The sequence below is a fragment of the Podarcis cretensis genome (genome assembly GCF_951804945.1).
Source record: "Podarcis cretensis genome assembly, chromosome: 3".
Taxonomy (NCBI): Eukaryota; Metazoa; Chordata; class Lepidosauria; order Squamata; family Lacertidae; genus Podarcis; species Podarcis cretensis.
Window position 1 is genome coordinate 68,046,263 of NC_137172.1, and position 72,089 is coordinate 68,118,351.

Sequence of the window (72,089 nt, forward strand, 5' to 3'; positions counted from 1 at the left end):
TTTTTAAAAAAGTCATGTGGCACCAAAAATAACAAAGTGTCTTACATAAATCAGACGAAGATATAGCCTTTCAGATCCCTGATGGTCTAGTGGTTAGGATTCGGCGCTCTCACCGCCGCGGCCCGGGTTCGATTCCCGGTCAGGGAAGTTGTGTTTTTTCAAAAGTTGTCATTTCGCTTCCCGTCTTACTTTGAGGTTTTCTTCTTAATTAGTTCCCAGAGTGGTTTCACCCACTCTGAGCAGAACTCACACCTGCAGTATGGGTCCTGTGATTTCAGTATTTTAGGGTTTTATGATTTGGTGCTTTACTGCTTTAATTTCAGGCTGCTATGCTGTCCATGCTTTTTCATAAATTCTATTGATGTCAGTCGAGCATATTCCCAGGTGAACGGGGTTAAGATTGCAGTCTTAATTGGTTCCGTTATGACCTATCATTGCAAACAGTTTTGAGAACACGGTTCTGCTAAAACTCAGCGTGCAAATTTTAACGACCATAAAACCCCCTCAGATTTGTAGTACTGTATATTGCTTTAGAGTTGTCTGTCAATAGTCTCGCGGGTTAGAAAACTTTTATATAATGTGCGAATGAATCCTCCTCCTTGGGACCTGTTAATTTTAAGAATAGTTAATTCTCGTCCCACCCCGAAATCTAGTTGTGTACTAACAAGAAAGTAGAAGTGTGTGAAAGTGAACGTTCGTGCGCAGGGCTTGATAATCGCCTGCTTTATCAAATGAGTGATACACAGAGGTATCGGTGAGAAGAAAGCTGGGCTGTGACAAAATGTTGACCTGTCAGGTAGTACAGGTTGATCTGTTGTGGATTTTCTGGGTTCAGATGCCATTGATCGGGTGCAGGAGGAAACTATCTTTAGTCGTAACTACCTTCTTGCGCGTATTAAACCTCTATAATCCTAAAGTTGGGATCCTACGTTCTCGTATAGCTGCATGATAGGCAGAAATCGAGCAGGTTAACTGCACTCCTGGCACGTGCCCACTCACCGTAAACAACATCATCCCACTGAGTTCATCAATGACCCTTAATCCTAAATACGGGAAGTACAGGCTAAATCATCCTTCACACCCAAATAGGGGTGCTTAGATGAAGGCAAGCTCCATCTGCTGGGTTCGTCTGTCAGAAGTACTGCTAGGTGATGGTGACTTTTTTTTTTTAAGCAGCTGTAACTGTGCAGTGCAAAGGGAGCTCAGAGATCCCTTGGACCCTGCTCTGTTATGCTACAGCAATAACGCATTCAGCTCCTCACCTTCACGATTTATTGTTCGAGATCCTTGTCTCGAAGGTTCAACGACACGGCGATACGAGCATTCAGACAGTGCTGTGCAATTCAGTACGTGTCCCAGCCCCAGTCTGCAGCGCCGCAGCTCTTTATAAAAGCGAAAAGAGAGAGGACTTTGTGTAATTATTCTCCCCACCCCCAAATCAGTTGCATCGAAATCCAGCAGATCGGCCTGAATAGAGGAATCGAATCGAACTGGTAGAGAAAGATGCCCTGGTGATCTACCGTGATGCAAAGAAACAAGCAAAGGAAACGCGAAGGAAAAAATCCTCAAAATATATTTCGCATATATGTCTTGCTGATTGTGGTTATACTGGTAACGATAAAGATAGAGGAGGTCTTTGTTTATTACAGCCTTCTCTTCAATTCCATCCTTTAAAGGATTCCTTTATTCCAGAGAAAGATTGAGATCCAGGAGCCGGTTGCTAAAGAACTTAATGCAACTGCAGCAGCGCGCCCGATTCCTAAAATTGGACGTGCAAGTTTTTCAATATTTGCAAGGAAGAAACAGCGATGGGCATCCCGGGGACTGGAGAAGCCCGATTCTCGGGCTCCATTCGCCGGGCACGAGGAGGCTCTCAAACAGAAAGAAGTCGAGGCTCTGCGAAGGAAGGCTCTCGTCCTCCTGCGCTGAGAAACCGCAGAGGCGAAGAAGGGAAGAGCCGCAAAAGCAACGGAGGGGCTTGGGGTGGTTTCGACGGCATCCCTGCGCAGCCTGCCCTGTGTGCAAGTTCGTGGCGGCGCACAAGTGCCTGCGTACAACTGAGAACTGGATTTGGGCCAGGAGGGTGTGGGGATTGCCTGCTTCCGAGGGATGTTCCGTGTGTGGACATTTTACTAGGAATCCAGTCCAGCCTCAGCTTTGATCTGCAGCGATGTCGCTGTTTCAGAGCTGTCCTATCTCAAGCACATCACCTTATCTGCAAATCTAGATTGTGTTTGTGGGTTGGGAGCCTTTATGAGCATCAGGTTTGGCAGATTTTATTACGGCCGCATAATTTTATTGATGCCGTACTAAATATTGTTGGTTTTGCGTTGCCACAATCAGCTGCTTTTTATCATTTTTTTCTTTTGCAGTTAATTACAAACTCATGCTGGAGTTATGTAGGTTTGACACGTGTTGAGAATGTTTAAAGAATAAACAAAAATGTGGTTTTTTTGGGAGGGCGAGGGGTGAACAGTCATTGCTCTTTGAAAATTTGAATTTCTCTTTATTGCTATGAGCCGTCGCTCTGCCCTGTAGGATATTTTGAAAAAGATACTTCATGGTGAATCCGGAAGTATACCGCGCAGACAACAAATACGTTACTCTACACTTTTATCTCTGTGTTGAAAAGTCAACAAAACACGGGCCGGACAAAGAGATTGCATTTACGCCCATTCTCGCGATAGCCGAGAACTTGGCAGACTGGCTAGAAGAGCGACCTATTCTTTGTCAGATGCTGACAAAAGCAGCCTAGCCTGCTGCGCTGAGGAGGCGGAGCCGGCGTCAACGTTCGGTTGCAAAGCAGGACACTAAATAGGAACCGTTTTAAAGTGCGGGAGCAGAAAGCCATGCTGATAGGTCATTTAACATCAAGAGGCGGGATGATATTTATATAGGCGGCATTTATGCAAATTAAGGGAAGGTAAACCAATGGAATACTTTCTCATAAAGAAGCAGACAACCGTATTGCACAGCTCCCTGGTGGTCTAGTGGTTAGGATTCGGCGCTCTCACCGCCGCGGCCCGGGTTCGATTCCCGGTCAGGGAAGTTGCTTTTATTGTCGTTACGGTAGTTTCGATGTCATGTTGTTCAAACGAGGATCCTAGATGGAAGCAAATGTTCTTTCACTCCGTATATTTGCAATTTTTTTGCATTCAGTCTGTGGGTGAACTTTCCACTTAAAGTACTATTCAGCTTCATAGCTTGCATCCCTATTTCTACGGAGTAACAGAAATGCAGTACTCCAAAGCCTCAACAACTTCTATGTTTTTACCAGTAGTAGTTGTAATTATTATGTTTTTATTTTTCAAAATAATTTTTATTAAAGATTTTCATAGTTTTACAAAAGGGCAAGCATTATCTCTTTTTTCAGGTTGTGATTTCTACAGATCAGTTGCATTTGTTGTGAGACATTGGTGTTACATGCAGTAAAATTTTGGGAAGAAAAAGAGGGGGAAGAGGGGTGGGTACATTCTTTTATGTACTTAGTGTCAATGTGGGGTTTAGTATCAGAGTCACTTGGGTAGGTTCTCTTTCTAGTTGCTTGTTATATTTCCTGACCTGAGCTCTTTAAAGAAAGGGTAGGATGCAAATGTCGTAGTAATGATAATACTAATACTAATAATACTACTACTAATAAATACTGTCTACTCTGACTCTTAGTGGTTCCCCAGGCTTCTTTTCCATTCTTCAAAATATTTTGCAGCATTCCAAAAGCCATTTGCTCTACCGTTGCTTACAATAAATACAGAAGTATCCCACAAGGGGGCATGCTAGTCCCATGGCCAAACTTTCATTTGGGCCTTAAAGAAATTTCAGTGTTTGTTTTAAATGTAGTGATGCGACTTACAGTAGTATTTAAGACCTGCGTGCACAAATGAAAAAGCAGCTGTCCAAGCTATTTCTTTGTAGGAAATTGCAAGACTCCTACGCGTCATGTGTGTGCACGCTTTTGGTTAATAATCCTTCCCTACTAGGAATGCTTTTCGTTGAATGAAGTGGTCCTGAGGTGCCTTCCTCCTAGCTGACAACAATACTCTATTTTTAAATGAAACCATCCTTTTTATAAATAATAGATGGGAGGACTCGTAGCTCCATTGTGTGGTCCGTGCGTTACATGAAGATCCCCAATTAAAATGATCAGAAGCCTTAGAAAGTGGCTCGGACTCGTGCTTTCTTGAGCACAGGACAAGCAGAAATTTCACACTTGTTCAAATGTTGAGATGCTGTTCTCTAACCAAAGAAATACATACGTTAGGCAAAAGTATTCATGTTAATGAAAATGTGCAAAAATTGCAGAAATATTCAACAACTTTGTACAAAAATGCATCTATTGAGGGGAACTTGCCTGAAATTTGTACACATCTTTTTTAAAAAAAGTGGGAAAATTGAACTTAAGACTATAAAAAATGAGAAACTGAAGGTTCATCCATCCCTTGCAGAAACTCAAGTCTTCTGTGTTGTTGCTTTGTTAACAGAATTCTGAATCAAAAAATGTTTTCCTCCTACTGAAACAGTTTGGAGTTCTAATAGCTTGTAGCCACCTGCAAGAAAAATATCAGTTAACTCTTTTACACATCTCATATATTGTAAATCGCTTTGCGATGCCTCAGGGAAAGCAATTCATCAATGCAAGAAGAAAACAAAATGTTCTGTACCGCTAATATGTCCACTTAGATCTGTAGGCTGTTTGCAATGAACTCTCTCGTGTTAATTCAGCGTCTTAGAGGGCCCTCGCCCACAAGCAAGCACTACTGTGAAAAGTAGTATGTTTGCCCCATATAACCTGTTCCCTCTTGGTCTATGAAGGAACGATGGCTACATGCATCGGCCTCTCTCTGCACTGGTACTGAATGCACATCTGGGGGCAACTCCAATAGGTGCACTGGCATGACTTGCACATATAACCTTGCTATTTCCCCATTGTGTGAGGGCACTGTAGTATATAAAACATATGTCGTACAGGAGAGTGCCTATGCAAAATGCTAGCTGGCAAGAATTTGCCTCCTGAGCTTCTAGGAAGCCACTATCTCCCATGTTTCTAGAACATCTGGCAAGGAATATGGGTTCTCAGCATGGTAGCTATGCTACAGCCCTATATCAAGGATAAGGATTGCTTCATGTGCTAAGCTTTTTCTCTGGCTGTGTGTACACATGAAAGGTGGAGCTGAAAATCAATAATACTGTAGTATATTATGGGCAAACATTGGGCAAGATCCAGCTGGCATTAAGTTTCGTAAGTCCCATTGTGTGTTTTTCAGTTTTCCCCCACTTAGGTTTAAATCTCTCCTCCTAGAATCAATGAGACATAACAGCGCTTAACTTCTGGTTGGATCATACTCAGTATTAGTAAATATTATGTGCACAAATACAACCTTTTCATTCTCTTTACATCTGGGAAGTCTTTGGCACAGAGCAGAATGGTCCACCCAGCGAGAAAGACTGCCTGGGAAGCAGGCTTTACATATTTCTGCTAAATTATTTCTATTTGTGTGTGTGTGCGTGCGTGTGGCTTTTGCTTATAATTCTGCTACTGCTTTTGGGCATCCTTGGCTTTTGACGGTCACATCAAAAGAGTTGTTGTGGCGTGAGAACTGGTCAGTATTGAGCCAGATAATGCCTGGATTTATTACTGAGGTCGGTTCCCATGATTGTCAGTGGGCAGCAGGCACTGACTGTCGTAATCCTCATTCTCTTAGAAAAGCACATTGTGGTTGAATAGTGATTTACTAATGTGACTCATTCTTGCAGGTTTACCAGGTCCTGAAAGAAGACAAAGTGGCACTTAAAGGAGTAGCCAAATATGTTTTTCCTTCATTATTACTGGCCACAGTATTTTATCTGTGCAGATCAGTGTTTGTGGCTTAATCCAATAAATATATTTGCATCTGATTTGCTCGAGAGCCTTGTAATTTCTTTGCCCCTCCTTCTTAAAAGAAGCTAGGTAAAGGGAATATTTTGCATCTATTTTTAAAAGCATCATGATGCTGAATTGTTTCTCAGTGTCTTAATACAGACACTAAGCTTAGCATTTGAAGTAAATTATTTGCAAAACATTACATGGTTTAAACAGGATCTAAAAGGTTTAGAACATTTCTGGATTTTATCCCTTTCTCTTTTATTATGATAGTGCTGTACAGAAATATATATATAGTTTTGATGTTTTCTTCTACACAGCATATCACTACAGCCAAACCAGTTCTGTAATGACAGAGCACGACACTGGAATAACACTTATGTCCCTTTGAGCAACTAGATTGTCATTCCCATGTGAACCTCATTGCTTTGCTCCCTGACAGCAACATGGGCACAAGCTGTAGGAAAAGCAGGTTTTATTTGAAAGGGCTCAACTCATTCCTGCTTTGTTAATTCAGCATCTTATTACAGTACAAGTCCTATCCAGCCCTAGCATGCAAGCAAAGCTTTTCACTAGCATTTTCTAGCTGACATGTACATACTTCATTCTCTGCTGACATACGCTTACTTTCAGTTCAGGCAATATCCTCTAGATATTGGACCACAACTCCCATAATTCTTGCCCACTGGCCATGCTGGCTGGGGCTGATGGGAAATGAAATCAAGTGGCATCAGCAGGGCCACAGGTTCCCCAACTCTGGTCTGCAGTGGTACCTCGGATTACAGACGCTTCAGGTTACAGACTCCGCTAACCCAGAAATAGTATCTCGGGTTAAGAACTTTGCTTTAGGATGAGAACAGAAATTGTGCTCCGGCGGCACAGCAGCAGCAGGAGGCCCCATTAGCTAAAGTGGTACCTCAGATTAAGAACAGTTTTAGGTTAAAAACGGACCTCCAGAATGAATTAAGTTCTTAACCCGAGGTACCACTGTACAGGCTTCAGCCCGAGTACCTTTGAATGGGGCAGAACCTGAGCCATAGTTCAGAAGTGTATATGTGAAGTTACAGCTTAAACTTTGTTGCTGTATTCAAAGTAAAATATAAAAGATGGAATCAATGAAATACTGTGTGAGATAAACACAAAATATAGTGCCTAGTTTTACTTTAAAAAAACCTGTTCTGTTATGTGAAGGCATCTAGGAGAAGTGCAGAGGTGATGTTCTTGGCCCCTCCCAGATAATTTATTAACTGAGATAAGAAGCAGAGTGCCAATCTACGACAGGAACTGTGTGCTCACTTTGTTGTGGATTGTTCATGTTGGGGCCAATGGGATAACTATTTTTGTTTTCTGTGTCTGCAAATTGCCAAGGAGACAGCAGGGATCCTCTAAGGAGGGTCCTTAGAACTGCAACACAGACAATACCTTTTAATCTGCTTGTTCCTGTGTTAATATAAAATGTGAATATTTCAAGCAGGGATTGGGAGGTGGGAGGCAGAGAGAAATTGGATTTAAAGTTTGCATTTAAAGACAAGCCTCACTTTCTGAAATAGCTGAACCCAAGACACAGCTGTCGATCAAAATTCACACTTTGCAATGCAGTTCTCCAACCAAATATTGTGCATAAAAATGCATGCATTCATGAAAATAACATACAAAAATGCATCATACTAGGGGAAACAGCTTTTCAGAAATCCATTCAAAAATGTGTATAGTAGGAGAAATTTGCACTGAGACACTGATGAATTTTCATGAGGACTTTTTTAAAAAAATGCAAACTGATGTGGAAATGTATGTAAAAGACCTAAGACAGGGAAAATGAGAAAAGCCATTCCTAACTGCTAGCCATCTTTTTTGTTTTGATCGCTTCTCGGCCTTTTGGCTAAGATCAAGTGTAGTATCTTTTTTGTTTTGTCCTAGGTTCTCCTTTTGGGAACTAAAACCATTGAGGACCAGGGAGAATGGCTGCAGTTATCTATCTTTCTTATTTATCATGTATCACCAAACTCTTTGAACCAATATAAGGCCATCCGAGATGTTACGTGTGCTTGGTTTTCATTAATTAAATAGCAGCCATGGAGGCAGAGCATGAAGGAGAGAAGATTTCTCCCTGGAGGAAAACTAACATTAGTAACATTGGTAGCTTCTGTCCTGGGGGCAAGTAGAAATCATTGGGGAAGCATGGGGCACAGTCAGCACTGTAGTAGGATTAACCAGCTTGATGCCCTCTCCATCCTGCAGCCCCCATTCTGGATCAGCTCCCCTGCAACTGCTATTTAACCAACAAAAGCTAAGCATACAAAGGACCAGTCATGTGCAGAACATTGTGTCTAGCTCGGCCTTCCAAAGTCACTCTTAGGTTTGGACATTCAACTGTAGACGTTTTCAGTAGCATGATGTCCCCAAATATGGGGTACAATCAAGTTATGCAGAAACTGAGAGACCACATTGCACACTCAAAAGTTGTAGAATAGGTTAGTACTGTGCGTGTGCACAAGCACACACAGACCAGAAAGTGCAGGAAGTTTCTCCATCTGGGCTGATCTGAACTTCTACCTCACAGTCAGACCTTTCACTTCCAGCGTGCACACCAAAACAAACCAGAAGTCAGTCAAAAAAAGACTTCATTTAATTAGTGATACTTAAAGACTTTTGCATAGAAAAAAAAGGTTAACAAAATAATGCACAATTTTCCCACCCCACCCCTGCCTAGGAACAGTATTTTTAAAACAAATATTTTAAAAGTATATTTTGCATAATGTTTAACATTCTCACTGCTTATTGCTTTCTCCACACAGCAGAGAAATGAAGTGCATAATAATACATGCTGTGCTTTTATTTAACTTGCTTCCCCGACCCACCCCCAACAACAAACTTTCTAGCTCTTGAGTCAATGAATTAAAATACTTGTTATGTCATGTTGCTGCAATAAAATAAAAAAAGCAAAGCATTTTTGTAGCACTGCTTGTCTGGGTAGTAAGAACATAACTTTAACTCCCAACACTTTTGTTTGGGTTGAGAACTGAACCGATACAAAAACACTGGCAACGGAGAAAGACAACCCAAAGGATCCTGTTGCCTGCATTACAGCTACTCATTCATGCCAATTCCCAACAGCTGACTATGAAGAGGACTTGCATCCCATCTGGAGGATATGGTATTTTCACTTGCAAAGGGAATCAAACAAGTCTGATTTATCCTGGTGTTCACGCATGTACATGTAACACACTTGGCTATAATTTTATGCCATCTAGTGCCAGGATGCTTGAAGCCTTGTAAGACCAAGCACTGGAAAGATCAGTGCTTCTGTCAATATCATGCATGTCACCATCTGACAAGTCTGCACAAAGAAAGTGAATTAGATTAGATTAAATTTAGCGTATACACCCTCAATTATCTGCCTGGCTATTCCATAGTTTGTAATCTTGCACAGTTAGGTTGCTTAGATCCCACTCATGTCAAGGGAATACAGCCTTAGGGTATACATTTTGTTCAAGAATGGTATCTCTGTCCTGGATCTCTGTACTCTTCTCTCCAGTATTATTTTCATACTTGGACTTTTATTATTTGCCTTGTAAAGAAAAACACATACACGTGCACACACACACACACACACACATTTGGAAGAGGTCAGGCACTTGCGCATTTTAAATTTAGCGTTCATCTTTCAGGTAGGCTTCTTTAGCTATAAATCCAGCACCCCTTTAACAAATAAAAATGCATGGCAAGAGGATTAATTCTACACTCTATACATTTCTCAGGAAACGCCTACAGGGGAGTCATCGTTCTTGAAGATCACTGTGGTCCAGTCTGGTGAACAAGAAACACCTCCTGTTCATTTTGACCAATATTAAGGCAGAATATGTCTTACTATTTCCCTCCTGTCTTCTGGGAATCCAAAGGGCTACTTGACCTGTTAACAGTCTTTGTGTGAAGGACTTTCTATTGCAACTGTAAAATGCCCCAGGAAGGCTTGAGTAGATTTTTTTTAGAAAGCTCCAACTTCAGTCCCCCAGGGTCGGTAGGGTTTACTGCTTCCGTTCCCACTGGCTTGCTGCGGGCTGGCAGATGCTGATACGGACAGCGGTGGGCTGATTGCTGTTGCAGCTGCCACTGCGGCCGCTGCACTAGGTGGCAGCATTGGGAATGCCCCAGCAAAAGAGAGTGGAAAGCTCTGAGCTGCCGCTGCCGCTGCGGCATGTACGGTGGCCGAGAGCGAGAGGAGAGAGGTAGAAAGCGGCGGGACGCAGGGAGCAACGCTGCCGGCAGAGGGCACTCTAAGCGTAGAATCGGCATGGGCAAAAGTGGCCGTGAGCAGAGCAGATCCATGGGGAGGCACTTCTGATGCTGTCGAGAGTCTGCATGGGGAGATGTCAGAAGTGTGGAGTCCATTCTGCTGCAGTAAAGCTGCAGGAAGATGGTGGAAAGCTGCCGCCCAGTGGTGAGGGTGCAAAGGGTGGTGGTGATGTGCCATGGTTGAGGTCATTGCTGCAGCTTCCCTCTGAGAAGCACAGGAACTGAGATGAGAGACTAGTCTAACTCTTAGAGGGTCAGATGTGTCTAGACCTTCCACTGAACTCAGGTATCTCGCAACTTCAGTTAAGCATTCTCGAAACCCAATGCTAATGAAATCCATGGCGAGAGCATGAGCGTCAAAGTAACCTGGAACACAGAAAGCAAGAAATGAATTTAGCGACCCAATGGGATTTCTTTGTTTTTTTCTTTTCTTTTGGTCTTTCTTGAAATGGCAGCTCTATAATATTCTAGCTCCGGGGTCAACCAACCTTTTCACCTGGGGGCCAGTCTACTATCCCTCAGACCTTGTGGGGGGCCAGACTATATTTTTTGGGGGGAAATGAACAAATTTCTATGCTCTACAAATAACCCAGAGATGCATTTTAAATAAAAAGACACATTCTACTCATGTAAAAACACGCTGATTCCTGGACTGTCCGCAGGCCGGATTTAGAAGGTGATTGGGCCGGATCCGGCCCCCAGGCCTTAGTTTGCCTACCCATGTTCTAGCTCTTTCTCTTTAAGGCTCCCAGAACATTTTTTTCAAACGGCTTTTGTATTATGCATATGCTCACTGATGGAACTGAAATGTGCTAAAGTCAACTTGCAACCAGACATTACAGTGAGAAAGAATTAAGACCATCAGTGTCTGAGACTCTTCAAACACACACACACACACACACACACACTTTGAACAATAGGAAAAGGATTAAAAAGACTAAACTTCCAATGCAAGATTTTTCCACCATATTGCTGAACAATGCCTGTGTATGTCACATACATGGGCACATAATAATTAGCCTTTGAAATCCTGTTCCTTTTACAGTGATATTTAAATACAATATTTGCAATATTTCAATATTGTGGATTTGCTCCTCCATACAACTGGTGCTTGCCATTATTATTATTTTAACAAAAACAACAAGGTCTTCTCTGGGTGGGTGAAAGAAAGAGCATCTCATTCTATTAAAGCTGTCAGGGACCCAGAATGCAGCAGCTTTATAAAGGGGTGAATCCTGCATTAGGAATCATTAGGAAAGGGACAGATAAGAAAACTGTCCATATTATAATGCCTTTATACCAAATTATTTTGCAAGACCAAATTTGAAATAAAATGTACAACTCTGGTCAGAGAGTCTCAAAAAGGATATTGTAAAGCTTTTGAGGCTCATGACACAACTGCTTTGTATTTTAGAGGAGTGAGGCTTGGGAATGTCAATCATGGTGAAGGACTACTAGAAATGTGAATATTTAAGACCATGTGTGTGTTAGTAGGAACAGGAAGACACATTACCAGTAGTTAACCAAAGATAACCATTTATCTTTCCAAAGGAAAAAGTGGCTGTTGTCCACACTGATCAAATTCACAAATATTCCCCCTTCAAACAAACATTCCCAGCATCATTTCTGAAAATACCAGTTCTTAAGGTTCAGCAACCTCCCAAATTCTTTTTAAAATCAAGTACAGCACAGAAGGAGTTTGTTTTGCACACATATTAAGTTGTGCAAATTGTTACAAGGATACTAAGAATGTATCTTTTATTTGATGTGCAGTACTTTGGTCTCCAGAGACAATCTGAAATAGTGTAGCAGGGGGAACTGGCAAGAAAGAAGGGGGATAGTTGTTAATGTTCCAACAACCTCCATGTGAAATACAGTTGTACCTTGGTTCTCAAATTTAATCCATTCCAGGAGTCCGTTCGATTCCTGAAACAGTTCAAGAACCAAGGCGTGGCTTCCTGCAGCCAATCGGAAGCCACGCCAGACATTCAGCTTCCGAAAAACGTTCAAAAACCGGAACAATCACTTTTGGTTTTTGATTGTTCGGGACTGAAACATTCAAGTTTAAAGGTGTTTGACTTCTGAGGTACGACTGTAGGTTGGTGGGTGGGGGGCATGCAAATGGTGCCTCAACTGGGAGAACGTGACTTCTGCCTAGCCCATTCCCCTAATAAAGAATTGCAGACAGGCAGAGACACCCCCCCAACCCCAGGCGACTCCCTAGTGGAATAATAACTCATGACAACGTGTTATGGGATTAAAATTGGCCACAACTTTATTATAAAGATTCAGATGTAGGGAGACCTTGGCTTAGGAATTGGGCATTTATCCCTCCCAGTCCCCAGCCGGGGATCTGGGGAACATCAGGGTTATCCAAAATGTGTGTGGATTGGGCTGGCTCTGGAAAATGTATGTTTAAGCAGAGAGCCCGCCCCCCATTTTGCCGCCACGCAGGGAAGACCACTGACAACCTATCGGTGTATGGCCAATGACTCCCCTCAAAACAACCCCTTTAACGGGGAATCCTGAGATCACCGTCGCAGTGGGGGCATGGGTCACCGCTTCATGCCCCCCCCATTTAGGGAAGAAGATAGACTAAAGGATTCTGCCCAAGGCCTGAAACTGACGTTTTGCTACGGGAAAGGCAAAACCTGCCAATGCAGGGAAATTCCTTCCGTCTCAGTCCTTTAACAGCAACCAATGACGCAGCAGCGCCCACATACCTGTGGAGACGAGGTTAACCTGCAAAAGAAGGCATAACTGAGGGAAGGCAGGGTGGGAGATGCTCTGGAGCCAAATGAGGACTCCCAGGTAAGTTCCACCCTCTATTGTGTGGAAGGGCGGTCCCACCCTACCTGGCCAACTCCCCTGGCAATGCCCCCCCTTGCCAGGATTAGTCAACTGTCTGAGGTTAGGCGGGACCCTCCAGGTATCCAGCGTGGGAGGGGGCAAAGCCAGGTTTTTATTTTAAGGAGCCGCGTAGGATCGGGGGGGGGGGAGCTGCGCGCAACCACGCAAAACACGCCCATTTAATATGGGGAGTGATCATTCCCATCTTAATACTAATGCTCATGTTAATGTTAATGCAAATGTGTTTATACCAGGGATGGGGAACCATGCTGGACTCCCAACTCTCATCAGCCCCAGCCAGTATGGCCAATTGTCAGGGATAATGGGGTTCCCTAGCCTTGATTTATTACAGGAATAGGGAATAAATAAAACAAAAACTGCTACTATGAAGAAGAAGAAGAAGAAGAAGAAGAAGAAGAAGAAGAAGAAGAAGAAGAAGAAGAAGATGATGATGGTGGTGGCCTTCCAGTTGTGGATGTAGTGCAACTCCTATCACCCTGGCCATGAACCATACCGAACAGAGCTGATATCCAACAATATCTAGAGGGCCGCAAGTTATTCATCTCCAATTTATATGGAGTTTGAGGATGCTCAAAACCCTTCACATACATTTGCACAGGAACTCGACTGGAGAATGGGACTGAATATGAGACACGGTGGCTTGGGTAAGGCCACCAGTGAATGGGAAATACTGTGGAAAGATCTGAGCTACACAATTTCCAGCACTAAAGTCCTAATGATTACATATTTACCAGTGTTCAAAACTTCCTATTCACTTTATCAATTTCCATTTACAAAACAACAAAAATAAAGTAACCCACTAAAATATATTAAGTTAACTTTCTAGGCTTCCAGATGTTTGGCTTCTGAATTTCTAGTGTGCAGTGCAACTAGATTTTCAAAAATTCTCTAAACCAAAGCAGCTTGCTTTTCTTTTTCTTTTCAAAAAACAAGATAAGAAAAGAGACATTATTCTCTTCGAAAGCCACATTCCCAATTCCACATCGCAAACATGCAGGCACACAAAATAAGCACTGATTGTGGATAGCTCTTTTTCTAGTGGTATTGGGTTTCCTCTTAACAATCCAACAGAAGATCCAAGCTTAGATGCTGTCCTGGTGAATGAATGGCACAGCCTAATTTTGCATGGAAAACATTCTTTCTAGAACAAAGGGCAATACATAAACAATAAGGAAAGTTTCCTCTGGATCCACTTCCCGTGGTATAGCAGCTGCATAATGAATTTTAACTTTGGTTTTTCATGCAGCACAATTGTTGCCGCAGCCCTCCTTGTTTATGTTTGGATGTTTGGGGTATTTGTTTTGTCTCCCTTGTGCCGATTTCAGTGCTCTTTGGAAACCCCAAACAAATCTCTGACTGGGCTGCCTGTGAATGAAGCCTTTACTCTCCCACAGTGTTATGAAAGCAAACACAAGCCCAGGGTCAAGTGGTTCTTTTGTCCCCGTAGTTCTTTCCCACGAGTTCAACCCTGCCTTTAGCATTGATTTCCAGTCCTTTAATCTAGAACTGCCTATCCCAGCTTGTCAAAGGGAGAATTTGCTGAGATTTCCCCCTGCTAATATTAGAAACAGTACAACAATCAATTCCTTACCTTTCCCGCCTGTCGCCTGGAGCATCTTCAAATGATCCACTGTCATTTGCAGGATTTCTGCTTTTTCTAATTTGGCAGATCCCTTTGAGATAAGAGGCACAAACAATAAAGGCTTAAAAGTATTGCATGCTTTGATTTGGTATACCCTCTTTTGAGCTCCATCTTATGGTTTCAATTTTCCCAACCATTAGAGCATTTTCAGTTTAATTCTTCTACCCAGCATCTGTATCCCACACTTTATTTTTGCACACAAGTACTATATCACAGTTTCTAGCGTGGCATAAACTGAGCACACATTTTCTATGAAGCACAGAGTAGTGCAAACAAGGAAAACATGTATAGTAGATATACACATTCACAACTTTCAAAGCAGCATTTAAAAAATCTATATTATCATTTATTTATTTTACACATTGCCTTTCCCTACCAGAACCGGGACTCTAGTCAGCTTACACAAATTAAAAGAAGCCTGAATAAAACACAGAAAGCTAAAAGCTAAAAAAAATAGTTAAAAAGTAATTGAACTTTAATAATCAAATTAAAACAATGTAAAAAAAAACACCTATTAAAATACAGATACTAAAAACAGCACAGCACTATTAAAAACCCTTTCCTTAAAAGCCGTCAGTTCCCAAAGGCCTACTGGAATAAAATAGTCTTCACCTGCTGACAAAAGAAAAGAGGGAGGGAGCCAGTCTAGCCCCACTAGAGATGGAGTGCCAAAGTCTGGGGGCCACCACCAAGAAGGCCCTCTCCTGTGCCCCCATAGATGTGCCTGTGAGGGTGGTAGGACTGAGAGAAGGGCCTCCTCTGAAGATCTTAGAGCCAGGGCAGGTTTGTATGGGAAAATACAGTTCTTCAGGTAGCCTGGGAATAAGACACATAGGGCTTATAACCAGCATTTTGAATTGTGTCTGGAACAGACCAGTGGAGCTTTTGGAACAAGGAAGTTGTATGCTTCCTCTAAGCAGCTCTGGCCAACAGCTTGGCTGCAGTCAGGGCTGAATCCAGGAACACACCCAAACTGCGAAACGGCATCTTCAGGGGGAGTGTTACTCATCCAGCACAGGCTGAAACCAAGTTCCCTGTTCTGCCTTCCAAATGGCCAAGAGCACCTCTGTGTTGTCTGGATTGCATTTCAATTTGTTCACCCTCATCCATCTAGTCCATTAGTGATGGCAGACACTGGCTTAGAACCGATACAGCTTCCTTGGATTTAGGTGGAAAGCAGGAACAAAACTAGGTTTCGTCAGCACACTGGTGCCACAAAACCCAAAAAAACTCTGGATGACCTCTCCCAGAGGTTTCATTGTAAATGTTGAATAGCATGGGGGACAGAACAGAACCCTGAGGCACTCCGCAAGCAAACGGTCAAGGCATCAAACAAGAGCCCCCCAGCACCACCTTCTGGGGCTGGATCTAGACATGTCAAAGAAGCAATTCAGTTAAATGCGTTGTAAACTCATACAGGGAAATCTGGTAGGGAAAGATGGGTCTCCACAGCGCCACCTTGTGTCACAGTGTTATACTGCATATACAACGCATATAACACACTTTTTCTTTACCAAATTACCGGTAATGGAGCTCCTGTAAAACAGTGCCCCCAAGTACCATCCTAGCAAGGTGGCCCAGAAGGATACCATGGTTCAGCTGCTGAAAGGACCAGCAAAACCAACAATAGGGACGCACTCCTCCTGCCCAATTCCCACCATAAGCTATCCACCAAGATGACAAAGACGGTATCTGTCCTACAACCAGACCTGAAACCAGATTGAAATCGACCTAGATAATCTGTCTCAGTAAGAAAAGGTGCAAAGATCCACGCCAGGTCTGAAAGGCAAAGAATACCTCAGAGTTGCACAATCTTATTTGCAAGCCCCAATAAAATAAACAGGAGTTATAGGACAGCAAGGTATTTATTTCTGCAATGAGTTTTGTGCAGGACAATGTCCCAGTGAATTGTGCCTAATGAATGGTACAGCAGTAATACCTAACAAGTTTATGCTCTGCAGCTAAGGAAAAATATACTTGGTTTTAATACAAATTTTGTTTAGTTAATTATATATTTTTATTTTTAAAAAGCATTTGTTTACAAATCAGGAATTCAGGAGAGGGGTGCTGTCTTTATCCCTGTACTTACCAAAAGGCTACCCACATTGACCCATAACTTAGCAAAACTAGACATTCTTGTTCAAAACTATTCCTAGTCTTCACTTGGATAAAGAAGAGTATAGCTTCTCATTGAAAATCTAAACCCAATTCTGTGGAATGGATTCCCAAAAACAACCTATGAGACTTGGTTCATCTTTAAAATGGAAAAGTGAAACACACATGGTCCACATGAACAGGAGCCCCCCACCCATGCATCCAACAAAGTGTCCTTAATCTTTAAAGCTCATTGGAGCATGTTAGTCTTTAAATGTGCCACAAGACTTTGATAATATTTAAATCAAAGGGGAGGAAGAACATGTTTTAGCAATACATATACTTCAATATTCATCTTGCAAAAAATATCAAAACTTTTTTTTTTTTTTAATGGCAAGCTGCTCTAAGGGTTAAGTTGCAGTAAGGATGTTGATGACATCATGTTATAAATGATGCCAGATAAGATGCCCATCTTCTGGGGTCATAAAATCATTTTTTAATTTTACTCTCACAGAAGAAAAACCCTTTCTCCATTTCAACAGGAACCATACCAAAAACCTTCAGAACTGCCCTTATCTGCCCTTTCCCTTTTGGAAGCTTTGGGTGGGATTTAAGTAAGTTGTTGCATGTGTGAAACAAGATCCACTCCCATGGTGGAACTTCCTCCTATCTCCTCTTTCCTGTGCTCTCTAAATCTTGGGAAAATCCCAGAATCAGTTTAGGGGCACATATGGGGGAGGGGTGAAGTCCCATTGCATGAGCTTGTTCTCAGGCTCATTCCCCACTTAGAGCAACACTGAATTCCACCTGTTATTTTCCAGTGCCACCAAAATGAAACACTTGAGTTATATAACAAAGCACCAAGCTACATCAAATGCTGGCAGAGGCCAGCTTGTTTAGACTCCAGTCTGCCTCAAGCACATAAAAAGCAAAGGAGTGGGGAGCCCAATTTATATAGTAAAAGGGGTCAGTGGATCAGTGGAAGGGACTTGAACTATTCCAGGGCCTGCTGCTTATCTCCCCACAGCCTCTCTCCCCCCCAAGTCACTTTATCCATCTTGAGCTCATTTCTGACATATGAAGCCAGCTGGCAGGAAAGTAACCTTGGAAAGGGAGGGGTAATTGTGGGAGGGATGGGGGTTCAGCACCCCCTACTCATATGTCCCTTTTGCTCTCCCATGTGATTAGGTGTAAAATCATGGGTCTACCCCTACAGTGTGCAGTTATGTTCAGAGCTCCATCCAAGACTTGCTATGGCCATCCCAGTTCTATCAAGGCAAAGACAACCTACGTTTCATCTTGCATTACCTCAAAGTACATTGCTTTTCAATAGCACCTATTCACACATTCAGCTGCGAGTCAAGCCATCAAGTGCTGCGCTTGAACATGAGAAGTCCAAGTCTGTGCATCTTACTGAGCAACCAACTTCTAAAAGTCACTTTCTCTCTCAGCCTAACTAACTCCCAGGATAGTCCTCAGAATAAATGAAAAAAAAACTGTCAAGCAATTTGTGCCCTCAAAATTGCTCAGGCTCCGTAACACTCTGATCCCTAAAAGTCCATTATCTTTATTGCTGGAACTCCATACACAATTTAAATATTCTTCAGTAAATTTCTAAGACTGCTATATGCCTTCAAATGAAAAGCTTGTGATTTCTGCTTAGCGACTCAATGATTGATTTATTTTTGTTGGAAGCACCCTCTGGTTTCTGCCATCAGCCAAGGGACCAAGGACTAATGGAAGGCGGCACTCCTGGCCTCCCAGGAAAAGCATCATGGCAAAGGGAAGAGAAGCATAGCCCAATCCATTCTCCATTGAAGGAGAAATTGCAAAGAGCTTGCTTCCCTATGAGGAAGAACCCTCTGATCCAACAGGGGAACCAAAGAGAAACATGCACTGGCCCAGTGGTACAAGCTTGTGTGTGCGCAAGTGTTGTATTGTAAGACACTTTGAGAATCAGTCAATTGAAAGACTGGGGTATGTCTTTTTTTAAAAAAGTTTAAGCAGAAATGATCACCTTTCCCTTTGAAGAGCCAACTGAATGTATCTATATATAGCAGTCATAGAAGTCTGCTGAAGAATATTCAGTGGTATCTTCAGTTGCACCAGTAAAGAGAATGGATGTGTAGCTTTTCTCAGAATGACTTGGATTACAACAAACCTGAATACTAATATTATTTTCTTTTTAAAAAAGCCATTTGATGAAGACTAGACAGCAATGATAACACGTGGCCTGGCAGACTGTATGAAAGTTTATTCCGATGACCCTTTCCCCGTATTATTTATTATTTTTATAAATGTAATAAGCACAGTAAGCCTTGGCATTTTTAGATTTTATATGACCCGGGTTATCTTAGATTGCTTTGCTTTGCTTTTCCTTCCCCCGTCCTTATCTTTCCCCTGTATTACAACTTGTACTTTCCTTAGTGCTAATCTTTTCCATTGACCCAACACAAACATTTTTAGCAAGAGCTGAGTAATAGCTGCCCGATGCTGGGTAATTTCCAGGAGCTTCAGAAGCCTTTATAATGTTTGTGGTTTTCAAGAAGTAAACAATGCAATGGGACAATCAACTGTTGTCCCTTGTCCCACTTTCTCTGACTAGCTCAGGACAACTCCATGTTCCCCTGCTGCCAAAGTCTGCTGAGCTTTGCAAGTTGCTAAAGGCAGTAATGGTGTTTTGCCTGCTCATAGTCATCCCCCCCCCCGCCCCATCTGCTTGTATCTGCATTAAAGGCCTAGTCTGTGCATAGTATATACCATCTATTCCACCATATATAAAACACATCAACTTTCCCTACACTGAGATATGAGAAGGAGTTGCAAGAATAGGGAGATCTACATATGGCCTAAAATAAAAGTGCTTGTTTTCTTCCAATGTGGGATAGCTCCCTTAATAGAACATTTAATGACCATTTGGGGCGGTGGGGGGGGGAGAGTAGTGTTGGGAATCAAAATTGGAGGTGCAATATTTCCAGAAAATTTGAAGGCATGGGGAAGAGGTTTTCCCCCCAGTTTGGGTAAATATATATATGTGTGGAATATTTTAGGAATATATATAATGTGGTGTGTGTGTGTGTTTGTGTGCTTTCAACCATTTACAGTTTGAAAGTCACTTTGTTTCCTTAGGAACATAAAATGTATCATGGTTTGCCATAAAATTATCATGTCTGGTTTATTATAAAGTACAGTTTATTCAGACAATAACTCCAAATTGAATTTACCGTATAAGACGCCCCCTATTTTGGGGGACTCAGATTTAAGAAAATGGGGGGGGGGGGAGAGATGTATCTGTGTATAAGGTGCCCAATAATTTGTGACATTATTTTTTAGGGAAAAACCTAGTCTTATACATGAAAAAATACGGTATTTTTTAAAGGAAAATGTTTACAAACTGAGCTACAAGCTGCTGAACTGTAAGGAACCTGACCTGTAAGAAACTTTTTTGACTATGCCAGGTTATGAGGAGCAGGCAAAAAACAATAAAAACAAAAGAAAACACCAAGATTAGTAAAACAAAGAAAAATATTACATCTCCTCCAGTCCTCCTGTGTCAAGCAGACATAAAGCACTAATTTCCATAAAAAGAAATGAGGGGAAAAGCAAGGGGATAACCAAGACTCAATGAATGTACATGAAATTTAATTAGCTCTGCTTTCTCAGCTATTGCTTTCAGTTTCTACTTCTTCCAATTCTTCATATTTGTCATCACTATAGTTATTATGGCCCTACGGGTTGCCCAGTTTGAATTGACCTTCTCTATCCTTCCACAAAGAAGGCCCTGAAACCTGAAGTGCTAATGGCAGCGCCCCCTACAGACAGAAATACATCTTCCTCTTTCATTTGAGAGCTGCGCTAAGGACTCTCTTGTCCTCTTGTGTACAGGAATTGTAATCATCTGACACTGTTACATAGTCTCACATGAAAGTGTTCCTGTTAACAATAGCATTTTTGTTTGTAGTCCATTTTTTGTTTTTGTTTATTCCAAAAACAACCACAGTCAGATGGGTGGGGTGCAAATAATAAAATTATTATAATATTATTGTCATGTTATTCCAGACTAAGTGGTATGAACCTGAACCATGTAGTTTCAATTTTTGAAGGACAGAGAATAATTCCTCAAATACATAAACAAACATTCTCTCAGAGTTTCAAAGTTAACTCGTGTAAGTTGATTTCGTGCAGGTTTCATTGTGTTATATAACATGATACTCATCTCACGCTTTCTTCCGTGCAAGCAATCTATTCCAGGAGCCTACGTTCAAAATACTTACCCCATAGAAAATGCATTGTATTCCCTTAGATTTCAATGACTCCACACTGAGGTCGTAATCCTATGAGCACTCATCAGGGAATAAATCCCATTTAACTCAGTGGGACGTACTTCCAAGTAAACATTTATGTGCAGGATTCCACTGTAAATCATAATGATTGCAATTTCGAGGTTGCAATTACATTTCTCAATTTTGGACCTATTGCATCTTCAGCACCAAGAAAAGCACCTTTCCGCAGACTTCTCTCCCAAAGTCAAGGAATCACAACTGGTTACGAATCAGTAATAAGATACTAAAAACCCTCCAAACTTTTGTTATTGTTGAAGGGGCTTAATCAAGTGGTTCTGTTTTCATATTTAGAAATGATCCAAATACAACACTTGTGTTCCTCCAACTCTTATAAGCTGGTGACTGAAGTGATTTAATTTTTCTCCTGTGCATGCAACACAACTTCACATCACCTTGAATAATTCCACAGAAGAGTAAGGTTCCTTTCATCCCGTATAGTTCTATGATTCTACAAAGTCAGTGGAAAGCTTTTGAAGTACGTTACGCTTAGCAATATTGACGAAACCTATTTGTGCTGTTCTCAGGAATCACAAATTTACATTTAAGAAAGGGGTTCTGCACAACATGTTTCACTTTTTTTTTGCGAAAGCAAGATAAAAATATCCAATAAAACACTATATAGAAAGATCAGTAATTATAATGAGTGTGCCGACACATTACTTCAGAACACAAAGTTTTGGCTGGGACAATTCTGCAAGAAGAATGCTAATTTTATTTTTAAATAGATTTATTGTATAAACCAGCCTGGGATCTTCATAGATGTTGGGCAGCTTAAGAATGGAATAAATAATTTTTTTTATATAGGAAATAATTTTTATTCACCCTTCCTCATGTGATCACCCTGCAAAAACTTACATTTAAAAAATTGCATTCCAACTTGGACCATTTCAAAGAGCTGCAGCACTAGCAACAATTGTTATATCTGAACAGCTTCTTTTTAAGAATTTAAATATTTATTTGAGAGAGTTTATTAAATAGCCAGCTTATTAAGGATCTGAAACAATCAGATTATTTTACTAATTAAATTTAGAATTAAATACAAAAAGGATCAGAAAGGAGAGGGATGAGAATACAATGCTGTTAAAAGATTTATGCAGGAGGGTATTTGACATGTGTGGGTTTTTAAAAAAACTGTAAGGAATAAAGCACTTTTAAAAACAGCAAAACAAAACCACTACTGGAATGCATAGAAAGAACAGAGACAACACGAACACTATTGCCCTTAAGGGAACAGCAAACCAGAGAATAGAAATGTTTTTCAGCCTTGTGGAGAATTTTGCTTTTAATAGTTTTGCCACAACAAAGCATTTTATTGAAGTGCCTGCTCTGTGCCAGATCAGAACACATCCAGCCTTATTTTTAATGAGCTTTATGAAAGACCCAACATGACCAGATGAGTTGAGATACAGAATATTTATGCTTACTTGTTTTTCAAATGCTGTTGGCACAAGCCGCCTCAGTTCGGATAAACTGTTATTTATGCGATCACGGCGCCTTTTTTCTATGATCTATTGCCAAAACAAAGCAATAAATTGATATAAAAGTTAAGGTGCATAGAACGTAAAAACAGCAGAAACAAATGCAATTGTTACATTAAATATATGAAGGAAACCCTTACCCCTCTTCGTTTTTTCCTGGCCATGATCTGAGATGTTGTCGTAGGTGAATTTGATCGGATCACTGAACTGGCACTGTGCCTGAGGAACAGTTGAAAAGGCATGTCAGGTACAGCATCCTATTGTGTTGTTTGTTGCAGAGGTCTAAACAGAGCCAGCTCAATATATTTTTCCGCCCGAGGCGAAGGAAAAGGTGGTGTCTTCTGCCAACACACACACAGAAGCCAATTCGACTGGAAGTTGAATTTTACTCCAATTACAAAATCTTACTTTACAAATGTTGAAAATGAAGGACAATTATTCCTAAGCAAGTATTGTTTTACTCTGTCCTGTTTTGTACAACTTTTTTGTTTTCAGCTGTACTGGCAAAAGGACAGTCTCTTCCACTACACTTGAGGGCAGCAGGCTAGCGTAGGGGTGTCAGGGTAAGCCACATGGAACTCACAGCTGTCTCCTCCCCGTACCTCAGCATCTGCCACCTGAGGCAGCTGCCTCACTTTGCCTCATCATAGGGCCAGCCCTGAGTCTAATGCCTCCCTCCTCCCACCAACACGAGGGCTATGTAATTTATATCATAAACCACCCTGTGGTCCTCAGATGAAGGACAGTATAGAAATTTTAAAAATAGTAATTATAATAACTTGAGGTTCTCTATATACTGTTGGACACCCAGCTCTCATTGGCCCCAGTCAGGATGGCCAATGGTTAAGAGATGGTGGGTCCAACAACATTAAAAAAGGCACGGGTTCCCCATTCCTCTTTCAAGTGCTTTGTAAAATATGGAAGCAGGCAGAAGAAAACTTTCACTACCACTCTTCAGCCCCATCACACCATCTCCTTTAGTTTTGCTCACCAAGAAGTTCATTTAAAAAATAAAAAGAGTCCTCCCAAAATATTCCACGGTCCTGAGTTCACCCTGACTGGGTGACCTCAGTACCGGCAAATATGTAAAATATTCATTATATATGAGTTCAAATGTATTAACCATGTACTCAAAAGAACTACTGATTAAGTGTCTAATATTGAGCACACTCAAGCCTACTGCTTCCAATACAGCAGAAATAGATACTTGATACAAAAAGGACATCCCTCTGACTTGCCTATGTTTGGCAGAAATCATTTTATCAAGCAAAAGATATAGAAGCAGCAGTCTGAAAAGGATTAGGCTCACATCCATGTATTTTGCCGAGCACACACACAAGAAATATTCACAGCTGATGCAAGGCACATGTATTTTGACTAAACTCACATCTGTGTACAAAAAACATTAACCAAAAAATGGTCATCACTTGGAAATACAAATATTCCACCGAGATCAATGAGATTTCCTAACTACGCATGTTGGATTGTAAAATGCTTCATATTCTAACAAACTTGATTAGGGTGCTTGGGTTTTTCTAAAAAGCAGAGTGCCCAGCCTTCAACAAAATTATCAGGCACTTCTGTTGTGCAATCTCCATTCATCTCAGAAGGATAACCTCAATTACAGCCCCTTTTAGTTGACAGTCGCTTGAACCACTAGACCAGGCATAGGCAAACTCGGCCCTCCAGATGTTTTGGGACTACAACTCCCATCATCCCTGACCACTGGTCCTGTTAGCTAGGGATGCTGGGAGTTGTAGTCCCAAAAACATCTGGAGGGCTGAGTTTGCCTATGCCTGCACTAGACTGCTTTGAATCTAAGGCAGTCCATCAATTATCCTCATCTGTCAATCACATTGCTTTAGATAATTCCAGATTAAATATTTTAAAATTCTTGAGACAATCCAGTCAGAGTTAAATAGTTGTATGTCCCACTGATTACTATGTAAGCCATTTTTTACTTCATTCTGAATAGATTGTTTCATTTTCTTTTATAACAACCAATTGCAATTGCATATTCCATATATATCATCTGGACCTCAACGAAGAGGAAACTTTTTTTTTACTGACAGCCCATATATTTAGGTGATCATTTCTGACATACTACAGGCCCTAGAACCTAAATTTAGCATGCAAACACCTGTTAGTATTTCCTCCTCTGCATTTATCCAGCTACATTTTTTTGCTTCACTCAGATAACGACATTAATTGGAATTAATTTTTTCTCTGTTGACTTCTACGTTACTATCCAGAGTAAGTGACTTGTGGCATAACACGACTGTAATTGGATTTAAGGTTCAAAACTTACACAATATTTCCATGAAATTCAGATGTAACTGTCCAGCTAATCTACACTAACCATCTTGATTGGGATTGAGACCGAACTACTACAGCCAGGGCGTTGTTGTTTTTTTCAGCTGAAGCTCACAGGAGCTCAGTTCTAGCATCTCTCAGGTGAACACGGTGGAAGTTCATGGTGAGCTGCAGTATCTCTTTTGCTAGAACAAAATTGCACTGTGTACAGCCTATATAAATCCAACTGGCTAACATTAAACACTACTACTGTGTAGATACCCTGAAACAGGTTAATTTAAAATGGATTATAAAAAGCAATTGGATTTATTGCATCATGTGGATAATGCCTCTTTAAACTCCCAAATCATGACATGTCTGAGCAAACCCAGGAGAACAGCATTTTAAAAGACAAAGGGAATCAATGACTGAAACAGTAATTTTACTGCTATCTTTTTACAGCATCTCTGTTAACAAAATTCTATCAAAAACTACCGCAGTGTGCAGGCAATCAATCCCCCCCCCCTTATTTTAGTCCCACTGGGCAATATCCAAGGAAGTCATATTCTGACGGAACCCATTAAAATTAATGGACATGTTACTGAGTAAGACTAGGACTGGATACTACCAAGTTTTCAATGAGAGATTTAAGCATGCCACTGATATAATTGGGAGTTAAACATGTCTAACTCTGGCTGAACTTTGTTTTAGCTTTGCCTCTGCATTTTCATGAAATTAATTATTAAAGGCAGCCTAAAAATTAGGCACAATTTTTGTTTATTACCAGTGTAAGCCAAGCCATGTCCACTTAGAAAGTAAATCCTCTACTGAGTAGGTGCCACTAAGTGCGAGGTAAGTAGAGCTAGAATTGCAGTGTTGCTTATTCAGTTGTTTTCTACTTTCTTCAGAATCACAAACCAACCCCAATGACTCTATATTGAGACTAGGTAAAATTCAAATTTATTTAGCTGATTAATCAACTAATATAATTCAGTTGGTTGACAGCCCTCTTATGAAAATATCTTATTTTGCTTTGATAGCAAGCACCCTTTCTTCAAACACTCTCACCACAAACATCTTAAGGCCTTGAGGATTGTTACACAAGCAGACGTAATGAAGCATACCTTGCTCTACTTATCTCAACAATGCTCCAGCTCCACCTATTATTCTGAAGCAACTGAGCCCTTCCCCATTTGATTTCTATAGCATTCTAATCAATCTCTCTTCTTTTCTAGGTTTCATCCATACTGCTGCTTAATGTGAATAGCCTGGTAGCTCCATTAATTATTCCTTGTCCATAAGAAAATCTCTTCTAAATCAATGCCACCCACACTTTCTCCTTTATTAATCCAGATGTTTGAAGTCTCCCTTGTTATGAGAAAATCCAGATTGATGGGGAAGAAAGTGTGGGAAGACAGTGATCTGCAGAACTGAAGAATTTATGGAGGTATAGGAAACTTAGTGTCCATATTAAACAACAGTAGGTACGGCTGAGACCTTAACTCCTTTCCACCCCATCCTTTCTAGCAGGCAAACCCAGGTCATTTGCTGGGAGGTGAGTTATACTGGATTTGCCTTCTTTTCTGACAATGACCTACAACAGTACACACCTAGAAAGATTCTAGCAACACAGGATTAGTATTATAAGACTGGTTCAAGTATTTCAAGGAATGCCTCCCACCCCAGTTCTAGTCTTGCAAGCAGCTGCAGCTCCACTTTACACAGAATCTACTAGTTCAGTACTGCTACTACTCAACACATGCTAATTGTCAACAGCCTACAGGACACAAAATGCGATACTCCATCCCCCACCCTCCCCTTTTTGCTTAACATCTAGCACTAAAGAACAGTTCCAAAAGATGTATATTGGCCAAGACTATATGGCTGACTGTGATAAAAGTACAGTACAGTGGTACCTCGGGTTACATACGCTTCAGGTTACAGACTCCGCTAACCCAAAAATAGTGCTGCAGGTTAAGAACTTTACTTCAGGATGAGAACAGAAATCATGCTGTGACGGTGCAGCAGCGGCAGCAGGAGGCCCCATTAGCTAAAGTGGTGCTTCAGGTTAAGAACAGTTTCAAGTTAAGAATGAACCTCCGTCCTCTGGAACGAATTAAGTACTTAACCTGAGGTACCACTGTACTCTGCTACTGTTGCTATGTTTTTTCCCCTGCCCAGACAATCTTATGCTCTTACACATATCCCCAAGAGAAATTTTTACAACTGAGGATGCCAGTTAGTGAAGGGAAAAGTAGATAGCTGGGTGAAAGAAGTGTGACGTCCGAGTAAGGTAGAAAATAGACCACCTACTTTCTATTAGAACCTTAAAAATGGGGTGCCATTCATCAGGGCAGGACTTCAGAAGCCCGTCAGCAAAATGAGTAAGTAGCAGGGCCACAAAGCTTATTAGGGCTGCCTTGCCACGTTTTTGAAGCAAACTGTCGAATACATATTAACAGTGAAATAGCACTCTTACCCCGCTCCCTTCCACAAAACCATCAAGTCCATATCTAAAATTGCTTAACTGCCCCTCTGATGCCAGAATATCCAACACTGCACAGAAGTCAAAAAGGGGCGCCAAGAAACAATGGTCCCACACGGGTGGGGGGTGCCTTTGATCTGGCTCCCCATCCTCCTCTTCCACCCCCTCCCACAGAAAAAGATGAGGCACGGTCCAGATTTTTTGTTCTTGTTGCAAATAAAAAAAATTAACCCGGAACGAACAAACTTCGTCCTTACCCAGAGTAATTATTTTCACTCCCCACGTCTATAGTCTCGTCCATATCGCTGTCTGAGGTAGTTTCCTCACAAGGCCGCTTCATTGTGGCCCAAGGAAAGAGTCCAGCTTCCAAATCTGGAGATAAACAAGGAGAACTCAGGTCTGCGGTTTCCTTTTTTGGACAGTGACTCCGGATTAAAGCCCGCCTATCCCTCCCCAGCCGGCGCCAGCGAACTGAATGGATTTCTGAAGCTCTTTCCCACGCTGCAGCTCAGCCTCGAGCACAAGAGCCCGCCCACAGGAGGGGCGAAGCCACGCCCCTCCTCCTCCGGCTGAGCCCTCTGGATTGGGGCAGCGGAGGAGTGAGTGACAGGCCTCCTTCCCCGGCGCTTCTGCCCGCTTCTTCATTGGCTGAAGCGCGGCAGCGGTCCCGGCGCCAAACACTCCTGGGCGTCTTGGAAGCGTGGGAAAGCCCGGAGCACCTCGAGCGCGCAAGGGAGACGGGGAGGAAAGAGGGCGGGAGGGTGGCTGGAGCTGGCCGGGAGACACCTTCAGCTCTGCGGAGCTGGGCTGCAGCACGCGGATAGCTCGGACAGGAACTGATCAAAGCGTGTGTTTCTGCTAGGTGGCTTCTCAGCCAGCGAAGCAAGCCACAGACTGCAAAAGGGATTCATAAAACCCACATAAACAAGCGCAGATGAATGCGCGAATAATGTCAGTCCGGGCACGCAGCGTTTACACTTCTCAAATCTGACCCAACACTGGAAAAAGTTCCAAAGGAAAATAAAGTTTGACGGATGGAAATAATTTGCACCGACGTATATATTGCAGAAGAACACAAGAGAGCTTTAGGGAAAAGTCCGGGTGGAGGGGGCGAGCTTTGTCCTATTTATAAAACAAAGGAGGAAGGATTGCTTGTAGGGGAAACAACTTTTTGGTCGTCTTAGGGTACCTTTTTCCGGATTTTTGTCAACAGGCGTAGGATTTCCCCCTTAGGTATCACTCTCTTCCCGCACTTCTGCAATGAGAACCAAGCACAAGGGCGCCTCTTTCCCTTTGCAGACAGAAAGCGGAGAGAGTGGGAAGAGAGGTCACTTTAGGAATAATTAACAGTGGCACTTACAGGGTTCTTTAAAAAAATGTTTCAAATATGCTTTAGGATGTCTTTATAGCTTTATCACTTGTTTGCCATCCTGGGCTCTTTTGGAATGGTTCTAGAAGGTAGGAATCAAAAGTGGATGAGCAGATTGAAAGTCCGGAAATTTTCTTGCAGCTTGAGATATAACAGGTAACACCATAAAGACACACTTTAGAAGAAAAGTCCTTGCACAGCATCAGAGGCCGCATTCTGCTTACAAACATGCTTGCGGCCTATTAAAAGGAGAGAGCCACAACAAACTCGGCAGGCAGCATTTGCTTTAGTTTGACAGAGTATTTAAACCAGGGCTCCCCCTCCTATTTGTTGCCGTATGTGATTTTGAGTGTGTCCTCTGGCCATGAACGTCTAGAGCCTGCAGGAATTTTTCAGGGGAAAGGAAAAGTTGGTTTCTTACCTCCCTCCACAATAATAAATAAATAAATTAGTGACTGTACTCTTGGCTTCCTACCTCAGGTTCTACAAATGCCCGAACCTTCCTTTTAAAAAGAAAAGAAAGCTGGGATTCTTGGGATTAGGGTTCGTGGGAGTGGGGGTTTCATTGCCTCGCACTGTATCTCTGTTGGCAGTGTTTCTTATGGGAACCTGTTCTGTCTTCCAGTTCCAGTTCACAAGGCAACTGAGTGAAATGTGGTTGGAGCAGGGCTGGCTCAAGACAAAATGGCACCTCCCTTCCCTGCCAGGGAAGAAGTGGAGGAGTGAAGATCGATACCAGGAACAAAGGCACTGGCAGAATCAAGATCTACATTAGGATCCATTGGCCTTGTGGATTCTGCCGCCTGAGGCAGTCACCTCACCTTGTCTCATGATTGGGCCGGCCATGGATTGGAGGCAGGATTGGAATGGAAGAGGGTGGGAAATATTGGATTACCACTATATTTACATCTTGTTGCGTTTACAGCTTCAAATAATAGCAACATCAATACAGGTCAACTAACACAGTGTAGTCCTATACATGATGGAATTCAGTGGGCCTTATTTCAGACTCAAATAGATAAACCCAAAGGGATTTATTCCAGCACATTAAGGCTTCAGTGCACTCTCAACTCTTCACATAGACATTATAGGAGCATTTCGTGGATTAGAGATTTTTAGACTTCTGGCTCCTTTGTGCCTAACTCATTGACATGGCATGATGGAATATAATAAGATGACATAAAAGAGGGAAGCGGGGGGAAGGCAAACGTTAAAGACAAAGGCAGTTAAGTGGGGAGTGTGAAAAAGAACCGAGGCAGAAAAGTGCAAGAAGAGGCGGGAATGACTGGAGCAGGGAGAGAGGGAAAAGGCTGGGCGATGGACACAGAATGGAGGGGGGACGGGACTTTACAATGAATGTCAAACGCAGAGACTCGGGGAGAAAGGAGGAGGCAGGCGGGCACAGAGGCGAAAGAGGAGCGGGTGGAGGGCAAGGGCTGCCTTTGGTCGCCCGCCCGTGCCGCTGGCGGCGGCGGGGCGGCCTCCCCGTGTGAACAGAAACCCGACCCGTTTCAGCTCGGATGGCTTTTGAAATGCAACCTGCCTCGCGCTGTCCCCCGGCCTGTCTGTCATCCGCCAGGCCTCTCCCCGCAAGGGCGGTGCCTTTCCCCCACGGTCTCCTGCGCGCCCGACCAGGCCCCGTCCACCCCCAGCAGAGGCCGCTTCCTTGCCTCCACCCGCCCCGGGCAAGGGACGCTGGGTGCTCTCGGAGGCGCTGCGCGGCCACATAACAAGCAGCCCGCAGACCTGAGCAACAACAGGGTGTGATAGTTGGGAGCGTGAAGGCGGAGGAGGAACAGCAGCAACAACTGGATTTTGGCGACCATCCTAAATGGAAATGCGTCCAGCGACGCTTGCAGACCAGCGGACATAAAACCAAGCCGCTGTTCGTGCCCTTCACTCTCTGAACACCTAGTCCTAGGCAGAAGCCACTTGGGAGAGGAAAAGGGTTGGGCCTTCTTTTTCTTTTCTCCTTTTCTGTTTCTCTCTCTTCCCTGCCCCTTCAGTGCCAAGATAATTCTTGGCCCCCCTTCAAAATTCCCAAGAATTAAATACAGATAAAACGTTTAGAAGGAAATTAGGAAACATCCTCGTTTTCTTCGCAGGAATATGAAATACCTAGGTCTGTCATGAACTCTGAAGTTTGTGCTTCTTCCCGACAAAAGTATAGCAATGAGAACTTTTTGCGAAGGCACTTTCGAGGCTCAAGGCCGGGAGTTCATGTTCGTGTTTTCCAAGCAAGCATCTGGGGGCAGCTTGCTTATTTATTTTCCTGCATTTAATGTCTCCCCTCCTTTCCAACACGGGACCCAAGGCAGCGTATTTGGGGCTCCCGGGCGGTGACCCGTCCGCGAACTGACCGATCTCAGACCTGCTGATCTCCAGCAGGGCAGCCCCCTGAGCCTAGCGTGCCCTTAGGCCGCGCCACGAGACGGCGTTCAAATCACTCCAGCGAAGCTTATTGGGCCCTGCTTTGGCCTTTCAGGGATGTGCGAGAATGCGGGTTAACCGCACACGCGCCTTCCCGGGCGCCTTGGAGGATGCGGGGCGGATACAAAAATTATACAACCAATAAATAATGGCACGGTATATCATATATGTTCGGCTTTGGAAAAAGGGACGCAAATATTCCGCCTCTCCTACTCCAAATTTGCGTGCTCTCAAAATGCTGGGACTTTAAAGAATCGTAATAGCGGGTTATGGGCGTAGCCTGGCCGAAGTTGCAATGCCTCCAAGCGATCCAAGAAAGTAAGAAGAGCCTGCTCAGGCTACTGACCCATCTAGTCCAGCATCCTGTTGTCACGGTGGCCAACCTGATGCCAGTGGGAAGGCCGGGAAGCAGGATGTGAGGCGCGCAACAGCACTCTGGCCTCCTGCGGGTCTCCTTAGAAGTAAGCCCTACGTTCACTGGCCCTCTCAAGCAAGCGTGCAGAGAATTGCTGCAGGCCTGAGACGCTTCGCCTTGGGCGCCCCGGGGCGTGTGGGTCCGGTATGTTTAGGTGCAGTGCAGACCTTTAAAACCACGGGGGCGACTTTTCGAAGGGCTTTTCGGATAGGTTAGCGGTGGCCATTTCCTGCCAATCAACAGAGAGCGTCGGGCAGGCGGAGCGCGCTCGCGCCGGGCGCCTGCTCTTTTGGCGCCCGCTGAGGCAAAAGAAGCGCCTCGGTTGGTTCCACGTTCGGCCCCTTTGCAAGGCGGCGCGCGCCTTTGCAGAACTTTCCTGTCGCGTTCTGGTTTCTCTTACCAGAGGTGGAGGCGAGAACTTAACATGTGCCATTGGTTGAAAAGGAAAGGGTATATCGTGCTCTATCGTGTACACATAAGTGAAAAATTGTCAAGGGAGAAACGCCCCACGGCAAATGTGCGTGTTAAACGCCAGGCGCTGGTGTACGGTTAGGAAAAGCGGAGGAGGATTGGACGTGCAAATTAGAAAGTGGTTGTGTGTGCGTGCGCGGTTGGTTGCGCGTGCAAGTTGTTACTGGGAAAAATACAGTGTGTGAAAAGAATTAAAAGTTCCTAAAAAATTGAGTGCAATAAATTAAAAGCGAGAGACGGTGGGTATGTGCATCAAATAGGTTACAAAACACAGCCTTACCAGTCCCTTTTTTTCACCAACGCCCGGGGGCTGTGTAATTATATATAGTGACATGTTGCATGTTGCTCTTTCATGTGGCTGTTGTTACTGCGTAAAGGAACTGGGGGATTTCATGCCTCATTGCCTCTGCAGGGACATCCTTCTCATGCCCATGTTTGCAGAGTTACTAAAAACTGCACGGCTACTCAGACACAACAAAAGCAACAGCTCTCCTTCCCCCCTCAGCAAAAACAAGCAGGAGTTCTCAGGGATTTGTTTTTTTAAAAACACACATTCCCCACAATGGACTGATTTAAGAACTAGACACCCGCGCGCACAAAAACCTCTCTCTCTCTCTCTCTCTCTCTCTCTCTCTCTCTCTCTCCTGAAGGGAGTATGTTGTGGGAGCTGTACTTTAGTTAGAAAGCAGTCCAGAATTCTGGAATTAAAAAAAAAAATCAAAATGTAAATGGTCACCATTTCACTTTTGTTTCTCAGTATATATATTAAAATGGTTTGGGATTTTTTTTAGAAAGTAACATTAGGCATGATTCTAATGGTTATTTAAATTTTGTATTAAATCTTAACTATATTAGATTTTATTATTTCCATATTGCTGCTTCTGTTGCTTATTGATTAATAAATAAATATGATAGAATCACAACTATCCTAACTCCAGCACACGAAGTCTACTGTTAGTTGCCTCTTTTAGATTTAAAGACACCCATGGTATATCGGGGGAGGGGGAGATCGGAATTTACATTACACTTTTTATATAGTTCTAAGAAGACGTGTATAGGATTGTGGTATGTAACAGTAATGTCCCTGAATATTTGATTGCATTTGTTGAGAAGCAAACTGTCTTGAAGTTACAAACTCCACCAAACATTTCAGCACTAGATTTTATCAATTTGTTTATGATTCAAGGGTTCCTCACTTTTTCCTAGCATAGTCTGATGAGTTCAGGAGTTATGCACAGTTAATCTATGGCTGAAATCCTAAGCATTCTTACTTGGAATAAAATACTTCTTACTTGGAAGTGAAATAAATGAGGATTGCTTCTGAACAAATATTGCTAGGACTGAGTTATGACCCATGTAAGATTGTTGTAGCCTAAACATATCTGCTTGGAAGCTGGGATAAACAACAACTGCTTCCAAATAGCTATATTTGGCTTTAGATTCCAAGAAAATTAAGGGAAACTACGTGTGCTTAGGATTAGAGTGGCCGCCAAATTTCATAACTTGTCCAGAAACCAAAATACTTGAATTTAAGCCACGTTACATCCATATTTTAAACACTTACATGGGTAGAATTCAAGGTGGGAGATGATGTGGGGTGGAGAGGGGAGCGGTAATGGCAAGCTTTTGAAGGGGTAAGCCAGTTTGACATGTGTGAGCTTTCTTTAAACAGGGAGTCAAACCATTACATTTTCTTGTTTGGCCACAGTTCGTATTCAGTTATAAATGTGACAGAACTATTGTACTGAATTCCAGATAAAGCCAAAAAATGTTCATGGCAGGCCTAATTTCTGAAACTTATTTAATTAATGGGAGATAGTACTGTTACCTTGATTAATTTTCTAAATCATTTCTCCTACAATATTTTATTAAATAATTGAAGGAGTTAACTTCTTTAAAATGTATATTTTTGAATATGTGTTATACCATTGAGTTATGCCATCTAAAGTTATACTTCAGTTGTTGTTGAAGTAGTAAACTTTGAGGGCAAGTCCAGAATCCCTCTTCGCCATTATCTATTATTAATTTATTCATTTCATACATTTATATACTGCTTAATCACCAGAGTTTCTGAACAATTGTAGTTAGCTATGTAGAGAAATTATTATTATCTTTTATGGAAAAGTCATTCTGAAGTGATACATAAAGCCCAAACACAAGTTTAGTACCTCAGTCGGAACAAAACCTGAGTCTTGTTTAATTGCTTGACTAAGAAGCTACGCGTTGAGCTCCCATTGCTCGGTCCCTGCTCCTGCCAATCTAGCAGTTTGAGAGCACATCAAAGTGCAAGTAGATAAATAGGTACCGCTCTGGCGGGAAGGTAAACGGCGTTTCCATGCACTGCTCTGGTTCACCAGAAGCGGCTTAGTCATGCTGGCCACATGACCCGGAAGCTGTACGCCGGCTCCCTTGGCCAATAAAGCGAGATGAGCGCCGCAACCCCAGAGTCAGCCACGACTGGACCTAATGGTCAGGGGTCCCTTTACCTTTACTTTAAGAAGCTATGCACAAAATTAGTAAATAAGAAAAAGGCAGTTCATAACCTTGTATTACACATATATGCATATCTTGAGTTGATAAAAGATCTAGCACTAGGGGTTCCAACAAGGGGTAGTGGAGTCTCCGCTTGGGACAGGTGTCGTCTGAATAAGAAGTGTCGGGCTCTGCCTCAGTAGATAGGGAGACTCCAGGGATCCTACATCTCCTCCTTGATAATTTAATTGGGTCTGATTGAGATATGAGTACTGGTAGAGCCTGACATTTTTTCTGTACAGTGAACATTGGCATGGTATCTACAGTTGATCTGCGCTTAAAGGAGATAGGAACCAGCACAATACTGGGAATAACCAACATTCCGTTTTGCAAACAGAATTTTAAAACCTTCATTGTCTGCTTCCACAACCAAGTCAGTGGCCAGCATGCTATCAAAAGGCCCATGGTTGTATCCAGTGTTAGTCCTACTCAAAAGCAGGCCCATGGAAATTGATAGGCATTAGATCTGTCCATTTCAATGGGTCAGTGAGTATAACTTAGTTTGATATAGCCCTCAGAAAGTAAAACAAACCTCCATGCATATATGTGTGATATTATTATTATTATTATTATTATTATTATTATTATTATTATTAGAATTTGTATACCACCCTATACCTGGAGGTCTCAAATCTGTAATTGACAAGGAAGTTTTAGATTAACAAAAACCCCACAGAAGGAAGAAGTGCCAAGGAGGTGAACTGAAGATGATAGTCATGTGAAGAACCCATAAAGTAGCAGTTGGCATGATACTTAATTGACCAATATCAAACACTATCAGATAAAGATATGACTACAGTGGTGCTTACAAAATCGACCTGTTGTCTACTTAACACAACTGCCTTTAAAATTTGACTTTTTAAAAAGCCTTTTCCTTGTCCCGTGACAAATAGCAGCTTAGAGATTCTCCTTGGAGGGTGCAGTTTGGATATGCAAACTGTTGCAAAATCTCTTCCTGCACAGCATATTCCTATTTCTTATCACACAACTGTGCCTGCTATTTAGTAAAGGAAAAATAAAACATTCAATCACACATAATTGCAGTTACCAAGCCTAGTTTGTCCCTGAGTTGGCAGATTTTTAAAAGTATGTCCCTTTCCATTTATGGCTCTGAAATCAAACATCTGAAGGGAATGAGAAAAATATTTAACAGATACTGGAGGATTGTGTGCATTGGAACTACAGGATAGGAGGAAATATGGTGAGGATTCAGGTACCAGTTGGCTTTTTAAAAAAATCAGTATGATTATGTCTTAGCTCAGTTTTGAATTAGGCTTTAAATATGTACTGGGGGTAGTGTTTTGAATTGCAGCTGTTGCAATAGTTAATTGTATTTATTTAGTATACAAAGTCCCCCTGGTTAGACAAAAATGGAAATCCCTTTCTTCTTTGATTACTTTGTATAGTCACATTGGATACTTCACTTAAATATGTTGAATGAGGATGGAAAGCTAGCGGGGAGATGACAGCATTGATTTAGAATGTGTCCTTCATACTTAATTATTTCAAATACCAACACAGCAGTGGTTATATTAGTATCTGTACCACTGACTATTCCCAAACAAGCAAATAAACAAAACTCCGGTGAAATAATTAGGATGAAAAACAAGCTTTTGTGGAGTTCTGCCAGAAAAATGAACCAATTCCCTCCCCACAAGCCTTTCCTTCTTTAAATATAATAAAACAAAACAGCATGGAAATGAAGAGTGTCACAGTTCTGAATCAAAATCAGATCCCTAAACTGAAGTTTAAATACTGCTCTCCCAAGTCACTTTAAATACATTTTTCTGTCTATCTCTTCTCCCCACAGCCCAGGCTCCCTAAAATTATGTTTGTTTGATAGCTAACAGTACTGCCTTTGCTTTTGGGGGTGGGCGGTGGGTGGGATGCATATGTCTTTCATATCAAAATTATATTGGCAATTCTTATTCTTAAGGAGGCATTCATCGCTATGAGCTCAATAATCTGTGTGTAGTCCATATCAATGAATTACATCACCTTTTCTGAAAATACGATTAGAACATTCACAATAGCTGTCAGTCAGGCCCTATAATGTAAATAGTCATACTGTAGCTCATGACGGATCCTGTATATTTTTATTTGCTTTCTCATTTCAAAAGAAATGCTGGAATGATTGTGGGACCCTGTGCAGTCACAAGAAGTAAGATTCATGATCTTGTGAATTAACAAAGGAAAAAGCCAGAATAAATTATGGCACACTTTACCCCACAGCTGTGGGGATTGGTGATGGTAAAAATAGTTGAAATACAAAATTTGATATTCTAAATACTGTGGTTAAATATACTATGAAAGTGCTAGTTGACATCCACACATTGCTCAACTTATTTATCATTATTTATTTATCAAATATACACTTTAGTGTAAATAAGACAATGTATCAGTTAATCTTGAATTCTCACTATCCAAACAGTTTTTATATCCCAAATCAGTTATATGATTAGTGTCAATTGTACATTGAAGTAAATTAGGTGGGCATTTCACTGAAACAAGGAAGCATCTCATAACTGGTTAATCACAGCAAAATGAAAGTTTTACTGGAAATCAAATAAGCAGGCTCAAATGATTGGGGGCCACATTGAAATCACTGATTCTCCTTAACATGAAGTTTTCCGACCCTTGCTGTATAATACAGAAAAAAGCATGTTTGCACAATATGTACAGTAAGACATGAGCAATCTGTCAGTTTCTGAGGGATACATATTTTATGCTACTTCAAATTGACCATCACATTTTGTAGTAAGTTGTTTGATGTACCATGATAAATTTGCATGTCATGAAAATCTCCAGGTTTACTTCAGCCTCCTTCCTCTCCACTTATTGTTTGATGATTTACTGTCATCCATGTTAAATCAGTTTATTGCGCAATATTCCTGCCCAGAGGTCCTCTAACTTTTTATCCCATCTTCCTGCACCAAATTCAGGATCCCTTTGAACCTTCCCTTATGCTTTCCTCACAGACACCCATCAGAGAATAATAGCATTGTTATACCTTTGCAGAGAGTCTCAGGATCAGTTCACAGGCCACATCTTCCATCTCTAGGGTGCCACAATATCTGTATTATCTGTATTGTCATGATGCAGTGATTTGCTGAACTCTTCAGGAAAAGTGAGCTTGGTAAATGCGTGTGGGCTTGATTAATCCAGTGTCAAGACCACACCAATGATAACATTTTACATTACTTGTCCCTTCTCATAGATGTTTATAGCCAGTCATTTTGTTGGTGAGAATTATGGATTTTACTCCTCCATGGTCTAGATGACAAATGGCCTGTTATTTATGCCTCTGCTAAGAGTATTCATGGCATAGTTAGCATACAGATGGCCTTCACCTTGTGCTGTCTTACCATTTGTACCAAAGGACTGACTATTTGAGTATTCAGTTGCATCATAAACAAATAGCCTTTAATGCACTTTCATAATATCCAGTATTTCTTTTAATGTTGGGTATTAAAAAAACCTAAAATGGGGGATATATTCCAAATGACATAGCTTTTCCAACTTTGATGGAAACAGCATTTAAGGCTGTTGCGCTCCAGTCCTGGTGAAGCTAACTAAGGAATAGCTCCTCATCATTTCAACATGACATTTTTCTTTTCATGAGACATTCTGTTGGCTTGATCTATTCTAAAATGATGTTATTCTTTTCCTCCTAAGCCTGATCTGAGCAACATGTGACCTGCCAGTCCAAATGCAGTCCACCAACCCCACTGCGAGAAATGAAGTTACAGGGAACCAGGCAGAGGGCTTTCTTGGTAGTGTCACCCACCCTGTGGAGTGCCCTCCCATCAGATTTCAAACAGATAAACAGCTGCACAACTTTCTGAAGACATTTGAAGGCAGCCCTGTATTGGGAAGTTTTTAATGTTTGGTGTCTTGCTGCATTTTTATTATGTTGGAAGACATTCAGAGTGGCTGCGGCAGCCCAGTCAAATGGGCTGGGTATAGGTTAATAATAATAATAATAATAATAATAATAATAATAATATGCCAAACACTTGACCGCTTCTGGTTTCTGTTGTCCCAGGCAAGCAGCAAAACCAAGGAGTTTATCAAGTCCCCAAAGTGTTGCTACAGATATTTGGTAGTTTGCATTTCACTTCACAGGTCAATGGTTCCACAGTCCCTTTTAATTACTGACTTATCTCTGCAATGATGTGCCAAGGAAGTAATACAAACGGTGACAGGCTGAGATAGTTGTAGTATTTATGGCAGATCAATTTATTGATCCAGACCATGATTCCAGAATGCTCTGGGCTAAGTGTCCACCTCAGGAGATACAGTAGGGTAGCAGACAGGAAAACGGAATTATGGATGGAAGAACAACAGTCTTTCAGTAACTGAGCAATGAAGGGGCTCTAAAATGAGCCTGTTCATCTTATAAGCATTGCCTGAGTCCAGATTCTAATTTCTAAGAGTCCCAGGCATCTGAACACAACAATAGGATGCATGAAAGAATGGAGCAGAACAACATTTGGCACATAAAAAGGCTATGTATATAGTAATCTGCTGTTTCTATGTTTTGTTTTGTTTTGTTTTAAATCTGCACCATTACCCTGTATTCTGTGATTGGAAATGCATAATTCTGTTACATATAAATTTTGCAAACTAAGCACATGTCTATGCATTTCCTTAGACTGTATACTTTTTTCTACTTTTGCTCACTGTAGAAAGAAGGAAGGAGCTATGAAATCTTGTTCACCAAATGGCTCATCAGTCATTTCCAACACAGTTTTAAAGTGGCCCTGCTTCTAGAGCTATATACACTTTTTTGGATGTATACTGTTTTTAAACGAAGTTGCCAGAATGTTGACATTTGCAGCCAAAACTCAATTCTCTGGCATTTGCATGGATTTGCAGAACTAGTATCCTGCTTACAATTTAGGCTAGTTCACCCACTTAGTAGTCCAGTCCTCCTAAAGCAGAGCTTTCCAAACTTTTTGTGTTGGTGGCACACTTTTTAGACATGCATCATTTCGCGACACAGCAGTTCTGTTTTACTAGCAAACTGGAGATTAAACTAACCCCTTTCCATCCCCGGGAGGAGCACAGGGAGAGTTAGTGCGACACACCTACACACTGCAGCCGACGCACTAACGTGTCACGACACACAGTTTGGAAAGCTCTGTCCTAAAGCAAAATATCTAATTACGGAGTTTTGCATGCAGGCTTGAGCGCAGTTCAGAATGCTCCTAGCTTTATTAGTAAACGAGCTCATGAGTGTTTCCTCACTGACCTTTCGCCTCAGAGTCACCTTTTAAAAAAATCTCCACCAACCCCACACAGGCATGCAACATTTCAGTTTGTGAGTGTGCAACAGAGTTAATGCAGGGTGCCAGATTTGGGGTGTGACATTTTATTGAAGTGCTTCTTAGTCGATCGGCTTCTTGCCGGTGAGTTTAAAAAAAACCCAAACAACTGCACACACACAATCAGTGGGGATTTTGTTTTCTTGATAGGTGGATTCCAAGCATTAGACAAAGCTCTTTTGATTTTGACACCCAAAGGGTGAGAGGAACAGTTTACAGTAGCTTGGCTGTTACTATCCTTTAACAGTAGTCTTCTGTTGCTGATAGGAGGAGAGGTTAGGCCAGTTCTAGTATTCTTCTTTCTGCTTTTTTAATTGGCACATAAAGATGGTTCATGGGCTGAAGGAGTGAAGCTTTGATGATAATACTGGAGGTTTTACAAAATGCTTTCTTGTCCTTCCAAGAACAAAACAAAAAAGCTTGTTTTATGAATGTATACAACAACAGCAAAGAACATTGGCAGGCAGGAATAACCAGCTGCACACATATAAGATGGGGAACACCTGGCTTGCCAGTAGTACATGTGAAAAGAATCTAGGGGTTTTGGCAGACCACAAACTTAGCATGAATTAACAGTGTGATGCAGCAGCAAAGAAAGCTAATGCTACTCTAGGCCACATCATCAGAAGTATACTATTCAGGTCAAGGGATGTAATAGTACCACTCTATTCTGCCTTGGTCAGACCACACCTGGAGTACCTGGGAACCACACTTTAAGAAGGATATTGACAAGCTGGAACGTGTGCAGAGGAGGGCTACCAAGATGATCAAGGGTCTGGAAACCAAGCCTTATGAGGAACGGTTGAAGGAACTGGGTATGTTTAGACTGGATAGGAGGAGACTGAGAGGAAATATGATAACCATCTTCAAATATCTAAAGGGCTGTCACATGAAAGATAAAGCAAGCTTGTTTTCTCCTGCTTTGTAGGGTAGGACGCAAACCAATAGCTTAAAGTTATAAGAACAGAGATTCTAACTAAACATCAGAAAGAACTCTTTGATGGTAAGAGCTGTTCAGCTGTGCAATGGAGTCCCTTGGAAGGCGATGGACTCTCCTTCATTGGAGGTTTTAAACAGACAGATGGCCATCTGTCAAGTATGACCTAGTTGAGATTCCTGCATTGTAGGAGGTTGGACTAGATGAGCCTTGGGTTCCTTCCAACTCTATAATTATATGATTCTATGATCAGATTTCAAGGGATGCGGGTGGTGCTGTGGGTTAAACCACAGAGCCTAGGACTTGCCGATCAGAAGGTCAGCAGTTCGAATCCCCATGATGGGGTGAGCTCCCGTTGCTCGGTCCCTGCTCCTGCCAACCTAGCAGTTCAAAAGCATGTCAAAGTGCAAGTAGATAAATGGGTACCGCTCCGGCGGGAAGGTAAACGGCGTTTCCGTGTGCTGCTCTGGTTCACCAGAAGTGGCTTAGTCATACGCCGGCTCCTTCGGCCAGTAAAGCGAGGTAAGATACTGTCTGCTGGGGCAACTGTCTGACCAAATCACGATGTCAAGAGGGGTCAGACAGTGTTGTATTCTTGCCCCCCTATTGTTTTAACCTTTTTAAAACTGAGGAAGTCCTAATGGGCCCAGATGGACACCACCCTAAGCTGGGGGCAAGAAGCACCCCGCTTCTATTATATGCAGATGGCACTGCTATCCTCTTACGCTCCAAATTTGGGTATGTTTGTCATTGTTGCTGCCATTGCAAATATTAAAAAAAAAAAAATCTACTTTGGTAGCATGGTAAAAATCCCCAATCTGCAATATAAGCCACTATTTACAAACAATGTGATGGTGCCACATTATAAGAGTTAATCCTGGCTGCAACATTAACCTATTTTCTTTCCTTTTTTAAAGGCTCCGTATATCATTGAATATGATTCATAGAATCATAGAATCATAGAGTTGGAAGAGGCCACAAGGGCCATTGAGTCCAACCCCCTGCCAAGCAGGAAACGCCATCAGAGCACTCCTGACATATGGTTGTCAAGCCTCTGCTTAAAGACCTCCAAAGAAGGAGACTCCACCACACTCCTTGGCAGCAAATTCCACTGTCGAACAGCTCTTACTGTCAGGAAGTTCTTCCTAATGTTTAGGTGGAATCTTCTTTCTTGTAGTTTGGAGCAATTGCTCCGTGTCCGCTTCTCTGGAGCAGCAGAAAACAACCTTTCTCCCTCCTCTATGTGACATCCTTTTATATATTTGAACATGGCTATCATATCACCCCTTAACCTCCTCTTCTCCAGGCTAAACATGCCCAGCTCCCTTAGCCGTTCCTCATAAGGCATCGTTTCCAGGCCTTTGACCATTTTGGTTGCCCTCCTCTGGACACGTTCCAGTTTGTCAGTGTCCTTCTTGAACTGTGGTGCCCAGAACTGGACACAGTACTCCAGGTGAGGTCTTACCAGAGCAGAATACAGTGGCACTATTACTTCCCTTGATCTAGATGCTATACTCCTATTGATGCAGCCCAGAATTGCATTGGCTTTTTTAGCTGCCGCGTCACACTGTTGGCTCATGTCAAGTTTGTGGTCAACCAAGACTCCTAGATCCTTTTCACATGTACTGCTCTCAAGCCAGGTGTCACCCATCTTGTATTTGTGCCTCTCATTTTTTTTGCCCAAGTGCAATACTTTACATTTCTCCCTGTTAAAATTCATCTTGTTTGTTTTGGCCCAGTTCTCTAATCTGTCAAGGTCATTTTGAAGTGTGATCCTGTCCTCTGGGGTGTTAGCCACCCCTCCCAGTTTGGTGTCATCTGCAAATTTGATCAGGATGCCCTTGAGTCCATCATCCAAGTCGTTGATAAAGATGTTGAATATGACTGGGCCCAAGACAGAACCCTGTGGCACCCCACTAGTCACTCTTCTCCAGGATGAAGAGGAACCATTGATGAGCACCCTTTGGGTTCGGTCAGTCAGCCAGTTACAAATCCACTGAGTGGTAGCATAGTCAAGACCGCATTTTACCAGCTTCTTTACAAGAATATCATGGGGCACCTTGTCAAATGCCTTGCTGAAATCAAGGTAGGCTACATCCACTGTGTTCCCTTCATCTACCAGGCTTGTAATTCTGTCAAAAAACGAGATCAGGTTAGTCTGACATGACTTATTTTTCAGAAATCCATGCTGACTATTGGTGATCACAGCATTCCTTTCTAGGTGCTCACAGACTGTTTGCTTAATGATCTGCTCCAGAATCTTCCCTGGTATTGATGTCAGACTGACTGGGCGGTAATTATTTGGGTCCTCTCTTCCCCCCTTTTTGAAAATAGGGACAACATTTGCCCTCCTCCAGTCTGCCGGGACTTCGCCTGTTCTCCAGGAATTCTCAAAGATGACTGCCAGTGGTTCTGAGATCACATCTGCCAGTTCTTTTAATACTCTTGGATGCAGTTCATCTGGCCCTGGAGACTTGAATACATCTAAACTAGCCAAGTATTCTTGTACTATCTCCTTAGTTATTCTGGGCTGTGTTTGCTGAATCATTTGCTCCAAATTCTTCAGGTCGGGCATTGTTTTCTTTATCGGAGAAGACTGAGGCAAAGAAGGCATTGAGGAGTTCAGCCCTTTCTGTGTCCCCTGTTTGCATTTCACCATCTTCTCCTCTGAGTGACCCCACTGTTTCTTTGTTCTTCCTTTTGCTACGAACATACCCATAAAAACCTTTTTTGATTGATTTATACCTGGAGAGAAAAATTGCTTGTTTTAGACTGGAGCTTTTATGCTACTTTCTATTAAGATGGAAATTTCATGACCTGAGTTTTGACTGCCATATGCAATAATAAATAAATAAATAAATAATCATTTTCAGAGTTTTCTAGCAACTAGGCTGTCTTAGGCTACCCAAGTACAAAAAAGACAACTTTCCAAGTTGTGTGGAAGTACCTTTCCCATACTGGAATACACTTTGAAAAATCCACTTAAGAGACTGGCGTTAGGTAAAAATCTTACCATTTGTAGCTTTTCTTGTCATCAGTTTGAAAGTCACAATAAATATTTGCGACGGTTTTTTTAAGGCTAACAACCCATACAATGTGTTCAGAGTCCTGGGGCTGCTCTTCAAGTGCCCTCACTGTGTTCAGTCCAAATTTATCTGCCACCTCTGCAGGGTCAGATCCTGAAGAATACAGTTTGTTGTGGGAGCCATCCCCACACCATCATGGCACCCAAAAAACCTGCTTTACCTTGATGCCAGAGTAGCTTTGCTCTTAAAAAGTTGCTGTCGCTGAATTAACGAAGTGACAAATTAATGGATAGATACACAGAACCCTCATGTAGTGCTTACATAAATAGGAGTAAAAAGGCAAACAGTCCACCAAAAACATAGAGGAGGACAAGATTGACAGTGAGTACCTACTTGTCTGTCCATTGATATCTGTGTGTGTATCTATGTACCTATCATTGGTTGCTCATGACTTAGGTCGGGGTGAGTGGAGACTGGCATCCTCTTAGCATTGCTGAAACTCTGCTTCTTGGGATGCGGCAAGGGGGCAACAGCAAGGTTGGGGGAACACCAGGTTGGCTGGGGCAATCCCACAGGTGCCCACAGGTATCTGTGAGACTGCTAAGACCGTGTTCATGGAAGACAATCTTACTCGGCTATGAGTGATCGCTAAAAAAGAAAGAGACCACTTGGAAATCCATCAACCTCACCATGCTCCATTCCCATGCTGACAAGCACAGTAGTGCTGCTGCCAGGAGAACACCATAGACCCCACCCCCCAATTACAAGCCACCATTGATGCACATTTGTCACCAGGGTTGCCAGCAGCTCAATTCCCGCTCCCCTTGCGAGTGACCACCCAGAGAGCAGCAGGTTATTGAGGCAGCAGCAAACAAGCCCAGCATCAGCTCTTAGGCTGGAATGGGTATTCCAGGGCCCACCAAGCTTCACTCTGGTCACCACATCACAGCATCCTTTCTTCTTCTTCTTCTTCTTCTTCTTCTTCTTCTTCTTCTTCTTCTTCTTCTTCTTCTAAAACGTAGGGGAAGCCAGCCAGGCATGTAAATGGTTACAGATGGTCTTTTTGTTATTTTTACTCTCTCTCTTATATATATATAATTCTATGACTAAATGTTGCTTATTTCCAAGTAAATGTGTTTAGCATCAGGGTAGCAGGAGCAAACTCATTTTTATTCCCATAGTTATGATGGAGTTGTGGTGTCAGCGTGTTTAAAATGGGAAGCTGAACATGCCCAGAGCATTTCTTTCTTGGTTTTAATCAGGGTTTAACACCTTTTTGTGCATAACTTTTTTTTACTGATGCTTTTTTTGTACTTTTTCTTGAACATATCTGAATTGTAGAAACAGTTGTACAGCATGCAGTGGTGCTTAACTGTGGGTGCTTCACAGATGAAGCAATATACATGGCCTTCTAGACTCTGTGTGTGTGTGTGTGTGTGTGTAAGACGACTAACTCCAGAGTCTAAATCTACCCCACTGCTGATATACCACTGTTTGGAATTTTAGTTCCAAAGCTGGGAGAAAGCCAGGTTCATTCGATGGCTGAAGAATGTGCTTGGAATTCTTTCCTTTCAAATGCATTCATGTAGAAGTGCGTACCTCAGGAGTGAGGGGAGCCTAAGCATTTTTATAATTATTTAAAAGAAATCTTGCTTCCAGGAGTGTACAATCACCCAATAAGATATATAGAGATGTGAAGTTGCAGATATAGGGGACTATCTACAAGGACATATCTGCAAAAGCCATTTCATATGAATTTTGTGGACTTATGCCTATTATGTTCCATCAATACAGCTCAGTTGTGTGATTTATGTAGAAACCTATTGCATACTAATATGGTGGTGTCAGCAATTGCAATAAATATCACCGTGTTCACATCTGTTTGGCCTCTTTAAAAGGTGCAGTTTGCATTCATATATACATGTGTGGGGACACGGGTAGCGCTGTGGGTTAAACCACAGAGCCTAGGACTTGCTGATCAGAAGGTCGGCGGTTCGAATCGCCGTGATGGGGTGAGCTCCCGTTGCTCGGTCCCTGCTCCTGCCAACCTAGCAGTTCGAAAGCATGTCAAAGTGCAAGTAGATAAATAGGTGCCGCTCTGGCGGGAAGGTAAATGGTGTTTCCGTGCGCTGCTCTGGTTTGCCAGAAGCGACTTAGTCACGCTGGCCACATGACCTGGAAGCTGTACGCCGGCTCCCTTGGCCAATAAAGCGAGATGAGCGCCGCAACCCCAGAGTCGGTCACTACTGGACCTAATGGTCAGGGTTCCCTTTCCCTTTCCCTTTATACATGTGTGAGTGCATTATATACAGCACACATATATATATAAAGCAGTGAAACCAAATAAGGCTGCCCCTTCTCTCCAGCAGAAAAACCCTGTGATTTCAGAACATCAGATTTCAGAAGATGAGGCCAGCTGATCTTTCTTTGCTGAGGGTCCTCCTTGGCTGCAGCTGCTGCTACTGACCCAGCAGGCCTTGCTCCTATGGCAGTATCTTTTTAGTGCTGCATTCAAATGGGCAGCGAGATGATGTCATCAGGATGGGACGTCTTTTTTGTTAGTTTTTCTTTAAATTCATTGGTTGCAAAAGTCAGACCTGTTTCAAGTCTGTTAATAATACAGTCTGTATATTACAAAGAATGCAGAAAAGAATGAAGGGTAATTTAAAAAAAGAATATGATTGCCTTTAAAAGTCTGCTAAGGCTGCAGTCCTGACTACACTCACTAGGAAGTAAGTCCCATTGAACTGAATTGGGCTTAACATCTGAGTATGTGAGTAAGCATGCTTAAGACTGTGTAATGCTGCAAAATAATAAAAATTATAAAGAGTCTGCATGCTGCAGAGGGAAACACATATAGGCCCTGGGGTGCTTGCTTAAGTGTCCTGAAAAAGAAGGAGTTTGCCACAGCTTCTTTTGTGACCTCCTTCATTATTCAGTATAATAAAGAATGAGTGATGCCTGTCTTCACCTCCTACAATGCAGTGATGTGTGTTAAATAGTCTGAGGGCCTGGGTCAAAGAGCGAGTGAAGGAGTGAGGGGAAGGGTCACTGGCATATATGGAGGTGCCTTTGTATGTAGGACCCAACCTGCTGTTTGATTGCCTAGACTCGGCTGGAGACGAAAAACAAAAGATGTTCCCACAGTTGTTGAAGTGTTACAGGTCACTGTGGATACACCAACAATTAACTGAAGCAAGGGGAGACCAGGAATCCACTATAAACTTCTTCGTAGCACAATTTAAAAGAGCTACGTGTCAATTAACTGCTCACAATGAGTGTGTTCAGACGTAATAGCAAACAACAGTTTAGTGCCACAAGGAGGAGCCTAGCCTCTCCACCAGGATTGTATGCTCTTTCCCTCCCCCTGCGGTATGGCTGTAAGGAGATCATAAACTGTCATATGAGTTTTAGATGGACCATAGTCTACTGAAAGGGACGCGGGTGGCGCTGTGGGTTAAACCACAGAGGCTAGGACTTGCCGATCAGAAGGTCGGCGGTTCGAATCCCTGCGACGGGGTGAGCTCCCATTGCTTGGTCCCTGCTCCTGCCAACCTAGCAGTTTGAAAGCTCATCAAAGAGCAAGTAGATAAATAGGTACCGCTCCAGCGGGAAGGTAAACAACGTTTCCGTGCGCTGCTCTGGTTTGCCAGAAGCGGCTTAGTCATGCTGGCCGCATGACTCGGAAGCTGTACGCCGGCTCCCTCAGCCAATAAAGCGAGATTAGCGCCGCAACCCCACAGTTGGCCACGACTGGACCTAATGGTCAGGGGTCTACTGAGCTTGAAACAAGTTGATCTTAAACACCGTTAGTGAAAACAAGCCAGCTTCATGAATTAAGGGTAGAGGGTGGCTTGCTTTGGAGGGTGGCTGTTGCGTATTATTTCAGAAAGTGTTGATTAAGTAGGGTCACCTTTAAATGCAAGCTGAATCAAATTTCTCGCTAATCCCTATTCTAAGCTGGAACTGTATGTAGTCGCACAATCTAGGAAGGGAAGTAGTGAAGTGTAAGTAAGACCCATGTTTGGTTGACCACATTTCAGCAAGAACAGGTCTTTGGTCAGAGGCAGAGCGCAAAAGAAACACAAGTTTCACACGCAGTGCAGTTTCTCCATAATGGGCTCTATCCACACTTCTGTTTGTGTCGTGCCTAGAAAGCACAGGTGCAAGTGATCTTCCCCTTGCCCCACTCCTTTCCATAGGAAAACCTGCTCCTTAGCGATAGATTGGAACAAATAGCAATCTGCAGGAAAATCTGTATTGCTGTTTGCTCCGATTAAGTGCTAAAGAGCAGTTTCCCCTGGGGGGAAGCAGCTGGACAAGAGGAAGTGTGGATAAGCCTAGTGTTGCAGTGATGGGGGGGGGGAATACAAAGGCTATTTGTCTGGTTACATTACGCTCAGATTAAAGAAGTTTTTAAAAATGACAAAAAGCTAGGGTTCCAGGTGGAGAAATCGAAGTTGGAAACAGAATTGTTAGAGCCAAAAACTAAGGTTTTATCAAGAATGTATAACTTGCTGCTGAAATGGAATACACAAGACGAAATGGTTAAATCGGTTATGATAAAGTGGGCTCAGGATATTGGGCATAATATTATGTTTGAGGACTGGGAAAGGTTGTGGACCAATGGGCTGAACTTCACTGCATGTAATGCTTTGAAGGAAAATGTAATGAAAATGATATATAGATGGTACATGACCCCAGTTAAACTTGCCAAAATATACCATTTGTCTGATAATAAATGTTGGAAATGTAAAGAACATGAAGGAACATTCTTTCACCTCTGGTGGACTTGCCCTAGAGTGAAGGCCTTCTGGGAAATGATTTATAATGAGTTGAAAAAGGTATTTAAGTATACCTTTACTAAGAAACCAGAGGCCTTCCTTCTGGGCATTGTCGGCCAGAAGGTGTTAAAGAAGGACCGAACATTTTTTATGTATGCAACAACGGCAGCAAGGATACTCATTGCCAAGAGCTGGAAAACTCAAGATCTACCCACACTGGAAGAATGGCAGATGCAGCTGATGGACTATATGCAACTGGCCGAGATGACTGGCAGAATCCGAGACCTGGGAGAAGAGAGGGTTGAAGAAGATTGGAAGAAATTCAAGATTTATCTACAAAAGTACTGTAATTTGGTTGAATGCTAAGAAGGATGCTAGATCATAAATAATCGCCTACCACTGAATTAGATTGAATTTGACGATAAGCGAGATTGAGGGAAATATAAAATTTGTGGAGAATAGATTAAATTAACTGAACAAAATTTAAGAATATAAACAAGATGATAAATTGCTGGAAAAAATTTATAACGATGTAAGTGGGAGTGGGAGACGCGAGGGAGTCCAAAGAAGTTCTGAAAAATGTGTTATGATCCATGTTACATTGTTTATTATTTTTGTATTTTGTATTCTAAAAAAATCTTAATAAATATTTATTAAAAAAAAAAAAAATACAAAGGCTATTTGTCCTGCTTCCAGCTTTTATTAGGACATGAAGTGCTTGCTCTTGAGTAGGGATGGGCAAATCTGATAGTTTCAGTTCTCCTAGTTTCTTGTTTTTCCAGACTTAAATTAAGTTCTCCACATTTCTGCAGCAATGTGTGAAGTTTGCTTTTTAAAATCTTCAATGAAGTTCATCAACATTTCAGTGTAGATTTTGCCCATAAAAGAGCACATATATGAAAATGATACAATTTCCCCCTCTTTATTTCTGGAAAACTGAATTGGATCATTAATGACAATGTTAGAATTAACACAATGTTATTCTAAGGCAGAAATGCATTAAAAAACCCCACAGTCAATGGCATGAACATGATGAATTCCACAATGAAAATCAATAAGGGTAATTAGTTAGTCAAAAAAGGCACTTGGGCCAGTCACTTTCTGTGGGTAGAATCTGTGATCTTTGTTCAACTGAATGATTGAGAAGTAGGGCTTAGGCCCCAGTAAAGTTATCATGAGCAGCAGAATCCAATAAGGAGTAATTTATGGACTGAACTGTGCTGCATAGATAATCCCCTGGAATTTTCCTTTGATTCGTGTAACTTCCATCAGAACAAATCTCTCAGCAACACAAACCACATGAACTGGATATCACTTAGAATTAAGGATGAAAAAAGAATCATGTTGGCTGAGAGACATCAGTTAATTCAACAAATTCTACACAAGGGCTGTCTTCCTGCTTTAGAAAGGAAGATCTGGACATGTGGGTGGGTGGGGGAGGGAAACCCCTAACACAATTGCTGTGAGTTGTACTATGCCATTGGCGGCACATCTCTCCATTTGTAACAACTATGGCCAATTAAATAGCACTCATGGAGCATTTTGTTTGTGTGTCAGCAAGGCAGAGCTGAACAGCTCCAACCCCCTTGCCTCTACAGCACTCAGCAGTTACTAGGCTGCTCTTGTGCTAGAAGCCACATGCTCTGCAGACATTTAAGATGAGGTACAAGAGACTAGTAGTGACTTTGCTTTCTCCCTGGTTCTTTAAAAGCTGTACCCCTGTGTTGCACAAGTGCTTCCTATCACTTCAGTAAGGGTAGAGGGTCAGAGCACTCTTTTTTCTTACATGGAAGTTCAGGCTCTTAGTAGATGGGACACTGCAAGATCACTTCCAGATGACCTGCTTATTGTGCATTCATCCTGATCCATTGGCACAAAGTTTGTGGGAGGTTAAGCAATGTGGGCTGTTGAGCATTCTTTTGGGTATATTGGTCGTTGGATCAAGCAATCATTATCCGACACTTCCCAGTGTGTTTCCTTGTCACTTTCCTTATCTCAAAAAGCCCAGTTTTGGGAGAAGTAGTAGATTTGTTGTACATGAACACCAAATCAACTCAAACTGTGCAACTTGAATTTGCTGATATGTAACTGGATTACACCTGAAAATGGTGACAGTCTGGAAGCACCCTAACAGGACCTTTTCAGTGGCCAAACCTAGATTGCCTTGCCCTTTGAAGTTCAAATGGCGGCTTATTCTGCCATTTTCAATCAGTCATTGAAGAACTTTCTAAATTGGTGGACTTTTGCTGCATTGCCTTAAATAAGATTGTTGAAGATGGAGTGGGTTTAAAAAAAAATAAATCTGCCACACATGCCTTTATTGTTGTACCCTCTACCTAGTAGGGTGCAACCTATTGTGCATTCAGCACAGAAAATGAATGCTTCAGATTTAAAATTTATTTTTGACAAAACTTCACATTAAATTCCCTTCTCTCCATTTGAGTAGTTGAGCTCAGACTTCTTCCACAACTGCCAAAACTTTGACAGGAAAAATAAGCAACAAAATAATGTACTGAATTTCCACTATATGGGGAAACTTTCTTTTCTATTCTCATATTAAACGCCAGACGGCTAACAAAGAAGGAGACATGTCTAGTAAAAGAAAATGTGCAGAAATAAGTCAAGTTAATTAAGGAGCTCCCACTGCCTCTCTTTGTCTTCTGCATGAAAGTCGTAATGCTTTTGAAACATTGGAGATGGTTTCGCTGTGAATTTGTGAGGTTAGGAATACAGCTGGGATGCTGAGTCTGTGGCTTCAGTGGTATGAGCAGAATGTGTTTGATCAGTCTCCCCACTTGTATTAGGCAGAAATGACATGAAAGGAATATGGTGGAAATAGGCAAGAAGGATGAGCAGGTTCTGTGGGACAATTCTGAAGGATCTGGTTTTCAGAGACCTTTCTCACTCTCTCCCCCCCCCCCCCCATCCACAGGCTCTTCGCTTCAAGCATTTCAAATAAAAAGCTTCTGCTTTTATTTTTGCATTTGCCTACATATTTCTGTGTTTTCTCTAATCTAGTGACCAACTCAGACAATATTTCAGCACATGCATGATCCATATTTTCAGTAGTTTGTCCTTTGAGATCAGGAACATGTATCTGTATCTGTATATAATAATATAAGAGCATCGTTGCTCTGTTTTAATTGGCTGTTTTCAAAGGTTCTAAAAGCAGGGGTAGCATGAAGCTGCTCTAAGGAAACCATTGGATAATGGGGAGAGAAACAAACGTGGGCAGGTTAATGTGACAGTTTTAGTTCTTTGGTGAGAGGGAAAGAGAATGAACTGGGGAGGGGCAGGGTGGAACTGACTTGGAGTAAAGGGGAGGAATTAGAGGGAGGGAAGCATGTGCGTGTGACAGTTTTAGGCCTGCTGTGATGGTGGGGGTCAGGGAGAAGGCTGGAGAGGAGGTGGAAGAGGCTGAGGTTAAAGGGCATTTGCAGTACTGTGAAGAAGCGCGAGGGGCATTAGGAAGAAGGAAGGGGAAACTGGGTCAGAGGGAGGGAGGTTCGAGTGGTGAGTCACATCTTGTTAATTGGTTGGCAGAAGGTTAAAGACCCTCCAAGTGTCCCTATTTTCCAGGGACAGCCCCAGATTTACAGAAGCTATCCCAGTTTATGATTTGATCCTGGAATGTCCCACTTTTCCTTAGGATGTCCCTATTTTCGTTGGAGAATATGGAGTTTTGCGACTCACCAAGCAAAGGAGATAAGTACCGTAACTATGCAGCCTTTAGAAGACATCTGAAGGAAGTCCTGTTTAGGGAAGTTTTTAAAAAATGTTTGATGTTTTATTATGTTTTTATATCTGTTGGAAGCTGCCCAGAGTGGCTGGGGAAACCCAGTCAGAAGGGCAGGGTATAAATAAAATTATTATTACTACTACTACTACTACTAATACTACTATTATTGAATAGGACATCCCTATTTTCATCGGAGACATTTTGGAGGGTTTGGGAAGGACTGTGAAAGAGGAGTGTGTTTGTGTGTGTGAAACTTTTATGCTCCTTCAATGGAGATTTCTCACTTAGGCTGACTGTTGAACTGCCCTAGAATAACTCCTTATGGATTCAGTAGGGCTTATTCCCAGGTAAATTACAGTAGCATTGCAGCCTTTTGTGATGAACTGTTGGATGGGAGTTGGGTCCAGAGACAATTAATATTGCCCAGGCATCCTTACTTTAGATTGGATTTTACTTCTGAATGCTTAGTTTTAAAGTCTTTAGTTACCATGTTTATATTCCTCCCACTCATATACTATATTAATCATTATCATTGTTCTGCTACCAGCGATATGAAAACTCCACATATCTGGAAAATACGTTTCTGACAGCACTTATGACTGTCAACTTTCATACTGGTTTCCAAATGTCTTCAACATGCTAAAAATCCCCATTTTTATGTGTTATGGTACTTTTATGCAGAGATATGTATATAAACAGCAAACATCCACATTGGTCGCTTAAGAACCTGGGATTTTACTTGGGTTTTAACTGCCAGAAATATGTTTGTTTTAACTACTTTTATGTAAAATAACAACAATACCAAGAGCTTTGCTAAATCAACCACAGGACCAGTATGGATTTCCTACGGCTTTTTTAGGGAAGTCCCAGCAGCCCTGTTCCTGCCAAAATTTAGCTCTAAAATATTGCAGGCCTACAGTACCTGCAGTGTACAATCCATATGTTTTGAAACCACCAGCAGACTCCTAAAATCTGATGTGGACGACTGTAATGAAGGATTAATGTAACAATTCTGGAATGTATGTTGCGTGTAATACCAACCCTCTCCATTAGCCCTCTAGGGATGTTGCTGACATTTTAATATATTGACCAGAAGAATACCATTTTAATGTGGTTTGCTGCTGGGGTGATTCTGGAGGGCCGAGCAAATTTGATTTGTTTGAAAGGGTTTTTAGAGTTGTTAGATTTTTTTATCCATATATTTAAGCTGGATGCTTTGGTTCAGTACAGTATTTGTGTATGGAACATTTTTATTGATTCATTTTATGTATTTCACACCTTTCTTTTCTTTCTTTCTTTTTTGGAATGGCTTATTTGCTTAGGACTTAGGTCAATAAAGACCAATAAAGATTTGACCCGAATACTTTCCTTGCATGACATTGTAATAATTTATGTTTTCTTATCAGTTTGGGTCATATGTTATGAAAAGCAGCCAGCATAGAAACACATATATTATTTTGCTTTAATCTGTTCCATTGATGCTTGAGTAAGTTGTATTTGCACAACACACACACAAATTGTAAACATGGTTTGGGTGAACCCAGGGCTTTTTTTCAGCTGAAACTTGCCCGAACTCAGTTCCAGAACCTCTCAGGTGGGCACCGTTGCCATTCTAAGAAAATGAGTTGCAGCAAAATAGCACTGGGTGGACCTGTACTGAATTCAGTATGTGATAACACAGTCACATTATCGTTTCATTCTTGAAACAATTGTCCTGGAATCAAGCCACATTGGTTGTGCAACTCTCTATGTGTCAGTCAGAACTTCTTCACACAAGGTGACTTGTGATCTAGTGTGGTATGAATGCTTTCCTTAAATTTATAAGCATTTGTTGTTTACCCTTTATCATGCAGTCCCAGGGTGGGTTACATACAGCTCAATACAATTGAGCTATGTAATGCATTAACATTAAATGGGAGAAATGTTCTAATATCATCCTATGGCCCCAAAGGCCTGAATAAAAGGTGCATCTTGACCTGACATCAAGCTTGTACGCATTTTGATGTCAGGTCAAGATGAATCCTTTTACACAGGCCTTGGGGGCGTATAGGGTGATCTCAGAATATCCCTCCAATTTAATGCTCACGTATTACAGTACATAGTTCTAATTGTATTGAGCTGTATGTAACCAATTTTCTTTTAAATGAACACATTGCATTGGGCCAGGCCCTCTGGAGCAACATAAAATACTGTGTGCCAAATGTACAACCCATATGTAGCATATTATACTCTTGATATATCATCCATCACTTTCATTTGAGTAAGCTTATTTATTTATTTATTTATTTATTTAAAGATTTGTATATTGCCTTTCAGTGGAACTTCCAGAGCTCCTCACCTTTACAGAACATAGTCTAGTAACTAGTTTCATAGGCTGAGCGAACTATTTGTCATTTATTACACTCAAAAAATACTGTCTTGGTTTATATCGTATATATAGTATAACTTATACAGTATAGTATAACTTGTTTACAAGAAAGGCTGTCCTCTGTTTTGGGAGACAATGGAAGACTGCTCCTTCAGAGGTGAAGTCAAACCAGTGGTGTAGTGGGGGGGGTGTGCTGGGGGGACCTTAGCCCTGGGCACATTCTTTTTGAAGGGGTGCAGCCAGGCATGCCCATGACAGGTTCCTTCATTGAGGGAAGCCACACCCAACTCAGCTGGGGCTGGGGCAGCAGCTGCCGCATTTCTTTCTCCTTGGGGCCACTCCTGGGTTGGCCAAGAGGGAGGGGGAGGGCACAGCCACCAGCTGGCCACTGCTGCACTCCTGGATCAGCTTTACTTGGGGGTGGAAGTGGCAGAGAGGAGGGGAGGCAGTGTCTGCTTCGCCGCTCCTCTCCTCTGCTGGGATCTGATGCAACTGAAGATCTCATAAACATAAATCTAGTCTCTTGGCTATTTTTGGCATCTGAGTCTAACAACATTTCCCCTTAAACTATGAAGAAAAGAAACGTTTAAAAAGTACATTTGACAGAATATAAGAGTGATGTGGATTTTGTAGGCAAGATCCACAACAGGACACTGGATTTGTGCCCACATAGTTCCTCCTTCCATATTTGTCTCTTGCATCTGGTAAGGCATCTATCATTTGGGGTTTGTACATTTTAGGGAGTAAGATTTGGCCTGGGGACTCCAGTAGCAATTTTCTAATCTCAGGGAAGCCCTGATGTAGATTATCAATTGTGACTCAGGAGATGGCTTGTGCCTGTGAGGCTCAGTGGAATGAGAAGGGTAAAGCACTGGGAGGTGGGGGGAATGATAGGGAAACCTGAATTATTCAAAACAGCCTGTAGGCATCTTGCTTGAACATGCATGACCGATGTGTACTCAGCAGATGACCCTAGGTCACCATGGCCTTGTCAACATCAGAAGCTGAAAATGAGCAATACTGTAGTGACATTGTTAAGAGGCACTTAGTTATGGCCCATAAGAACAATGGCTTTTTCATGCGTTTTCAACAAAGTTAACATTTTCATGAACAGTTTCTTCTGTGTTTCTAAGAGGAGGCCTAACTTCTTCACTGTAAAATGGTAGGAATAATCACTGCATTGAAAGAAATGTCTTCCAAAATGGCCATTCCAGTCTTCCAAAATGGCTATTCAGCCCCCAACCCCTTCATAATTTTTAAACCACCTCAAATTCCCTGTCTTTTGGGACTTTCAGGGAACGCCTGCAGTCCTTACTTACTGTACTGCTGCTCCTAAGGGTACAATTTGGGAACTTTTTCATTCCTTCTTCTCTTTCCCCTCAAACTCCTCACAGGTTAACCGGCTTCCAGCAGAAAGTTGAAACCTCCATTGATTTACAGTAACAGAAAGCTCTTTTAAGGGGCATTGGATGAATTAGACAGCCATGGATATCTTTCCATAATATGGACTATAGGATCTGACTCACTCCTACAAATAAAATTCAACTAGTTATCTTGTGTCAGTCTCTTTGGATTTGACTGTTTGTTTGTTGAAATGCCACACTACCCTTAATGCGTTGCCTGAAATTGTATGATGAAGTCCATAGACAAGAAGCATGTTTGATCTGGCCACCATATTTGGCCATCTTATCTTCAGTTCCAGGGAAGAGAAGAGACAGGGAAAATATGAGAAGGGCACAGATGAGGAAAAATGGAATTTGAGTGGGATCATTATAGCTTTCAAAAATAAGTAAAAGGCTTGATGAGCAATGAAAAGGGACAAATCGGGAATAAAGACACTTCATATTACAGCGAAAGTACATTTTATTTTCCAAAACATCATCTGTACTGCCTGAGAAAGGTAAACATCATTGAAACCTGTTTAATTGTCATGGCATCTCTTACAATCCTGGCAAACTGTACTGTACTTTTGTTTGTGAATGTAGTGAGAATTGTTAATAGGAGATCTGCAGCCTTTCACAGGAGCTGTGAAGTCAAACACATTTAGAACTGGTTTGAGTCCAGAATGTTTAAACAGTCTTAAAAGATTGGAGTGTTTCTACAAACATCTATATGCAAAGCGAGAGAAAAACAACACAAAGAAGATAGAGAACTTTTTGAAAAGAAAAAAGGTGCAAAAGATCCCGACAGAAATGAAAGACAGACTGAATGCCCCAATAGAGAATGAGGAGATAGTAGAAATTATAAAACAGATGAAAAAAGGAAAGGCACCAGGGCCAGATGGATTTACAGCAACATATTATAAAGAAATGAGGGACTCCTTGATTGTACCACTTAAAGAAGTTATGAACAACATCTTGAAACAACAGGACATACCAGGAACATGGAAAGAAGCCTTCATAACACTCATACCAAAACAAGACTCGGATCTCACACAAGTGAAAAATTATAGACCGATATCTCTGCTAAACACAGATTATAAGATTTTTTCGGGTATTTTAGCATCAAGATTTAAGAAGATACTGCTACAGCATATCCATAAAGATCAAGCAGGTTTCTTACCTGGCAGACATATGAAGGATAATGTAAGAAATATAATAAACATTTTGGAATATTTGACTGCCAGCAATGAGAGACAAGCTGTTTTAATGTTTGTGGATGCAGAGAAAGCGTTTGATAATGTTTCATGGGAATTTATGCTGAAAAATTTGGAAATGATGGAAGTGGGAGAAGATTTTTATAATGGTATAAAGGCGATATATTCAGAACAAAGTGCTAAATTGATAGTAAATAATGTAATTACAGAGGAACTGAAAATAAAGAAGGGTACAAGACAGGGATGCCCTCTCTCACCACTGTTATTCATCATGGTTCTGGAGGTCCTATTGAGTTCTATCAGACAAAATGAACTAATAAAGGGGGTAACAGTAGGTCAAAACCAATATAAAGTTAAAGCCTTTGCCGATGATCTGGTAATTACGATGGAGGATCCAACAAATAGTTTAAAAGAAGTTATAAAAGAAATTGACCAATTTGGAAGAGTGGCCGGATTTGTATTAAATAAAAGGAAAACTAAACTTATGGTGAAGAATTTGGATCAAAGCACGATTGAAGAAGTGCAAAGAGAAACAGAGATGGAAGTGGCGAAGAAGGTTAAATATTTAGGAATATGGTTAACCCAAAAAAATATTGACTTATTCCAAAACAATTACACGACAATTTGGAACAATATTAAGAGAGACCTCGAAGTGTGGAGTAGGATGAAGTTATCCTTTTGGGGCAGAATTTCTTCAATCAAGATGAGTGTGCTTCCAAGGATGTTGTTTCTATTTCAAATGATTCCAATAATTAAGGGGACAAAGATCTTCAAAGATTGGCAAAGAACGATCTCAAAATATATCTGGCAGGGCAAGAAGCCACGAATACAATTTAAACTATTAACTGATGCGAAAGAAAGAGGTGGCTTCGCCCTGCCGGACCTGAAACTTTATTATGAAGCATCTTGTCTCTGTTGGATAAAGGAGTGGATAACACTAAAAGACAATAAGTTACTGGACTTGGAAGGGTTCGATAATAGGTTTGGCTGGCATGCCTATTTATGGGCAGGAAAGAAGAAAGCTCATAAAAGTTTTGCCAACCACATTTTTAGAGGTGCCCTTATAGAAATATGGGACAGGTACCAAAATATTTTGGAACCAAATGTACCACATTGGCTATCCCCACTAGAGGTCATGAGTGTTAAAAAGATAAATATGAGAGAGGACTGGATGACTTATGGAGATATTGTAATTAACGAAGGGGGGAAATGGAAACTGAAGCCATATGAACAAGTTAAAAAATATGTATATGATTGGTTGCACTACTTCCAAACAAATGATATGTTTAAGAAGGATTGTAGAGAGAGGAAATATATTGAAGGAGAGTCTAGATTTCAGAAGGAAATAATTAATAATGATTATAAGGTATTGTCAAAAATGTACAAAATGTTATTGGAATGGCAAACAAAGGATGAAGAAGTTAAGTCAGTCATGATACACTGGGCCAGGGACTTTGGTTATAATATACAGTTAGCGGATTGGGAGAAGGTGTGGAATGAAAATATGAAATTCACTGCATGCATGACGATAAAGGAAAATATTATGAAAATGGTATACAGGTGGTATATCACTCCCGTAAAACTAGCAAAAATGTATAAGACATGTAACAAATGTTGGAAGTGTAAAGAGAGGGAAGGGACATTTTATCATATGTGGTGGGAGTGTAAGAAAGTAAAAGGCTTCTGGGAAATGATATATAATGAGTTGAAAAGAATGTTTAAATATACATTTGTGAAGAAACCAGAAGCTTTCTTGTTAGGAATCACAGGAAGAGAAATTAATAGAATTGATCATAAACTTTTTCAATATGCAGTGACTGCGGCAAGAATTTTAATGGCTCAAAAATGGAAACAAGAAGAATTACCAACATTGGAAGAATGGAGACGGAAATTGATGGATTTTGCGGAACTAGACAAACTGACAGGAAAAATTAGATACCAGAAAGATCACAAGTTCACACAGGACTGGAGAAAGTTTACGATTTATCTGGAAAATATTTGTGATGAACAGACAACGCTAGTTGGTTTTAAAGAGGCTTTGTGATGAGAAAGGGTATTGTGGGAGGGATAAGAGTTGTAAAGTTTAATTAACTGGCAATACAATTATAAAGGAAATGTGAAATAGATATAAAATCATGAGGATTGTGGAGGAAGCGGGGGGAAGTCCAAAAGAATTTGACATGATGGTTGATGTGAATGTCTTATTTAAATTTGTAAAAGAAAACTTTTCTAAAAAATTAATTAAAAAAAAAAAAATAAAAGATTGGAGTGTTGGAAGGCAAAGTGCAAATAGAAGCAGAGTGAAGAGAAGGTTCAGTAGGACTGCATAATTACTAGTGCTTTATATCGGAAGCTGCTATAACTCTTATCAGCCTTTAAGCTTTCATCACTCTGTTTTTTTCCTTCCTTGGCCTGATCTATACATTATTGAAGGTGCATGCCGAGTGTTTTTCCTGTGTCATCCCCATGTTGTTTTTTCTGGTAATGTATAGATAAAGTAACAGTATGGGTGAGTCTAGCAGATTATCTGTGGAGGAATACTTACGAATAATGTTCTTTACAATAAAAAAAAAATCAGCTCTTCATCCAGCTTAAAGACGCTACCTATAAATGTCCGGTGAAGTTTGTAGTCAGCAATATTGCTGTGGCAGTTTCCTGTGAAAGACAAGTTTAGCAAGCTTGCCTTGTTATGCTGCATGTCAGTTGCAACACAACTGTGAACACTGGAAACACATGTGGTATACATATTATACATATGAATGTTGTTCACTTTTAGGGTACGAATGAGTTGTGCCATTCCTGCTCCATCTCAGCAAACCCTGCCCATGCCGTGATGCCTATCCCAATGTTATGGAATGGTTGCTACATTTGGGGCTTTTCAGCTTAGGGGGAAAGGCAAGGGAAGGAACATGCTATAGGGTTATACAATTATACACAGCATGGAGAAAGTAGGCAGGAAGATATTTTTCTCCTTTTTCATGATCGTAGAACCTGGGGTCATTCAAGGAAGCTGAAGAGTGTGAGATTTGGGACAAACAAAGGGATGCAGTTCTTCATATAGTGCATATTTAAACCATGGAATTTGCTTCCATAAGCACAGAATTACTAGGTTAGATAGAACTTTGATCATCTGCAACATGTCTCTTCCTATGTTCTTATGTCATGATGGTAGAACCTATTCCTGGTGCTGTTGCCCAGCCCATGAGGAGTTCAGCAGAGCTGCCTCACAACATCTTGGATTAATTTCTGACAAAGGCATGATGCAACAGGTTGTGATGTTGAGCTGGGGCACTGTCCATTGTGCTTTGTCATTCAGTTGTTAACTTTCTGCAGGTTTCAGATCAGGCCTCAAATGATCTTATGAATGCCCCTTTTGTGTTTATTGCAGTAAAGCTTTAGTCTCCAAAAACCCAAGAGCCTGCTATATTTTTGGGACTGTTTTTTTGTTAACTTTGGTGTTCCTAATACCACTAATGTAAAATTCTTGTTTTACGGACAGGAAGTTAACCTTTGTGTATTTGTATATATATTTGAAATAAGCTCCCTTTAAACACTACGGATGAAATGCCACAAACCATGATATGACCAAAAATATTTATATTTGAAGCAGTGCATTCTTGAGGCAAAAAGAAGACACAATCTGTTCTTAATGTTTGCCTTTTCCTCCTTTCTTCTGTTGGATATGAGGCAGTTGGATAATTGTTTCCCTGTGCCTCTTACTGAAGTGGAGCATTTTCAAAAGTCCAGCTCCGATGATTATGACTCTGGTAAGGGTATGGTTTTCTTCAGTCTTCCCTTTCTGTCTTGTGAAACGTACTGGTTTAATCCTGCAGCCCATAAACACAGTCCACCAAGCACTCCTTATCACAGTCCCCATTCTTGTCAAGAGAGCTTGCCTGGAAACGATGTGTGCAAAATTAACAAAGATTGCACAGAAGCAGTCGTTGAGGAAAAGCAGCATGTACATACATACATACATACATACATACATACATACATATACTAGAATCCAACTCCTTATTTAGAATATTTTCTAAACACGTCTGTCAAAATGTACTTTAAACAGTTGGTAGCCCTAAGAAAGTAAGCTTGAACTATAGTTGTCACCGAAAGGTCTCTATTCAGGCAAAGTCTGTCCGTCTATCTACCTGTCTACCTTCCCAATTCAGGCTTGACCACAATCTTGAGGAACAGCAGGGATATGCTGGCAAGCCTTGTCCCCTCTGGTGTGTCAGAGATTTAGTCAAAGGGAATTCTGCTGAAGCCTTGTCGACTCTTGGGATTTAGAATTCTGCATAATCATGGTGCTAAAGCATGAGTAGAGGTTCAGAATAATGCCCTTCAGTCTGTGGACAGCTGTGAAAATGGGACTGTGATGCGCTGGAGGAGGGCAGAGCTTGTCAGAAGCAGCCCCCTCCCCCCAGTTGTTAAAATGTAAGAGAAACGAATAGGGCTAGTTATGCAGATATTTTACAGTCAAAGTCCAAAACTACCTTTACTATGTTTACAATTTATCATACATCCGGTCAATTGAGTAGTGGTGGTGAACGTTGGTAGTGGTCAGCACTGATGAGAAATGATTTCTTGTGGACAATCTCTGTATTGTTGGATATCCACCTCAACATTTGAACATTTGCTGTAACAGAAGCTTCTGCTTAAAAAGATTCCCTCCACCCACCCACCCACCCACAACTTAGTTTACACCTGCTAACCACAGAATATATGATGACAAAACACAAGGCTGGTTCCTCCCACCCCCTTGTGTGTGTTTGCAGTCATCCCAACTTGGTGATGGTGGTAAGTGACATGGGTGGTGGTGGTGAAGGAGGCTGCTGTGATCACTTTCTCATGTACTGGAGGCAACATGCTCTTGTTTTCGAAAATGAGTTTGTGTTTGTTTTCCAAATGCTTTGTAAATGATTTGTTGCATTAAGCATCTCGTGCAGGCATCTGGTATTCAGCATTCCCCATAACGTCATGGTTTGCTCACACATAACTAACCACTCATCAACACATGACTATCCTAAAATGTTAGCAGTGAAAGTTAACAGGTCTGGAATAAATTCTCTGGGCACGGATATGACGAATACTGTTCTGTATTGCAATTTTGATGTTTCTCTTGACGAAGTGTTGTTGTTGTGTTGTGTGTTTACTTAGTTTCAAGCCTGCCACAGCCAAAACTTAAACTTTCAGAAGGCAATTTTGCCCCGTCCCTGTGTGTGTGTATCATATAGTAGACAGCATATCCATTTGGTTCTGGGCAGTCTCTGACAAAAGTGTAGACGTAGAGGGTTGGGGCGGCCAAAAGAACAAGTGTATGTAGACTGACCCTCCTCTTCTCTTGAACAATTTCCTACCAATGCCGATCTGTCATTCTTGGGCTAAACACCTTTAATGAAGTAGTATAGTACATTAATAATATTTAGAAATATTTATTGATTCTGGAAAGGGCTGTGTGCCCTTCTGCCTTGTCATTGCAGCTACATACGCTGCTGGAAAATTGCCATGCTTCTTCTGACAGCAGACTGCTTGGGAGCCTAATACCAGGCTCCATATAATAAAGGGTTTTCATATTTTGTAGTGGTGACAACCATAGGCATTTTCAAAGGCAAGGCAAGACCCCCACCATGGACTAGATTCCTCTAGGAGGGGGCCAGCCTTGCCATGTAATTAGGCTTGAGAAGGGGAAGGGAGAACCCTCCCTCCCTGTCCCCCCCCCTCTCTCTCACAAGCCCTAGCTATGAGCACCAAAGAGGCGCCAGGGCCTCCCAGCACTGCTCTCATTAAAAGAAAATAGCAACGGTATAGAGCTTGTTTACTTATTTGTAGTATCTCAGTGACGATGGTTCTCTGTCATCTGTTTTTGCTTTTGTGCTTTTTATGAAGAATTGAAAATATGCTGTCATATTAATATATATATATATATCAAACTGTAGAGCGAAGCGTACCCTTGCATGCCAAGGACTGATGTCAAAGTAGTGCCTCTTTCATTTCGCTTCTCTGTTTCCCTTTGAAACAGGATGGTACAGAAGGACCACGAAATGTTTGATCTTAATCCCACCACGTTTTATTAAGTAAAGCTGGATGTTGTAGAACTGGTAAGACTGAGGTTGCAACCCTCTGCACGCTTACCTGAAAGTAAGCCCCATTTAATACAGTGGGGCTTACTTTTGAGTAAGCATGTGATTGGGGTATGAGGTGTTGAATGTGAGTCACCAGAAAGTGACAAGCGAGGAGATGAATATGTTCCCTGAAGAGTAGACCAGGGTGGTAGGGAGAGACATAGGAAAGCTGCTTTAGCAAGTTGATGACTCCTAACTGCACGAAACTACCATCTATGAAACCAGCATCTTCTGCTATTCTTCTGAGACGAACCTGCAGGAATTACATCATTTCCAGTTGCTTTCACATTGTGAAAAATAATGTTACTCTATCTGTAAGGCTTGATGTCACTGACCTTCTCTTCTTTGAATTCCCTTTTCTCAGTCCCCACTATGTCTACTGCTCTGCTTGTATCTACAACCTTTTTGAGCTGGGAAGGGTACCATCTTGTCCTTTGCTTTAGGCAGTAAAATGTCTTGGACCAGTCCTGTACTAATTTTGTTTCTCTCCTAACAAAGCACAAGTGGAAGGCAAGGCTTATTTTTGGTTTACCACTCATGGTTTGCTAAACCATTGTTTATTTATATATATATATATGGTTTAATATAGTAACACCATAACTAGGCCAGTATTTGCATATACTGCTGCCATAAATAGCAACCAGGCTAAAAGTTGTGATTTTGGTGTCTAAAGCCTTATTCAGCTCAAGACCAGGATACCTGAAAGATTGTCTCACCCCAGATATTCCCAGTCAATCAATGTGCTTTGCAGGTGCGGGCCTCCTGCTATGTTACCAGGAAATTTGTTCCATACAATACAGGAATTAGGCTTTGGGTGTTGTGGCCCCTACCATTTGGAATTTCCTCCCCTTGAATATTGAGCAGGCTCCATTGTCTTTTCAGCACCTACTGAACACCTTTCACTTCCAACAAATCCTTTTAGCTTGAGATCTTTCCCAGTCTAATCTGCATTGGAATTGCTTTATTGTTCTGTCACTTAGAATCATAGAATCATAGAGTTGGAAGAGACCACAAGGGCCATCGAGCCCAACCCCCTTCCAAGCAGGAAACACCATCAGAGTACTCCTGACATATGGTTGTCAAGCCTCTGCTTAAAGACCTCCAAAGAAGGAGACTCCACCACACTCCTTGGCAGCAAAGCACTTGTTTGGTGCTTTGGTAGAGAAAAGAGAGGGTGTATATTTAATAAATATAATAATAAACAAATCTTCCCAGAGACTCCAGTGTTTTAATCCCCAGCATGGCATGTGTACTGTGCACAGGAACATTCAGGATCAGAGCTTTGCACAACTCTTGTCTCCTGTTCTTTGCTACCCCTCTCCATGCTCCCTACCACCTCTGTTGCCGTAAATTGCTGTGCCACATATTTTTTATTTCAAAGCAACTGCACTGGGAATTGTACTCAATATCTGTGGTCCAGAATCCCACTATCTGGAGTTCACAAAACTGCTTAATGAAGCACTAAAGCTGTACATACATTCTAGATGGCTGATTGGGTACACAGAAGTACATAATATCAACCTATCCTATGAAAATTAGGGTGGACATTAGGGTTTCATCCAGCTACTGTATGTTGTTGAAAATAAATGTGTATAAAATACCCCCTAAAGTGCGCAGGTTGAAGCCACAGGGGAAACTTTCCCACTTGATTGGTGGCAAAATGGCTATGGACTCTACCACCTCAAGACTTCCTGCAAGCAGAAAACTAAATGTCAGAGATGAGGATTCTGGCCTAGCCTCATTTTGAAAAACTCTGTGCTCTTTTGCCTTCTTCTTTTTAGTCTTTCTTAAAAGCATTTCCTATTGGGATGGGGTGTGTTTGTAAGGGGCCACCTATAGTTTGCTAACCTATGTGCTGGTTTTGTCCACCAGGCTTGTATATGTGAACTGAGCCTCTATCAAACTCTTGAAATATACTTCCTGTATCTCCAGCCTGAGAAAAGTGAGTTTTCTGCTGGCAGTACATTCACAGCAAGAAGACAAAATGTGCCATGGCACCTTGGAGTCCAGCTGGTTTATTGGGGCATGAGCAATCTCCTACACAAAGGGTGGAGCACTTGACAGAGAATCCCAAACTGATATCCAGTAAAGACAACCACTGTCAATTTACCAGGCCTTTTTTGTTTTTTTGTTTTGGTGAATTAATATTTTCCAGGGCTTTATAGCTCAACAGGAATGGTTGTAATTATGTCTTACTGTGTTTGCTTGTGACTGAGGACATATGGAAAGATTAGCCTTAAGAATCTTACTCATGATTCTCCCTGGAGGATTACACCACAGTTGTTGCTGGTCTCCCCCCTCACCCAACCATCCACCCCCACTGTGGCCGCTGTCTTTCTTTTCATTACATCAAAGTTAAGCAGAAGAACATTTTCCTCTGAAAGTATATGCACCAACAGCACTAAGTAGATTCTCGCAAATGTGCTTTGTTTAAGAAAAACCAGGAAATGTGGAGGAGGTATTTTATTCATTCATTCTTCTATTTGTTTTTAAAGGCTCGTTCCAAAAGGCAGCATCATGTGAAGGGATGTTTTAGGCCAAACATGCAACCCCTTGTCATTTACTTCTGCTACTGCAAGCTACAGGCACATGGTCAGTCTGGTATGCATGGAGCTCCTTGGTAGCAGTGAGAGAGTTCAGTTGAGAAAGAGTAAGCATGAAGAAGACAGAGACACAAATGCAATACATGGTAGGTGAAAAGTAGAAATTGTGAGAGGGAGCTTTTAGTTCACATTAAACTGAAACAAATGAGACCATAGGAAGTCGCTTTTCCTGGTTCTGGGGGCTCAGGTGTTGGAACAAGAAGCAAATATGTTGTCTATATTTGGATACACTTTTCTTTATTGAACATCAAACTTTATTTTAAAAAATCAGTGTATTAGCTGTGGTTACCATGGCTGACCTGTTGCTGCATGGTTTTGAGTACTCAAGTCAAGGTGAGTCATTTTGCAGTTTCCACTTTAACAACTGTACCTACTGCTTAGGATTGCTACATTTGGTTCTAGGCTTCCCTGGACATCCACCCCAACCCAGATTTCTTGTGGGGATTAATAGGTTATGCATCTAGAAGTATCCAGCGGGGCATGTCATCTGTTCATACTGCATTGCTTTTAGTGGGATGTGCCTCTTATAACCATCCACATTTTTGTACAACTTAATTTCACGTATTTTCTAAGTGCAACTAGAACTTCATCAAGGCAGTCAACCTTTTAAAAAGAAGTATGAGCTCAATTTAGTATTCAGGCATTTCTCCTTCATTGGGGAAGGCTGTAGAACGAGTGTAGGAAGGAATTGGCTGCATTTGAAACTTTTTTCTTTATTCCTTTCCACTTTTTTGCTCTCCTCAAATTTTTAACACAAGCAAAAAAAAAAAAAAAGGGGGGGGAGCCAAGAACAGAGAATAGAATTATCCACCCAATAATTTCTATGACATTGAGGGTCAAGAAACCATCTTTCAGCCCTTCCACTCACACATTACATGAATGCTTCAGAAGTTGTTATGGTTCTCCAGGCATAATTTTAGGTGCCTAGTTTTGTTTTGTTTTGTTTTGGAAGCCTACATGTCTTGGGTCCTCCAGGAATGCCTTGCCCATTCCACCCAAGTTTATGACCTCTTGGAGAAGGCCTCTTTTTAATCATCTTGTTTATCCTTCAGTAGAATCTATATAAACAGATAGATTAATTTGCATTCTCAGCACACCAAGGAGAAGTCAGATAACTGAGTTCACATACCCACTTCTGCCCAGAAAGAAAGGATCTGTATATCTCTTAGATCTGATCTTCAGCATGTCAAAGTAGTGTGCTGGTACTTCTTCAAACTGTGCAGAGTTAAACTATAGAATTTGTTACCACAAGAGGTAGTTATGGCCACCAACTTGGACAGCTGGAAAAAGGGATTAGATAAATTCATGTTGGAGAAATTGCTGTGATCACTAATGAAGGATCCTGAATTGTCCTGAATAAAATTCAGCTGCCTGCTGCCTGTGGGCTCAATTAAGCCAAGGTTTTCCTCTTTTAAATCCCACTGATTTCAAATGGAAATGAAGAAACCGTTAAATCAATGAGGTGTAATTGCTTTTAGATTCTCTTCCCTCTCTTAGCATTTCCATTGCCTTTTTATGATGATTTTATAGTCAGTTTCCTACTGATTTTTTGTATTTTGTACCTGTTCTCAGTTTATAGAATAGGGAACTTTAGAAATATAAGTATTTGACACTGAAGCTCCTGCAGAGGCTGCTGCTAAGATGGTTTCCTGTTTGGCAGATTCATTCCCACAGCCTCTTTCACTGAACTGTAACTCAATCACCGTGTGATAGCCTGAGATGAAGGGAGTGATAGAAACACACAGTTAGGCAAACCTCTTTTCTTTTTAACTACAGCCTTTCAGCCAATCATTTCTGTATGTCAGCTATACTTACAAGCAACCTAACCAGAGACAAACACAAATCAATAAATTAGCAATGAAGGAATGATCCATAATCTGTTCATGCCTCGCATGTTGCAAGAACAGCTATCAAATCTATACAGTACTAGCAACAATAACAATGCAACAAATCTCTCACAAGCAAACACACCAGAGTCGTTTTGCATTTTTCATTCATTCTTGTTGTTTACAGAGGGTTAGCCCACTGCAAAATGTTGAGAAATACCATTTGGGGGGGGGGGAGGTGAGCTTTGGTTTTTTCCATCTAAAAATAGAAAAATGATGTTGAATTTTTCTGAGCTTGAAAAGGAGCTACTCAAGTTTGGAGAGGGAACATAGCAGAAGATGGAAGTTTCAGAGAACACATGTGATGTGATGCTAAAACATTTCACTGGGTATAAAAGTGGGATTTGGCAAAGTGATCGGATGCAGTAGACAAGGAATTCCTAGCTTGCAGCTCCATATTTAGGCACAGGCTAGAGGATACAGTACTGAGTTTATGCCACTTGCAAGGTTTTATACTCCAGGTTTTTTTAAGAGCTAAACTGGATTAAATACCCAAACCTACCAGTTCTGGCTGGTAAGATAGCTGCAACCATTCCTAGACTGCAATTGCCTAGCCACCATGGTCCATGCACTGGTACCCTCAAGGCTTGATTCCCATAATGTAGTGTATATGGGGCTTCCCTTTTATCTGGTTCAGAAACTGCAGCTAGTGCACAATTAAGTGGCCAGACTGGTTCATATCAGCAATATGCTGCTCCTCTGCTGAGAGAATTGCACTGGTTGCCAATTTCCTTTTATGCCAGGTTTAAAGACCTTGCATAATTCACAGAGCCCTAAACAAGTTTGTCTCAATGTACCTTAAGGTCCATCACCTGATCCCTTATTCTCTACCTCGATAACTGAGATCCCGTGATGGGGCACTTCCTGTGGCTTCCCATGCCCCTAAGATTCAATCAGGCTTTTCAAAGGACTTAGCCATTAGTATGGCCTGCTGCTACCCAGGGAACTCCCTGCCAATAGAAATTCAGCAGGAACAATCACTGCCTTCTATTAGATATTGCCTCAGAACGGTATTATTTAGACAGGTCTTTTAAATGAGAACTTGCTTTCACCAACCAGTATTTACAGTATGGATGTTTTTACTGAGGTTATGACTGAGGGTGGTTTTTCTGCTGATGTTTTATTATTGTTGGGTTTTTAATGGTGTACACCAGCTTGTAGTTTTGCAAAAGCGTGGCTTATAAATATTTTCATATAAATAAACACAGCATAGCATCACTGACCATTTTACTTGGTTACAAAAGATGCAAACAGCACTGCAAAAGAGCTTAAAAGGGTCCTCGTAGTCATAATAGGGCTGGCTGGGGGACTCTGCCTCCCCACAGTACTGCCTTTAGCCCTTGCAGGACCAGGCATCGGGTTCCCATACCCCAACCCATGCAAATAAGAGACCAATGAGGCTGGTTTTTGGGTCAAAACAGGTCACAACTATGAGGTAGGCAAAACCACCGGGTCAGTGCCAATTAGTCCGGTGGGCAAATTCCTACCCGGCCCCTTAAAGAACGATGACCACCAAAGCCACAGCAAAATCACCGACATCAGCTTAAACCAAGGCCCCCACCACCTATCAGGAAGGGCACCGTTGTTCCAGCTCACTTCTCAGGGCCTCTGCCATCCTGCAACGCCTCCACACCAAAAGGGGTGAGCGGACTTGTTTGACATTACCACCAGTGCCAGCTAGAACTCCGCCCCGCCTTCCCCAGTGCTGCAGAAACGACAATCTTGCTTTTCATCTCTGCAGCTGTTCTCATCCAACAGCACTAGCACATCTGCTAGGATAGAGTGAAGGGCTGGTGGCTTCATGGTTGTAGAACCACTGGAGGGTTCAAATGATGGCAGACACTGACAGCAATGCTGAGTGGGCACCTAATGGCAGTGGGTCTGCAGGCTGCCACAAGTAGAGCATTAGTCATCTCCATGATCAGAAATAATAATACTCATATAGCCTGTAGAACGGAGCAGGTGCAGTCATTTCCCAGAAAGTATAGCTGTTGCACTCTCATGCTATGCTTATTTTCCTTTTCTTGGTTATACTTTGCACAAATTTAGGTCTTGCTGAGCAGCGGGATACGCTACAAAAATAAGCAAGTAAAATCAGGGCTTGGAATGTGTTGCTGCAAAATTCCCATGGGAGATTTAAAAAGTAAATTGGGGACCTAGGCAGATAATAAAAACCAGAAACTCTGGCTGTGCATCCCGTGGGACAGTTTAGTTGACCCAGAGTAAACTAACCGTGTTTGGAAACAGGAAGAGATTAGGATAGAGGAGCCTAGTTAAGGAACAGATGAGCAGATTAATGTGTTCAGCATGCTATCCTAAAGTGTGAATCAGCACCACACATCAAATAGCGATGTGGTAACTTGCAGTGCAGACATATTTTAAAAGGTGAAACAACAGATCTTTGCATTTTCAGGTAGGATAAGTCTCTAAAATTAATGGACAAGCCATAATGCAGGGAATTGTTTTATAGGATATGAATGCATGTCTATGCATTTTCTGTTATATTTGATAATAAATTTTATCAAGATGAATTTGGGGAAATGGTGGCATTTAGTCAACAAGTGTGTTCTGGATTGTAGCTTACAGTAACTACCATATTTTTTGCTCTATAAGACTCACTTTTTCCCTCCTAAAAAGTAAGGGGAAATGTGTGTGCGTCTTATGGAGTGAATGCAGGCTGCGCATCTATCCCAGAAGCCAGAACAGCAAGAGGGATTGCTGCAATCCCTCTTGCTGTTCTAGCTTCTGGGATTCAGAATATTTTTTTCTTGTTTTCCTCCTCCAAAAACTAGGCGCGTCTTGTGGCCTGGTGCGTCTTACAGAGCAAAAAATACGGTATTTTAAATTATATACTGTAAGCCTGCAGTCCTAAGCACACTTACTAGGGAGTAAATACAGTTGTACTTACTTCTGAGTAAACAGACATAGGATTGCACTGCACACATTCATTTGCATCTTTCCCACAACAGTGTGCCAGTATAGTGACCAGAGTTGGATTAGAAACCCAAATTTGAATCTGTTCTCAGGCATAAAGTTCACTTTGGGGCAATCACTATTGCTTAGAACTAAGACTACTTACCACCAGGGTGGTTGTGAGAATAAAATGGAGTAGCACAGTGGATGCTGCCCTGAGGAAGGAAGGAAGGAAGGAAGGAATTGATGGCTTGGCTGGCCCAAGCTAATTTGCCCAAAGGAGACCGTCATGTTACAGCAGGTGCAAGGGAGCCTCTTTCTGTCCAGGGGCCACATTCCATCACAGACAACTCTCTGGAGGCCACATACCAGTGGTAGGTGTGACCAGATGCAAAACTAGCCAGAGCAATGGATGCTACTTTGACCTTTGTACAGTGTGCTACATTCCAGCTACATAAAAGCCAGCAGTTTGACCACCTTTTCACTCCTATATTGAGCTCTCCACATTTCCACATCACTTTGCACAAATTATCAACATTTTATTGTGATTTTCTCCTACTATACACATTGTTGTATGCAATTTTGCTGAATATGCTCATTTTTGCAAAGCAATTTCCCCATATGCAATGCATTTTTGTATGCCATTTTCATTAATATTCATTTTTGAACACTTTCTTTGGCTGGCGATCTGCCTTGCAAAATTCAAAGACGAAGGAATTTTCAGTCGATGGCTGTGTTTCAGCCTGTGTATTGGTTTAGAATACAGATTATGTAGTTTAGTCTTTAAATGCAAACTGATCTCTACCTGCACCTTTCTCACCATCTTCCTTCCAGATAAGCAACAGGCATTCTTTATCACAGACCACAAGGACCCAATCCAGAGAGGAAAAGAGAACTCAAAGAGGGTGTGCAGCAGGGCTGGGAAAAGGTATGGCTCGGGAAGTGTCCTAAGGGCCACATAAAGAGGCTTCAAGGGCCACATGTGCTCCCCAAGCCTGAGAGCCTGCATAGCTCAGTTGGCCAGAGCATGGTGCTGATAATGCCAAGGTTGCAGGTTCAATGCCCGTATGGGACAGCTGCATATTCCTGCATTGCAGTGGTTTGGACTAGATGATCCACAGAGTCCCTTACAACGCTACAATTCTGTGATTCCCCACTCCTGCATTGCAGCTTCTGTCAGATCTCATCATAATCTTTTGTGACAGGTTTTCCTGTT

The 72,089-nt window shown here is 41.7% G+C and overlaps 1 protein-coding gene across 4 annotated transcripts; it reads right to left on the reverse strand.

Annotated features, from left to right (window-relative positions):
• Nucleotides 1–8,461: 8,461 nt before the first annotated feature.
• HEY2 (hes related family bHLH transcription factor with YRPW motif 2) lies at nt 8,462–31,686 on the reverse strand. 4 transcript variants are annotated; one of them, XM_079970707.1, is made up of 5 exons: nt 31,501–31,686; nt 22,719–22,797; nt 22,525–22,608; nt 14,613–14,694; nt 8,462–10,516 (listed from the first exon to the last, which is right to left on the reverse strand). In XM_079970707.1, the coding sequence occupies exons 2-5, from the start codon at nt 22,740–22,742 to the stop codon at nt 9,843–9,845; spliced, it is 864 nt and encodes a 287-aa protein (XP_079826833.1). In that variant the 5' UTR covers nt 22,743–22,797; nt 31,501–31,686; the 3' UTR covers nt 8,462–9,842. The 4 variants fall into 4 exon arrangements, with proteins under 4 accessions (XP_079826833.1, XP_079826834.1, XP_079826832.1 ...); XM_079970708.1 differs by lacking the exon at nt 31,501–31,686 and adding an exon at nt 30,843–31,022; XM_079970706.1 differs by lacking the exon at nt 31,501–31,686 and adding an exon at nt 27,613–27,997.
• Nucleotides 31,687–72,089: the final 40,403 nt, after the last annotated feature.

What these genes read in the sequence shown, in the direction of transcription:
- HEY2 (XM_079970706.1), bottom strand. Translation starts at nt 27,695, where the DNA reads ATGAAGCGGCCTTGTGAGGAAACTACCTCAGACAGCGATATGGACGAG. An exon ending in AGTGAAAATAATTACTCTGG is followed by an intron (nt 22,798 to 27,612) that starts GTAAGGACGAAG and finishes ACTGTTCCTCAG; the next exon opens with GCACAGTGCCAGTTCAGTGA. An exon ending in CCAGGAAAAAACGAAGAGGG is followed by an intron (nt 22,609 to 22,718) that starts GTAAGGGTTTCC and finishes TTTTGGCAATAG; the next exon opens with ATCATAGAAAAAAGGCGCCG.